Source organism: Vicia villosa, linkage group LG5, assembly GCF_029867415.1.
Source record: "Vicia villosa cultivar HV-30 ecotype Madison, WI linkage group LG5, Vvil1.0, whole genome shotgun sequence".
NCBI classification, from domain to species: Eukaryota; Viridiplantae; Streptophyta; class Magnoliopsida; order Fabales; family Fabaceae; genus Vicia; species Vicia villosa.
This window is the reverse complement of record NC_081184.1, coordinates 123,554,793-123,626,408: the sequence shown is the minus strand read 5'-3', so window position 1 is coordinate 123,626,408 and position 71,616 is coordinate 123,554,793. Positions and strand designations below refer to the sequence as shown.

General features: G+C 35.0%; 7 protein-coding genes across 7 annotated transcripts; 6 read left to right on the top strand and 1 right to left on the bottom strand.

The window, feature by feature from the left end:
• Window positions 1-5,210: 5,210 nt before the first annotated feature.
• Window positions 5,211-12,211, top strand: LOC131602318 (wax ester synthase/diacylglycerol acyltransferase 4-like). Its single transcript, XM_058874403.1, has 5 exons — window positions 5,211-5,464; window positions 5,545-6,126; window positions 6,253-6,606; window positions 6,711-6,848; window positions 11,449-12,211. The coding sequence occupies exons 1-5, from the start codon at window positions 5,279-5,281 to the stop codon at window positions 11,626-11,628; spliced, it is 1,440 nt and encodes a 479-aa protein (XP_058730386.1). The 5' UTR covers window positions 5,211-5,278; the 3' UTR covers window positions 11,629-12,211.
• Window positions 12,212-35,763: 23,552 nt separating this feature from the next.
• On the top strand, window positions 35,764-37,934 carry LOC131605328 (uncharacterized). The gene is made up of 4 exons (XM_058877701.1): window positions 35,764-36,564; window positions 36,756-37,028; window positions 37,158-37,426; window positions 37,496-37,934. Exons 1-4 carry the CDS (start codon window positions 35,764-35,766, stop codon window positions 37,932-37,934), a joined length of 1,782 nt encoding a protein of 593 aa, XP_058733684.1.
• Window positions 37,935-38,538: 604 nt separating this feature from the next.
• On the bottom strand, window positions 38,539-39,010 carry LOC131605327 (uncharacterized). Its single transcript, XM_058877700.1, has 2 exons — window positions 38,654-39,010; window positions 38,539-38,571 (listed from the first exon to the last, which is right to left on the bottom strand). The coding sequence occupies exons 1-2, from the start codon at window positions 39,008-39,010 to the stop codon at window positions 38,539-38,541; spliced, it is 390 nt and encodes a 129-aa protein (XP_058733683.1).
• A 1,527-nt stretch (window positions 39,011-40,537) lies between these two features.
• On the top strand, window positions 40,538-44,210 carry LOC131607210 (wax ester synthase/diacylglycerol acyltransferase 4-like). Its single transcript, XM_058879231.1, has 5 exons — window positions 40,538-40,776; window positions 40,856-41,437; window positions 41,531-41,884; window positions 42,005-42,142; window positions 43,740-44,210. Exons 1-5 carry the CDS (start codon window positions 40,591-40,593, stop codon window positions 43,935-43,937), a joined length of 1,458 nt encoding a protein of 485 aa, XP_058735214.1. The 5' UTR covers window positions 40,538-40,590; the 3' UTR covers window positions 43,938-44,210.
• Window positions 44,211-45,074: 864 nt separating this feature from the next.
• Window positions 45,075-46,585, top strand: LOC131605326 (uncharacterized). Its single transcript, XM_058877699.1, has 8 exons — window positions 45,075-45,080; window positions 45,149-45,210; window positions 45,253-45,340; window positions 45,490-45,757; window positions 45,846-45,936; window positions 46,020-46,147; window positions 46,226-46,316; window positions 46,396-46,585. The coding sequence occupies exons 1-8, from the start codon at window positions 45,075-45,077 to the stop codon at window positions 46,583-46,585; spliced, it is 924 nt and encodes a 307-aa protein (XP_058733682.1).
• Window positions 46,586-57,942: 11,357 nt separating this feature from the next.
• On the top strand, window positions 57,943-59,622 carry LOC131605325 (uncharacterized). The gene is made up of 3 exons (XM_058877698.1): window positions 57,943-58,234; window positions 58,319-58,760; window positions 58,842-59,622. The coding sequence occupies exons 1-3, from the start codon at window positions 57,943-57,945 to the stop codon at window positions 59,620-59,622; spliced, it is 1,515 nt and encodes a 504-aa protein (XP_058733681.1).
• A 438-nt stretch (window positions 59,623-60,060) lies between these two features.
• On the top strand, window positions 60,061-63,090 carry LOC131605324 (uncharacterized). The gene is made up of 4 exons (XM_058877696.1): window positions 60,061-61,048; window positions 61,223-61,426; window positions 61,575-62,432; window positions 62,513-63,090. The coding sequence occupies exons 1-4, from the start codon at window positions 60,061-60,063 to the stop codon at window positions 63,088-63,090; spliced, it is 2,628 nt and encodes an 875-aa protein (XP_058733679.1).
• The last annotated feature ends 8,526 nt before the right edge of the window (window positions 63,091-71,616 follow it).

Below are 71,616 nucleotides of genomic sequence, written 5' to 3'. Positions count from 1 at the left end.
ACAATAGACATACTTATTTTTATGAAGGTATATTTTAAAAAAATTTAACTAAAAAGTAGTTAAATGCACCTTAAGGTGCACTACTACAATTTTGGCCTACGGCCACGCTAAAATTTTCCACAGCTTAGTAACTGTGGCCACATATATGATTTGGCCATGGTTATCAAAGCGTAGAATTATGTTTTAGAATATTGAATCCGGAGTGTAAAACTATGGCCTATACTTCAATTGCCACGGTTATGTAACGGTAGATATTTTAAGCCTCAATTAAAAAACCGAGGCCTATAATTTTCAGTTCAAACTGTGGCCAAAGCCCCAAAAAGTACCCTTCTAAAAGTTCCCTCCTTTTTTTTAGTTTTCCTCTATCTTTTAATATTTTCTTTTCTATTTTTTTTAATTAAAAAAAAGGAAAAAATTGAAAGAACAAAAGCATCTGAAACGAACACATGAACAAAAACACGCACACTGTTTCTCCATCTCCATCTTACAAAACAATCTGAAGAACTCCATCTCGCTGCGCCGCTGCTGCCACCTCCATCGCTTACAGGTTAGTTTCTCCACCTTCATCTCTACTTCACCTTCATCTCAGCCTTCATCTCTGCTTCACCTTCATCTCACTAACCTCAATCATCTCACGAACCCTAACTCTCTTCATCTCACGAACCCTAACTCTCTTCTTCCCTTCATCCTTTTCCCAAATCTTCTGTTGATTTAGGGTTTATGTGTTTGTAATTCAATCTGTGATTCAATCTATTACCCTAATATATATTCTGCGTACGATTCTATGTTCGTGTTCCTCATCTTCTCTATCGTCTCCTCTGGTTTTGTTTGGACCTAATATATATTTTTGTTTTGCAGTTGAGGTACCAAAGCTTCTGGAGGCTTCCTCTATTCATCTGCGTACGATTATCTGGGTACGATTCTCTTCTCTGTTCGTGTTCCTCATCTTCCCTCGTCTCCTCTGATTTTGTTTTGACCTAATATATTTTTTTTTTGCATGTAAGGTACCAAAGCTTCTGGAGGCTAATACGGTAGGGTTTCTTTTTGACCTAATCTATGTTTAAACAAATTCTACTACTGATGTTTGGATAGTGTGATTTGATGCATGTTTTGTTTTAACCTAATCTACTGAGGGCTTCATTTTGACTTAATCTCTGCATTGTTATATCTGTTGTTGTTATTTAGGTTAGATTTTGTTATGGTGATTTGAAACTGAGAGTGGCACTGAGTTTAGGTTAGCTTTTGTTATGGTGATTTAGGTTAGATTTTGTTAGGGTTGAAAACTGATCTGGAATTTAGGTTGAGAAAGTATGTTAGATTCAAGTTAACTGCTATTTCCATTATTTGACTGTTAGTATTGTTAAATCTAAAATTGATTTTCTGTTTGGGACGAAATCAGAATGCTAGTTATGCTTAATATCATGAATTGAATTGAATTTCTTGTGATTATTAGAAGAATATCTGTTATTATGATATGTGTATGATTCTGGTGGTGATGGCCTAAAACTCTCTTTCTTTTGATTCATGATTCTATTACACAACCATGACTAGTACACTTATGAATGCTGAATGATGTTATGTTTATTGTAGGGTGGAGAGGAAGCAGATTGTGATGAAGATATGGAAGCTTGTGATAATCATGAAGATGTGGAAGAAGGTTGTGATGAAGATGTGGAAGAAGCTGGTTGTGCAAAAGATGTGGAAGAAGAACAAGGAGAAGATCAAGAATAGTTGTGTTTTATGTTATCTAGCTAGCTAGTTCTTAGAACTTTTTTTTGTTATTTTGGGATGACACTTTTTTGAGAGAAACTTTTGTTTAATATGGTTGTTTTGGATCATATGGTTGTTTTGAATTTTGAATTTGGGATGACATCAAAACTTAGTATCCAACTATTATTAGTGGCACTACAAAAAAAACTTACTTTTGACATTAATGTTAATTTGCTTGTAATTAATTAGCTTCTAATCATCAATATTATTGTTAATTTTATAATGATATATATTTATATATATATATATATATATATATATCTATATATATATATATATGTATATATATATATATATATATATATATATATATATATATATATATATATATATATATATATATATATATATATATATATATATATATATATATATATATATATATATATATATATATATATATATATAGGGAGCATATCAAGTGAGAGCATTTTTAAATGAGAGATGAGAGGAAGAAATATCAACCATTGGATTCATCAAGAAAGAGAATGTTAATACATTAAGGAGGCTATTAATTTCTTTCTCTTGATAAATCCAATGGTTGATATTTCTTCCTCTCATCTCTCATTTAAAAATGCTCTCACTTGATATGCTCCCTATATATATATATATATATATATATATATATATATATATATATATATATATATATATATATATATATATATATATATATATATATATATATATATATAAATATATATATATATATATATATATATATATATATATATATATATATATATATATATATTAAATGACATATTTATGTATGATACAGAAATAAACCGTGGCTAGATAAATGGTTTAGAAAGCATAACATATAACAACGGTTTTAAATAGGTGGTCATAACCAAACTGTGGCTATATCTTGAACTAATACTGTGTCGTAAACGTTAAAATGAAACCGTGGCTTTACCATATAGCCACAGTTTTGAAGTCATGGCAAATACAAACCGCGGCCTTAATCAAGCGTTGAATGCAGTATATGCAGTATAGGGCAAGCAACAAAAAAGATTTGGAAATATTGATCCGGGAATTATCGTCCTCAGAGATGGAGAGATGCCATTCAACAGTTTCTACGGTTTTGAGCTTGGGTTTGAATGAGCAAAAAGTAAACAAAGATATAGACAGTAAAAGAATAAACACATTCTTAGAAGAGAAAGAACTTATCAGGAATGTAAATATATTCACTCTTCACAAACATACACTTACCAACTCGTTATACTCAACCTACGATACTCATCTATGTCATCATGTATCTCTCACATAAGCGTCCATCTCTGGAGCACAAACGAGATAATCTCACAACTAAGGTTATCTCTAACGCGAAGTCGCGAGAACATCCGTATTCTCGCGTCGGCGATCTCTCGCGCGCCGCTCAAACACGAAAGCATTACCTACAGATACAAATGGTGAATGCTAGCTCTAAATCTATCTCTAGAGTTTAGAAACTAACAGATAATCATCCTAGATAAGGATTCAAGAAGTTTATCTCTAAAGCAACCCAAATCCCTCAGCATAGAGCAAAAATCTAAGATAATATCAACACAGATTTATAAAGCAAGTTAAACATAACATTATAATCGGTAAATATACATAAGATTCAAGTAAATATACAAGCAAAACCCAACACAAAAGAAATACACAGAAAATAGAAGAGATGAACCAAACATCTCGCGGGTTGTCAGCTCCGGTTGATGAGAAATCCACCTCCGATCTTCCAAGTGCATGACCCAGTGTTGTTTTCTAAGCTAATTTTGATCTAAGAATGAAAATGATGGAGTTGGAACCAAAAACTCTCCAAAACCATACCTTAGAAATGTTACAATTGAAGAAATATAAACACAATTTCTGCTACGGCCGCTTAGCGGCCAAACCTCGCTGAGTAGACTACACGTATTACAAAAATATCTAGAACAGTAAACAGGGCTCCGCTTAGCGACCAGAGCCTCCGCTTAGCGGCCAGGAAAATTGGTTCGCCACTGGAAAGCGCGCTGGACGGGCGCTCAGCGGAGCTTGCTGAACAAAACTTCTCCAAAATGGCTCCAAAATTGCTCCAAAGTGTTCCAAACTTGCCCGCTTCATTCCAAGCTTCCCAAAATATAAAATACCTACAAAAACATAAAGAAAAGCTAGTAAATGATACATAAAACAAATGAAAACTAAAGTATGCGAATATATACACAAAAGTGGGGATTTTATTACAAAATTAGAATGAATAGAATCGATAAGTGCCACAATTATATACTCAAAATAGCAACATTTTGGCACTTATCATCAAGCTACCTAAACTGTGGCCTAAAAAAGCCACGGTTGTAAAAAAGGCGTGGTCTATACCAAAAAACCGTGGACTTTACTTTAGGCCACGACCGAATACTCCACAGTTGGATTTCCGTGGCCAAACCGTGGCCTCAGCGCTACGCCACGGTTATTTTGCATATAGCCTCGGTTTTCTGGTCGTGGCAGGAGACCTTTTTTCTGTAGTGATGCATGTTACTAAAATAGACTTTCATAAAAATAAGTTGGTCTATTGTAGCAAACCCCATATATATATGGAGTGATAAAAACTTCTTCTTTGATAAAATATACCTTCATAAAAACAAGTGGATCTATTGTAGTAATGTCATTACCAGAAATTACATGCCCGAGGAAACTCACCTCTCGCAACCAGAACTCACACTTTGTAAAAAAAGTCCCAACAACAAATCATTCATTATAATTTTCAACATTAACATTATTCTATTAGTAAGGAATAATACTGTCTATTTTAATTTTAGTTTTATTTTGTAAGAATTTATAGAAAGAGTATATTCTTCTAATGTTGAGAAGATAAATAGTAAACAATCTCTGATTTATTTTAGATAATAACTCAAAAATTATAAAATCTTAAAATGAGTTTTTTTAAATGATTAAAAATAAAATTAAAGTTCATAAGATATATTTCTTTAATTATATAATATTATTCTTAAACAATATTTTACGATTTTTTATGGGAAAAACATTTCAAAACTTAATTATTATTTTAAGATATAATGATATTATTTTTAACACAAATATTATAAAAGAGACTTTTATAATCCATTAAAATATATTTATTAATGTTGCATGGACATTTATAATAAAATAAAAAAATATCAAGACAAAATAATCATATTATAAGACATTTAGTAAAAGAAAATTATTAAAAGTTGTTGAGCTATAACTTATTGTACATTAATCTATTAACCCTCTCTATTTAATTAGTTTAAAATTTTAATTTATTTATTAATATTTAAAACCAAAAAGAAGATACATCATAAATAAATAATTGGATGATGACTACACACCTAACTAAATTAAAAAATAATAATAGTGTTCATCTTAAAAATATGCATGCAAAGTAAAAAATAACGAATTAAATGGTATCAAATTGTATTAATTATTTTGTAGAATACCGTGAATTATATAAGCGGGTTTATTTTTTAAAGCAAAACTGTGTAATAGAACATACACTCACGACAGTATAATGGACAAATTGTTTGAAGAGGTTGAAGAGCCAGTGAGTCCTCATGGACAGTATTTCAACACCTCTGTCATGTGTTCATATATCTTTGGCTTTCTGGAATTAACCACTTCATCTGATGTCTCACTAGCTATACCCTTGATCAAAGATGTCTTCCTCCCTATCAATCCACGTTTCTCCTCTATTATGGTTCTATAAATATCTCTTCCATACTTTATTCATTTTTTCTAATATTCACCAAATTTTAATTATTATTTAATTTGCAACAGGTAAGACATGAAGATGGTAAGATGAGATGGCAAAAAGTTGAAGTGAAGCCAGAAGAGCATGTAAAAATTCCTAAATTTCCTGAAACCACAAACTCATCACCAATTGAATTGTATGACAATCATCTTAGTGACTACGTTACAAGTATTTTAATTGAAAGAACACCACAAGACAAACCACTTTGGGAAATTCATATTATAAATTATCCAACAACAAATGCTGCTAGCACCATAATATTCAAACTTCATCATTCACTTGGTGATGGTTACTCTCTCATGGCTGCTCTTCTTTCTTGTCTTCAAAGAGCTGATGATCCTTCTCTTCCTCTCACTTTTCCTTCACGGCCACAACTGAATTCAAAATATGAAGATAAAAGCTTATTTAAGAAGCTGTGTTTTGGTGTAAGCTCGTTTTTTAGCTCCATATCAGATTTTGGATCAAGCATAATAAAGACCAGAATGATTCCAGATGACATATCACCTATAAGATCAGGATATGAAGGAATTGAATCTCGGCCTGTTATCTTGTCAAACATATCATTTTCGCTTGATCAAATCAAAGAAATCAAATCAAAACTTGGAGTGGTAAGATTATTAATTAGCTATATATTGATCAATAAAACTGGAGTCTAATTTTGTTAATTATGATAAAAATATATGCTTAACTCTTAAATTATATTATTTTATTGGATTAATTTTTGCATGGTGCAGACTATAAACGATGTGGTTTGTGGGATGATCTTCTATGGACTTAGGCTATACATGGAAGAGATGAATGAGAAAACAAAAACATCAAATTCAACAGCATTGGTAATGCTCAACACAAGAAATATTAAAGGTTATCAATCATTGAAGGAAATGCAAAAGCCAGAGTACAAAGGTCTTTGGGGGAATAAAATATCTTTCTTACAAATTCCAATTCCTAATCCAAACCAATCAGGAATTCTGAACCCTCTTGAGTTTGTTTGGGAAGCTCGTGAAGTAATCAAGAGGAAGAAAAGTTCTTTCAGTGTTCATCTCATAGGTTTGCTCATGGATTTGGAGATGAAATTAAGAGGGCCTGAGGTGTGTTACACATTTAATAATATTTGATTTTTGTATTAATTTTACTTAGTTTGGAGCCTCTTTGGTTTATTAATGTTTTATATTTTATTGGGTTTGTGTTTCAGGCAGTATCTAAAATAATTTATGACACAATTGGAAACACGAGTGTTGTTATCTCAAACCTAATAGGGCCAGTGGAGAAAATGACTTTGGCAAATCATTCGGTAAATGGATTGTATTTCACAATGACAGGTGGACCTCAGGTAAATTTATTTCAAGAAATGCTAGGCAAATATGGCTTTATCATAGATATTACTTTTATGTTAAGTTTTATAAAATTTTAAATGAAAAATATATTTGATTGATTAAATGAATGTAATATAGAATTTATTTGATACAGATTAAATTAGGTTTTTACTTCACCCACCTCCTAACCTTCTTGCCCACCCCTGGTGAATTTACAACATTACCCCTTGTTTCGGAAGTTCATTTCCGAAACGGTACTTTTTTTTGAAAAAAATGTGTTTTCGGAAATGAACTTCCGAAAACGTGTTTTTTTTAATATAAAAAATTGGTTTCGGAGATGCATCTCCGAAATAAAGTTACATTTTCAGAAAATGTGGTGTTTCGGAAGTTCATCTCCGAACGCACCCCCTTTGGAGAATTCGGAAATGAACCTCCGAAAATATGTCTGGACAGAATAAAATGAAAAACAACAACAATTCGCTTTATTTAATCGGGTGAAGATTACAACGATAATAATACATAAAATTAAAGTTACATATTGTTGAACACGGGTAGGTGGGGATGAGAGAGTGGTGGGGAGAAAAAAAGGCTTCCAAATTTCAAAAGGTGTACTACTGTAAGTAACAAATGACGGAGGAGGTGTAACTGGGGCCGGAACATATGACGGAGGAAGAAGAACCGGAGGAAGAAGAACCGGAGGTACGTCCACTGCGAGACAAAGGAGCCAATCAATGTAAGCTATAATTTATCATTATCTTCAGGGGACGTCATTACAAAAAATTGGGAAAAAAATCTTATTATTTTTAATCTTGATTTTTTAGAAATGACGTCCCCAGATGATAATGATAAACTATAGCTTACAATGATTGGCTCCTTTGTCTCGCGGTGGACGTACCTCCGGTTCTTCTTCCTCCGGACATCCACCTCCTCCGTCATATGTTCCGGCCCCGATTACACCTCCTCCGTCATTTGTTACTTACAGTAGTACGTATTTTTATTAACATGATAAATCCAATACAAAAACACTGTGCGATACAATCCGAAATCCGAACAAAACAAAACAAAACACGTCAAACAAAACAAAAACATGTTATTCTGCCCGACGAGCGTTACAAAATACACATCAAACAAAATAAAAACACGTTATTCTTCTCGACGAGCGAACTCCTCCGAATGAAGATAATTATACCAATCTTCATCCCACTCAGTATCAGAACCATCAGCGTTGATCACGCCTGAAGGCTGAGCCTGCGCGTCCGAGCCATGGACTCCCAGGGGACGAGAAGCAGAACCAGTCAAAAGCTTCTTCTTCTCCTTCACCACCTTCACCTCCTTCACCTCCTTCACCTCTTTCACCTCCTTCTTTGAATAACCCTTTCTTCCCTTAGCGCCCTCTTTAGAAGACGCAGTCCTGCGTGCTTGTTGGTTGCCTGACATGTTCCTGTAAACAGTTGAAATCGATTAATATGCGAGACAAAATAAAAAACAAAAAAATTTGAACTTCTGATACAATTCGGAAGTTCATTTCCGAAAACTGGGAGGGAGGTGTTTTCGGAAATGAACTTCCGAAACACCCCTGCGATGGACTTTTCTGCAACTTCCATGGCAGACCCCTAAACCAAACTTCAAACCAAATCAAAATGCTTCTAAACAACCTAAATACTACTAACAACCTAACCATATATCATTTATGCAATTAAAACCCTAAATAACATGCATTTGAATAATAGATCTAAAAATTTCAAAACTTACAAAGTGTTAGGATTGAGGGCTTTTGAATGTTGTTTAGCAGTGTGATTGGAGCCTTGATGCAGCTTTGGAATTCTGTTTGCACAAATTTTCGCCTTTGCCACTTTTTGTTTTGATTTAGGGTAAATGATTGGGGGAGGGGGAGTGTTTTGATAAATCTGCAGAAATCGCAGTATTTCGGAAGTTCACTTCCGAAACCCCTGCTTCGGAAATGAACTTCCGAAATAAGTCAATTTTTTCAAAAAAAAAGCGCTTCGAAAGTTCATTTCCGAAGCAGGAGTATTTTGGTATTTTCGCTGGGGGTGACCCCCATAGGGAGGTGGCCAAAGAAATTTTCTTAAATTAAAAAGCATAAATAACAACAAAAAAAATTTTAAACAGACCAAACTTTTATAAAATTGGTTTGGCAGAGTCGATTTTGCCGATTTAATATTTATCGAAATAAATTTATAAAAACGACTATTCTTTATAAAATTTATAAATATTTATTTTTAATTCTTTTTAAAAAAATTCTATCAAAATTTTAGAATAGCCCAAAAAAGAAATATTTTTTTATTATTGAAATAAAAGTTATTATTTATTTTCAATATCATTTGTCATTAATTTAATTATTATCATATATTAAATCACAATTAAATAATAGTCATAATTTAATATAATATTGCATGTTTTGTATTTTTGTAAGTACACAATACCATCAATTAATTATAAAAATGATAATAACTTGAGAATAATATAAACTCCATTTTTATAATGAGCCAGTCTTATAATAATAAAAATACATAAGTTAAATATTAATTAAGTTCAATCGAATTTAATTTTAATAAATTCAAAATAATCATTTGAATTCGACTAAAACAATCATATATTATACAATCAATCTGACACACAACCCTCTCAATCCATTTGTTTAAAAAATACAATGGATCAGTTCGTTTCAATCAGTCCGCCTAATAGTTGAATTGAAATATTATGATTGTCATTTTGAGTAAGTGTACCAATTATTTAAAAATGAGAATAAATATTCAAACAACTAACCTGTAACCTTATGATTTTATGGTTGTCATAATCTTATTAATAAATGATATTAAAGATCTCACAAAATTACAAAAATGTATTGAATTGAACTCACTACAACAAAGAGAAACATCATGAGTTTCAATCAAATAAAAATTCAAAAAAAGAAAAAGAAAAAGACAACATCATGAGCAGCTAAATGACCATAAAAAATAAAAATAAAAAGCACCCTATAAAGATTCAAACAACTAATCTCTGAATCAGCAACCAACCATTCTTTGAACCAAAATAAAAACTCTTGTTCCACTATTGATTCAGATAGAGAATATAATGTTGAAGCTAACTAAATTTTTTTACCAATAATTTAATTTTTTTTTAATAAGCAACTGACATTAATAAAGACATTAATAAAGAGTATGATGGATACTCCAACCGTCAACAATAAGGCGGAAAACTCCTACTTTTCAAAACAATTGAGAGGAAGAATATTTCAGACATGAAAATTACATTTATCCGAAAGAACATAATAAGATTGGAGCCAAGTCCAAGATAAATAAACTACTCCCGTTATGCACCCAGTGAAGCTACACGCCTCATTTCTGAAAATGATTGCGATACGCCTAATCCAAATACACCAGATAGTAGCAAGCCCAATGACCGCTACCGTAGTCCTCTTAGCTTTAATCTTCATCTTATGAGAAAAACCATAGAACCCCACAAACTCCTCCAAGGATAAACCGTCTAACGGACCAATCCAATTGAACACTGTACACCATATTTTAGCGACAACAGTGCAGCCCCTTAAAAGATGCAGTAAGTTTTCGTTCTTCGAAAGACAAAACACACAACATTGATCTCCCCCTTCCAACGCAATTCCCCTTTTTAATAATTGATCCTTCGTTGCTATTCTATTGTGAAAAATTCTCTACCCAAAAAAATGAATTTTTGGAGGCACTTTTACTTTTCAAAGAAGATCAACATTAATAACAATAGATGGATGAATAGGCGGACCTGTAAGCTTTGCTATAAAACTGTTATAGCATGATTTGACCGTAAAAGCACCTTCCGGATTACCGCTCCAACTGTAGCTGTCCGTCACTCCTTCAACAGGTTAAAAATCTCGTAATAGTTCGCACAATTTCAGCCACTGGTAGCCAAAAACACTGCTGTTTTGGAACAGCACAACAGCAGAATTCCCGCACCAGGATCCCTCTGTAAAATATCCAGAATCCGCGACTGATACAGCGTCTTCCCGAACATTAGCTAACAGCTCCGGATAGGCATAGTGCAACGGCTGGTTACCGGTATCGGCAGCGACATTCCATTTTCCGGCCTTGCAAAGGATGTCACCGTAAGAATTAAAGAATCATTTCCTAATCAAGAATAGCCTGGTTTGATAAATGGCATAAGATAAAAAGTATAACAAAAAAAATTAAATTAAATGATTGGTTTATACAATAAAGACATGTCATCATAACAATCATACACTTCCTTAGTCATGTGCCATAAATGCAAGGTTATTGTATTAATGTAAAATTGAATGTGAGGTGTTAATGTGGGGTTTAGTAGAACCTATCTAAAAGTTTTGATGAGTTCTACCAATATTTAGAAAATATAATTAAATTGTTTATGTAATTAAAAAGTATAAAATTAAATAAAAATTAAATGAAACTTATGTAAAAACCTTAAATGGGTTTTGATGGACAACAATGTTCTTATATGATTTTTTTTATAAGATGATATATCAAATATAGTTCTTGGACAACAATGTTCTTATATGATTTTCTTTGATAAGAAGATGATATATCAAATATAGTTCTGACATGATTTATCTCTTGTGTATGATTGTAGGATATAAACATTACAATTGTAAGCTATGTGAAAATATTAAGAGTGACCCTGAATACTCTAAAGGGATTTATAGATGAACAGAAACTAAAGTTTTCCATAGAGAAAGCATTTGAAGTTATATTTAAAGCATCTATGAAGATCTCTCAGATATCCACCAAAGATTATTTGGCAGATACATAGATAGGATTGATTTAAGCTTAGTGAAAATAAAATTATATTATATATGTTATGTATACAAATATTTATATAAGTTTATTAATGCATCACTTAATATATTATTATTATTATATCTGACAACTTGATAATTGTAAAATTATACTATTATACAAATATTTATATAAGTTTATTAATGCATCACTTAATATATTAATATTATTATATGTGACGATTTGAATATTGTAAAATTATACTATTATGACTCCGTATGATAAAAACAACGGTTGGTTTAATCAATTAGCTTATAACTTATAGCTTTTGGCTAATGATAGATGACTGATAGCTTATAATTAATGGTTGATGATTAATAGCTGATAAATTAGTTAAAGTGTTCGATAAAATTAACGGTTCAACTAACTTATAAATGTAAAATAACATAAAAGATATTTAATATATGATTATTTTATTTTAAATTAAGATAAATTATAAAGGATAAAAGTAAGTTTTTGTTAAAATAATAAAGGTAAAAGTAGAAGAAAAAATGATAAGCTATAAGCAATAAGTCAAAACGCTGTTTGAAATAGCGTTTAAAAAATAAGTTATAAACTCTTGATAAAAATACCATTATCAAATATGTCTAAATTATCGTATGAGCTTATATATTATAAACTCAAAAATGTGTCTTATCAAATAGAGCCTATGAGATGAAGGGGAGAAATAGGAGGAACGCTATAACCACAGTCGAAGGTGCAAACAAAATAGTTGAAGGTGTGGAAGAGGTAAAGGAAGTTGTGATGAATCATTTCATGGGTTTCTTCAAGGAACCCAAGTTGAATAGGTGTTGGATCGAGAGACCTTTTTAGTAGAGGAAGTGAATGAGGCTATTTCGTCGTGTGACGGTAACAAAAGTAGTGGTCCTGATGGTTATTCTATTGATTTCTTCAAACAAAACCGGGATATCCTAAAGGTTGACATTTAGAAATTTGTGACGGATTTCTACTCAAATGCCAAATTAACCAAAGGCTTTACTTCTTCTTTTCTAACCCTTATTCCTAAGATCCTCAACCCTCTCAACACCTATCGGAGTATAGGCCTATTTGTTTAGTGGGAAGCTTGTACAAGATCTTATCCAAGATTTTGGCAACTAGGCTTAGAAAGGTGATAGGAAGTATAATTTTGGTAAACCAATCAGCTTTCATTCCGGGAAGTAATATTGTGGATGGAATCCTATTAGTTAACGAAGTTATCGATTTGGCCAAAGGAGAAAAGAAGATTTACATGTTGTTGAAGGTAGACTTCGAGAAAGCTTATGACTGTGTTAGTTATAATTTTCTAAGATTTTTGTTTTCTAAGATGGGGTTCAGAGGTAGGTGGATTAAATGGATGGAAGGTTGTGTGTCCACTAGCTCGATGTATGTGGTTGTTAATGGTAGTACTACTAGGGATTTTAAGGTGGAAAGGGGTTTGCATCAGGGTGATCCTATTTCACCTTTCCTTTTTGTGATGGTAATGGAGGTTCTCTCAGGGCTTATGAACAAAGCAGTGGGCATAGGTGTTAGAACAAGATTTGTTCTGATCAATATTCTTAGTTTTGATGATAACAAGGTATATGAATTTTGTATGAGATAATGTGGTACTCTAATACTATGCAATTTCCATTTCAGGAATTATATAAAGAGTATGCACAAAATCAGCGCAAGAAGCACTGACTCAGAAGGTTCAGCATGCAACATCAGAACATGGTCTGGCAAGACACCAGAAGATGGTCAAGCAGAATCAGAACATGGTCTATGGAAGCATCAGAAGGACTTGAGATCAGAAGCAGAAGCACTGAAGTTCTCATGGTATCACGCTCAAAAGCACTTCAAGGTCAAAAGACAAGAAGATACTCTGCACCAAGCTTTTTGACTCTGATGATATTCAAACGTTGTTTACACAAACATCAGATCAGAAGCAAGTACTAGCTGGCAGGCTACGCTGACTGACAAAAGGAACATTGAAAGCTATTAAAGGCAACGTCAGTAGACACAGCGAAAGCAAGGCTCGAGGTAGTTGACAAAAGAGTGAAACATTAAATGCAATGTTGTACGGATCACGCAAAGCATTAAATGCTCCCAACGGTCATCTTCTCAAACGCCTATATATTGAAGTTCTGATGAGAAGCATGGTTACGAATTACGAATTCTGAATACAACACTTGCGCAAATATACAGAAACGCTGTCAAATTAAAAAAGCTCTCAAATTTCATCTTCAACCTCACTACATTGCTGTTGTAATATATTAGTGAGATTAAGCTTAAACTTAAGAGAAAATCACAGTTGTGATAATAGATTTATAAGAAGCATTGTAACTCTTAGAATTTGTTTACATTAAGTTGTAAGAACTAGAGTGATCAGGTTGTTGATCAGTATACTCTAGAAAGTCTTAGAGGGTATCTAAGCAGTTTGTTCCTAGAGTGATCAGGTTGTGATCAGTATACTCTAGAAGACTTAGAAGTTGTCTAAGTGGAAAACCATTGTAATCTTGTATGATTAGTGGATTAAATCCTCAGGTGAGGTAAATCACTCCAAGGGGGTGGACTGGAGTAGTTTAGTTAACAACGAACCAGGATAAAAATCTTTGTGCAAATTGTTTTTATCTTACAAGTTTTAAAGCTACACTTATTCAAACCCCCCCCCCCCCCTTTCTAAGTGTTTTTCTACCCTTCAATTGGCATCAGAGCGCTGGTTCTAAGGTGCAAGCACTTAACCGTGTTTAGAAAAGAATTAGGAAGAGAAAAACGCTTAAGTCAAGATGTCTGGTGAAAATCCAACAAATACATCTACATCTGGCTCTGCTGAGCAATACAATGGAAATGGTAACAATGGTTATACTAGACCACCAGTATTTGATGGTGAAAACTTTGAATACTGGAAAGATAAACTTGAAAGTTACTTCCTTGGTCTAGATGGTGACTTATGGGATCTGCTGATGGATGGTTACAAACATCCAGTGAAAGCTACTGGTGTAAAGCTTACAAGACAAGAAATGAATGATGATCAAAAGAAGCAATTCAAAAATCATCATAAGTGTAGGACTGTTTTGCTGAATGCTATCTCTCATGTTGAATATGAGAAGATATCTAACAGGGAAACTACCTATGACATATATGAGTCATTAAAAATGACCCATGAAGGAAATGCCCAAGTCAAGGAGACTAAAGCTCTTGCTTTGATCCAGAAATATGAAGTCTTCAAGATGGAGGATGATGAAAATATTGAGAAGATGTTCTCAAGATTTCAAACGCTAACTACTGGATTAAGAGTTCTTGACAAGGGATACACAAGGGCTGATCATGTCAAGAAGATCATCAGAAGCTTGCCAAGAAGATGGGGTCCTATGGTGACTGCTTTCAAAATTGCCAAGAATCTGAATGAAGTCTCTCTTAAGGAATTGATCAGTGCTCTGAGGAGTCATGAAATTGAGCTGGATGCTAATGAACCTCAAAAGAAAGGTAAGTCTATTGCGTTAAAATCTAATTATAAAAAATGCACTAACGCTTTTCAGGCTAAAGAAGTAGATTTTGAAGAATCAGAATCAGAAGAAGAAGATGAACTGTCCATGATCTCCAGAAGGGTAAACCATCTCTAGAAGAGCAAGCAAAGGAAGTTCAAGAGCTTCAGAAGCTCAAAGAAGCCTGAAAGAGGAGAATCTTCTGGAGGCAGAAGATCCGACAAGAAGAAGGTCATCTGCTATGAATGCAATGAGCCTGGACACTTCAAGAATGAATGTCCAAAACTTCAGAAGGAGAATCCCAAGAAGAAGTTTCATAAGAAGAAAGGTCTTATGGCAACATGGGATGATTCAGAATCAGAATCAGAATCAGACTCTGAAGGCGAGCAGGCAAACTTTGCACTGATGGCCATAGTGGATGATGGATCAGAATCTACATCAGAATCAGATTCTGAAGAGGTATTTTCTGAACTTTCTAGAGAAGAGTTAGTTTCCAGTTTAACTGAACTTCTGGAACTCAAGGCTCATCTTAGTATCAAATACAAAAAGCTGAAAAAGCTATTTGAATTTGAAACTAAGAAGCTGGAAGTGGAAAATTCTGAATTGAAGGAAAAAGTTTTAAAATTATCCAAAGATATTGGATCTCCTTCTGAATCAGAAAAATCCATTCCTAGTCTCAATCATATTCTGAAAGAATATGACTCGAGCTTCAGGAAGTTTCTATCTAGAAGTATTGGCAGAAGTCATCTTGCTTCTATGATATATGGTGTTTCTGGAAACAAAAGGATTGGCGTTGGCTATGAGGGTGACACCTCACAAAAATTTGAACCTGTTGATGATTTGAAAATCACATACAAGCCATTGTATGATCAGTTCAAATATGGCCACTCACATGATATTAGGCTCACTTCACATGCCAAAAGTTTTAACACTTCACACACCAAGAAGCGTGTGACACAACCAAAAAAATATCATGCTGCCAAACCTAAAGAATATCATGTTGTTCCTCCTGTTACTTATCATGCTAAACCCAAGTTCAATCGGAACTTGAGGAAAACTAACAAGAAAGGACCCGAGAAACTGTGGGTACCTAAGGAGAAGATAATTTCTGTTGCAGATATCCTTAGCAGCAAAGAAGACAAAGCACAAAATGTCATGGTACCTGGACTCTGGGTGCTCGCGACACATGACGGGAAGAAGGTCTATGTTCCAAGACCTGGTGCTTAAATCTGGTGGAGAAGTCAAGTTTGGAGGAGATCAGAAGGGCAAGATTATTGGCTCTGGAACCATAAGTATTGGTAACTCTCCTTCCATAACTAATGTACTTCTTGTAGAAGGATTAGCGCATAACTTATTGTCCATAAGTCAATTAAGTGACAATGGTTATGACATAATCTTCAATCAAAAGTCTTGCAAGGCTGTAAGTCAGAAGGATGGCTCAATCCTATTTACAGGCAAGAGAAAGAACAACATTCATAATATTGATCTTTCAGATCTTGAGAAGCAGAAGGTGACTTGCCTTATGTCTGTTTCTGAAGAGCAATGGGTCTGGCACAGAAGATTAGGACATGCTAGTTTGAGAAAGATTTCTCAGATTAACAAACTAAATCTGGTCAGAGGACTCCCTAATCTGAAATACAAATCAGATGCTCTTTGTGAAGCATGTCAGAAGGGCAAGTTCTCCAAACCTGCATTCAAATCTAAGAATGTTGTCTCTTCCTCAAGGTCGTTAGAACTTATGCACATTGATCTGTTTGGACCAGTCAAAACAGCATCTGTTAGAGGGAAGAAATATGGATTAGTCATTGTAGATGATTATAGCCGCTGGACATGGGTAAAGTTCTTAAAACACAAGGATGAGTCTCATTCAGTGTTCTTTGAATTCTGCACTCAGATTCAATCTGAGAAGGAGTGCAAAATCATAAAGGTCAGAAGTGATCATGGTGGTGAATTTGAGAACAGATTCTTTGAGGAGTTCTTCAAAGAAAATGGTATTGCCCATGATTTCTCTTGCCCTAGAACTCCACAGCAAAATGGAGTTGTAGAGCGAAAGAATAGGACTCTACAAGAAATGGCCAGAACCATGATCAATGAAACCAATATGGCTAAGCACTTCTGGGCAGAAGCAATAAACACTACATGTTATATTCAGAATAGTATCTCTATAAGACCTATTCTAAATAAGACTCCTTATGAATTGTGGAAGAACAGAAAGCCCAACATTTCATATTTTCATCCTTTTGGATGTGTCTGTTTTATTCTGAATACTAAAGATCATCTTGGTAAGTTTGATTCTAAAGCACAAAAATGTTTCCTTCTTGGATATTCTGAACGCTCTAAAGGCTACAGAATATACAATACTGAAACATTGGTTGTAGAAGAATCAATCAATATCAGATTTGATGATAAGCTTGGTCTTGAAAAGCCAAAGCAGTTTGAGAATTTTGCAGATATAGATATTGATATATCAAAAGCTGTAGAACCAAGAAGCAAAGTTTCAGAAGCTGAAAATCTAAGAAGCAAAGAATCAGAAGATCAAGTTGCTGCATCTTTAGAGAATCTCAGAATTTCTGAAGAGCCAACCGTCAGAAGATCTTCTAGACTCATTTCAGCTCACTCAGAAGATGTGATCCTTGGAAAGAAAGATGATCCTATCAGAACCAGAGCATTCCTTAAGAACAATGCAGAATGTCAATTAGGTCTTGTTTCTTTAATCGAGCCAACTTCTGTTGATCAAACTCTAGAAGTTCCAGACTGGATAATTGCCATGCAAGAAGAACTAAATCAGTTTACTAGGAATGATGTATGGGATCTTGTTCCTAGACCAAAAGGATCCAACATCATTGGTACAAAGTGGGTTTTCAGAAACAAGCTTAGTGAGAAGGGAGAAATGGTAAGAAACAAAGCCAGACTGGTGGCTCAGGGATATAGTCAACAAGAAGGAATTGACTATACTGAAACCTTTGCACTAGTGGCCAGGTTAGAATCTATTCGCTTATTAATTTCTTTTGCCACTCAGCACAACATCACTCTGTATCAGATGGATGTTAAGAGTGCCTTCTTAAATGGTTATATAGATGAGGAAGTCTATGTCCACCAACCTCCTGGTTTTGAAGACTCTAAGTCTCCAGAACATGTTTTCAAACTTAAGAAATCATTGTATGGATTGAAGCAAGCTCCTAGAGCTTGGTATGAAAGATTGAGTTCTTTCCTTCTAGACAATGGTTTCACTAGAGGACAAGTGGATACGACTTTCTTCTGTAAAACATCTAAGAAGGACATTTTAATTTGTCAAATTTATGTTGATGATATTATTTTTGGAACATCTAATGCTTCACTTGGAAAGGAGTTTGCTAAGTCTATGCAGGCTGAATTTGAAATGAGTATGATGGGTGAACTCAAGTATTTTCTTGGGATTCAAATCAATCAAACTTCTGATGGAACTTATGTTCATCAAACGAAGTATGTGAAAGAACTTTTGAAGAAATTTAATCTTTCTGAAAGCAAAGAAGCCAAAACTCCTATGCATCCAACGTGTGTTCTAGGTAAGGATGAGGTAAGTAAGAAGGTAGATCAGAAGTTGTACAGAGATATGATTGGATCTCTTCTATATTTAACTGCTTCTAGACCTGACATTCTATTCAGTGTTTGTTTGTGCGCTAGATTCCAATCAGATCCTAGAGAATCTCACTTAACTGCTGTTAAGAGAATTCTGAGGTATCTGAAAGGTACTACTAATGTTGGTTTAGTCTACAGAAAATCTAAAGAATACAACTTAGTAGGATTTTGTGATGCTGACTATGCTGGAGATAGAATTGAAAGGAAAAGTACTTCTGGAAGTTGTCAATTTCTAGGAAGTCATCTGATCTCCTGGTACAGCAAGAAGCAAGCTACCATTGCCCTCTCAACAACAGAAGCAGAATATGTTGCTGCTGCTGGTTGTAGCACACAAATGCTCTGGATGAAGAGTCAGCTAGAAGATTATCAAATATATGAGAGTAACATTCCTATCTTCTGTGATAATACTTCTTCCATATGTCTATCTAAGAATCCTATCTTACATTCCAAAGCTAAACATATTGAGATTAAACATCATTTCATTAGGGACTATGTTCAGAAGGGTGTTCTCTCTTTAAACTTTGTAGATACAGACCATCAATGGGATGACATCTTTACAAAACCCCTTGCTGAAGATAGGTTTAAGTTCATTCTGAAGAATATCAGTATGGATTTATGCCCAGAATGAGAAGATGAGAAGATCTCATGTATGGTTAAATTCTGAAATATGTTGGGATTATGTGTATATAAGAAGTTCTGATAATGATCAATTAGAAGTTCTGATTCTGTTATTACTAACGTTTCATTATCTAAGTTGATTCAGAATCTCTTTTAAAGTAAAACAGCTGTCACCAGTTTTCCAGAATATGAACACGTGTTTACTATTTCTGGACAAGCATGCGTGCAGTTGAGGAGACGCCGCTCTAGGTAACTGTGCAAATCATTTCATTTTGTCACTTTATCTCTCCTAACGTCATATCTCATTAAATGCAAATTGATGTCATGTTTTTCTGTAATCATTTCACTTAAACCATTTTGCAGTTATTTTTTTTCAACCTTTTATATACTCCCCTTCATCTTCATTTCATCTTTTTCACTCTCTCTCTTCACTCGTCCCTCTCTTTTTGCATTCATTGCATAAACCCTAGTTTGTGTTTGAAACTTAGCATATCATCATGAATCCTTCATCAAGTTCCTCAAGTCAAGCAGAAATGTCTTCCACTCAACTGGTTCTGAGCAAGCGTGGTTTTGCTCCTTTGAAGACCTGTTCCATTCCTACTGCAGAGATGGAAGTTCTTTGTGAGTCTTCAGTGGACTTTGAAAATCTGAGAGCACATGGTTTCAAACCTGAAGCAAAGACAATGGCACGAGGATGGTCAAACTACCTTGATAGATTGGTTGGACCAATTTATCCGGCTCTTGTAAAAGATTTCTGGGCTCATGCAACGGTTACTCCAACTGCAATCATCTCCTTCGTGTTATGGCATGAAGTTGTGATTACTGAGAAGTTGATAAGGAAGCTGTACAACCTGGATGATGAAGAAGGATGTACTGGTCCACTTCCTGCCAGGGTTAGTTGGCCACAGGTTGAAGGACAAATATCTTATGCAACTGGTCTACAATTTCACCAAACTGGTACATTGAGGGTGTTCTATCAAGTCTGGGCTGAAATTATTCTGGGATCTCTTCATCATAGAAGAAGATCATTATCCTTCATGTACATTAGTCCTGATCACAAATACACTCTCTTCTGCATTGGAAGAAGAATTGAACTGAACATCTCAAACATTCTGTTTTAGAATTTGAAGATGGCTATTGAAGAGTCAAGGGATGAAGAACGTGAGAAGTATCCTCATCTTCAAAGAAATACTATTCCTTTCGCCAGAATGATCTCAGAAATTCTGATAGAAAGTGATTTGATGGACTCTCTAAAGACTATTGGAACGTTCAGATTCTTTGGAGCCATTCAAGGGCATGTCATCAATGCTTTTGATTTGCTGAGACTGGAACTTATCACGAAGGTAACTTCAGTTCCTGTAATCTCCCCAGATATTCTGACCAGAAGGATTCCGGTTGAAGGCTTTGCTACCTTGTTCCAAGCAGAACTTCACAAGGCTGTTAAGCAATATTTGGAAGCTTCTATAAGAACTCAATCTTCTGTTGATCCTGCGTGGAATCGTGGAAGAGTGCTTCCTTCTCTGGCTGACCTTCAGAAAAAGGATCAGAAGAAGTAGGAAGCAAGGCTGAAGAGAAAGGCTCAAGAAGAAGAAGCCAAGAAAGACAAGAAGCAAAGGGTCACCTTTGATCCTGTCAAAGTAAACTCTCCAGAATTTCAAGACCAGCGCATCAGGGAATTTTTCCGTACTGTAAGAACTACAAATTTTCCCAGGCAAGTATACCAACCACCTCCTTCTGAACCTCAATATTCTATCCAACCTTCTTCTTCTGAACATCACAACACCTTCACCATTCCAAACCCTCCTCAACCATCTCTTTCTATACCTATTTTGAACCCCACTCCACTAAATGTCTATCCTCCCACACCCACTGATATACCATCCTCATCAACCATCTCCACAGATATTCCATCCTCTTCAACCACAGCAGCTCCACCTTCTCTATCCCATCCCTTTCCTACCAGAAAATCCAACCCATAATGCCTTCTCTACCCTGACTACAAATTCACTTTCAATCCTCCTGAACCTGAACCTGATATCTACCTGGAGCTGTTCAGACAAGAAGTTATTAGTAGGCTGGATCTCTTGCAAGATGCCTTCTTCAATGACCTTGATGATGTTTCTACTTGAAACCTCTGGAGAAGCTTTTGCCAAGATTTTCAGGTGGGAGCTATGGCTGTTCAGAAGAGACTAGTGGCTGCTGCTTCTGGTTATGCTGGATATCTTCTTGAAGTTGATAATGGTGTCTATTATCATCCCATCAGAAACAGGAGAGTTCTTGAGGAGAAGATGTTTGTTGATGAGTTGCTGGACAATCCTTGCAGAGATATTGTGGTCTGGAGACCTAAGTATCCAGTTCTGACTGAAGACTTCAAGTCCTTGTTTGACTTTCTGAGGGAAAATCCTTCTGAGGAAGACCCCAATTTGGTCATTCCAGAAGTTGTTGACCCGCCAGAAGTTGAAGGTCCTTCTGCTCCAAGGAATCTTGCTGCCATTCTTCAAGCTCTTGAGAATGGAGATTCTGATCTTCCTGCTCCTGTGTATGAAGAAGATGCTGATATGGGAGAAGCTGATGCTGAAGATCATCCTGCTGAGTCTATTCCTGTTGAGGAAAATCAAGTTGATGATCTATCAATGGAAGCTGTTGTTGGGAATGTTGTCCCTCTGAACAGAAGTTGTGAAGCTTCTTCTGGTGAACCCTCTCTTCTGGTGAAGACTCTAGAGGTTATTCAGAAGAACCAAGCTGAGCTAGCTTCTCGTATGGACAAGCAAGAAGACACCAATGCTGAGTTCCGCTCTTTCTTGGAGAGGCAGACTGAGAGCAATGCTGGGATTCATGACATGCTGGACAAGATTATGTCTAAGCTAGGGTCGTCTTAGTCCTTTTGTGTCTTAGTAGTTTTTCTTTGTTTCTTGCATCTGTCTTCTATGCATCTTCCTTGTACTTTCTGATAATTCTCTTTTGCTATCAATGAAAATTATCCTTCTTTTCTCTCAAAATTGTTTTGTTTTTCATCTGAATCTTTTGTGTTTTTTGATGTTATGACAAAAAGGGGGAGAAAATGTGATAAATGATCTGATTTATATTATCAGTTGCTGGGAGAAAGTCTCCACATTTCTAACAAGAAATTGCAAGTTCTGTGTCTTTGAGTGTTTTGCAGGAAGTGAATATCTTCTTAAAAGCTCAACATGAGAAGCAAAGACATGGGGAAAAGAAATTCTATATGGAATCAAGCTCATGGAAATTGAAGCAAGCTGAGTGTTGTGAAGCTTCAAAATCAGAAGCAAGAAGGAAGAATGTTATGATATTCTGATGATAGAATATGCTCTAACTCATTATTATTCCTTATATGTTCTGATGCATGTTTTAGTTCTAAATATGCTCTGAAACATTATTGTTTTGCTCTGATACATATTATATGTTCTGATACATATTATATATTCTGATACATATTTTATGTTCTGATTTATTCATGCTCTGACTTTTGTCGTATAGTTTGTTTTGTAACATTTCAGGATGTAGAGATGCTCTGATGATGCTCTGGTACATTCAACAATGTTCTGATACAATCTAGCATGCAATGATTCAAGAAGAAATTCAAGCTCTGAAGATGTCCTATGGAAGCAAGAATCAGAAGCTATGAATGTTCTGAAGATTTAAGCATATGTGATCGTCTCAACTGAAATGGAAAATACTCAGGGAAGTCTTTTATTTATAAATTTCTTCCAGTATTTATTTCAGGGGAAGATTATTTATCTCAGGGGGAGACATATTCACACACTATGTTTATATACTTATGTTATAGCTGTGTAATTGTCTTTAGCCGTCTGATATTCTGATTGCAAATTCATATCATTTATATATGTTTTTGTCATCATCAAAAAGGGGGAGATTGTTAGAACAAGATTTGTTCTGATTAATATTCTTAGTTTTGATGATAACAAGGTATATGAATTTTGTATGAGATAATGTGGTACTATAATACTATGTAATTTCCATTTCAGGAATTATATAAAGAGTATGCACAAAATCAGCGCAAGAAGCACTGACTCAAAAGGTTCAGCATGCAACATCAGAACATGGTCTGGCAAGACATCAGAAGATGGTCAAGCAGAATCAGAACATGGTTTATGGAAGCATCAGAAGGACTTGAGATCAGAAGCAGAAGCACTGAAGTTCTCATGGTATCACGCTCAAAAGCACTTCAAGGTCAGAAGACAAGAAGATGCTCTGCACCAAGCTGTTTGACTCTGATGATATTCAAACGTTGTTTACACAAACATCAGATCAGAAGCAAGTACTAGCTGGCAGGCTACGCTGACTGACAAAAGGAACGTTGAAAGCTATTAAAGGCAACGTCAGTAGACACAACGAAAGCAAGGCTCGAGGTAGTTGACAAAAGAGTGAAACATTAAATGCAATGCTGTACGGATCACGCAAAGCATTAAATGCTCCCAACGGTCATCTTCTCAAACGCCTATATATATTGAAGTTCTGATGAGAAGCATGGTTACGAATTACGAATTCTGAATACAACACTTGCGCAAATATACAGAAACGCTGTCAAATTCAAAAAGCTCTCAAACTTCATCTTCAACCTCACTACATTGCTGTTGTAATATATTAGTGAGATTAAGCTTAAACTTAAGAGAAAATCACAGTTGTGATAATAGCTTTATAAGAAGCATTGTAACTTTTAGAATTTGTTTACATTAAGTTGTAAGAACTAGAGTGATCAGGTTGTTGATCAGTATACTCTAGAAAGTCTTAGAGGGTATCTAAGCAGTTTGTTCCTAGAGTGATCAGGTTGTGATCAGTATACTCTAGAAGACTTAGAAGTTGTCTAAGTGGAAAACCATTGTAATCTTGTGTGATTAGTGGATTAAATCCTCAAGTGAGGTAAATCACTCCAAGGGGGTGGACTGGAGTAGTTTAGTTAACAACGAACCAGGATAAAAATCTTTGTGCAAATTGTTTTTATCTTAAAAGTTTTAAAGCTACACTTATTCAAACCCCCCCTTTCTAAGTGTTTTTCTACCCTTCAATAGGGGACTTTAGAAGATTTAGTTTCGATGAAGAAAATGCAGTTAACATCTTGCAATTTGCAGACGATACAATATTGATAGTTGATGGTAGTTGAGAAAATCTATGGAGTTTGAAAGCCATTTTAAGGGGATTTGAATTAATGTCGGGGTGTGAACTTCCATAAAAGCACTCTGTATGGGATTCATGTAAGGGATTGGCTTATGGAAGCGGCTTCTACTTTATTATTGTGTAATGTTGATAAACTATCATTCAAGTTCCTTGGGGTTAAAGTTGTGGATAGTCCAAGAAGAATATCAATGTGGAGTGATTTGATAAAGTATATAAAGAGATAGTTGTCTGTTTGGAAAGGAAGGCATCTTTCTATTGCGGTTCGGGTTATCTTAATAAATTTCGTATTAAATGCCATTCCCATTTATTCTCTGTCTTTTTACAAGGCTCCCTCTAAAGTCTTGCTTGAGTTTCTCCATATCCAAAGCAAATTTTTATGGCGAGGTTGCGAAAATAAAAGAACGATACATTAGGTGAAATGGATAGATGTGTGTAAACCTCTCAATCAAGGCGGTCTTGGCATAAAAGACGTGGAAATGTTGATCATTGCTCTTCTTAATAAGTGGGAAGAGAAATTATTAAGGGATTAAGATGCGATGTGGAATAAAATTCTAAGGAGTAGATACGGGAATTTTGAGGTTAAATTGATGATTGGAGACAATAGCGTTCTTAATAGTCAAGGTTCCATTTGGTGGTGAGATATCATTACAACTAATAGTTTGTTGTTACTGGACATAATTTCAGTTCTGTTGCTCGGCGGAGCACTAATAATGGCGAAGAAACGACATGTTGGCATTCCATGTGGACGAGTGAGAAGTATTTGAAGGAGGCTTTCCTAGAAGTTTATAAGCATGCAGTTTGCAAAGATTGAAGTGTCACTAATGCTGGCCATTGGTACGAAAATAATTGGTCGTGGAACTTTTTGGAGCTGGTGAATTATGCAAAAAACGACGATAGTGAAGTTTGGGCTGATTTTGTTAATTTATTGGAGGAGTACAGGTTGGACAATATGGAGAAAGATGAGTATTTGTGGATGAAAGAGGAAGATGGAATTTTTTCTGTTAAATCTTGCACCAAGCTGTTACTTGAAGCTTCGGCCCAGACTCGGCTAATAGAGGTACTAGAGGTGTTAAATAACCTTTGGGAAATAAAATCTCCTTCAAAAGTTTCAATGTTTGTGTGGAGGCTTATTCTCAATCAGATTCTCATCAAGGACCAGCTTTTGAAATGCGGAATTACGGTGGTAAGTAGCGATTTATCTAGCATTTTATGTCATAATATTGACGAATCAATGGAGCACCTATTTGGAAATTGCACGATAGCGAGTAGTGTTTGAAACAAGGTTGTGGATTGGCTAGGCATTCATTTGTTGATGATTAAAGAAGAATTTGTGGTGTTCTTCACTTATAGTAACAAGGTGGAAGGAAAGACTAATAGGACAATTGTAGCCATTGCATGGTTAGCGATGATATGGAGCATTTGACTTATGCGTAATGTTATCGTTTTTAAATGAGGAAGCTTTAATTTTGATGATTGTATGTCGATAATTATTTATAGATCATGGTGTTGGTTGGGTCTGATATGTAAAACTGCTGATGGTTGTAATTTCTCAACTTGGAATACTCTACCTCTCTTTTGTTTTAGGGAGTAGAGGCTTTCCATTTGTAGTTTTCAGGCGGAGTATCCCTTATACTCCTCTTAATTGATATCATTGCCTATTAAAAAAAAACAATCGTCCTCTATGTAATACATTATTTTGTACTTGTTTTCCCTTGCATATCTTGTGCATAGGTAATTATTTAATATGTTATTTTTGTTAGAAGCTAATAATTAAGTATTTTAAAATTTGTGTTCGACTATAGTGTGTTCGACCTAATCGAATTGGGCTGAGTAGATTCCTATATTCAAAAGAATTTAATATAACATATATAGTTGTTGTGTTGAAATATAATTTATATATTTTGGATGTTAATTGTCTATAAATAGACATGTTATGTTAATTTGTAATTCCTTGTGTCGAAGCAGGTTGTTGCTCGAACACAAGGTGTGTCGAAGTGTGTAACAGTTTGTTATACATAAATTTGTTTTAGATCTAGATAGATTTGATTTAGATTTAAAATAAATTAGATTTGATTTAGTTCCAAAATAGGTATTTTGGGCTTTTATAGTTTTGGGTTTTGGCTTAGGGAGAAAGCTAACCTAAATCTACAAATAGGGAGTAACCCTCATTATTTTGTAATCAAGTCATTAACTTGTATTCATAGAAGTTGCAGCTGCAAGTGAATAACAGATTCTCCACAGTTTGTGGGCAGAGAGGAACTCTGCAGAAAATACTTTCTTATTCTATTTTAAATTTCCTCAAACCCTAATCCTACTTTTGTTCTTATTTTCTTCATTGTCATCTTTAACGATAAGAAATTACTCAAAGGTTTGAGAGTCTAATTTCCAACATCTGGTATCTAGTGCTCCGATTAATCGATTCAAGGCAAGAAGAATGGCGATGGCAATGAATCATCCGAATGGGCATTTTCCATCAACACTTCCAATTCTGAAAGGAGATAACTATGAGAATTGGTGCAAGCAAATGAAAGTTGTATTCTGTTGTCAAGATCTTTAGGATCTTGTAAAAGAAGGGATAGAACCGCTTGCAGAAGGTGCGAAGGAGGAACAAAAGGCTGCACATAAAGAATTGAAGAAGAAAGATTATAAAGCTCTCTTTATAATCCATCAATGTCTGAGTCCAGATAATTTTGAAAAGGTTAGTGATATAGAATCTTCAAAAGAAGCTTGGGAGATTCTTGAAAAATCTTTTGGAAGTACAGAAAAGGTGAAAGAGGTGAGGTTACAAACTCACAAGAGAACATATGAATTGCTTCAGATGGAAGCTAGCGAAAGCATAACTGATTTCTTCACTAGGGTTACGAAACTAGTGAATCAAATCAAGATATGTGGAGAAGTATTAATAACGAGAGTTGTTGTCTCAAAGATTTTGAGGTCTTTGGCCCCTAAGTTCGACCACATCGTGGTAGCCATAAAAGAATCGGAGAACTTGTCAAAGTTGAAAAAAGAGGAGCTTCAAGGGACGCTTGAATCTCATGAACAAAGAATGGTTGAAAGAGCTACAGGCAAGTCGAAGAGCGATGTGGCTCTGCAGGCTAAGTCAGCAAACGAAAGGAAAGGCAAAGGAAGTTGGACTGGAAATAAAGGTAGAGGTGGCTACAACAATTCGACTGGTCGAAATTAGCAAGAAGGAAATTGGTCGAATCTGAGAAAGCCCTCTTACCAAGGCAACCAAAGAGGTGGCGCTGCAGGTAGATGAAGAGGTGGTGGTCGAAAGCCTAACAAGAGTCACATTCAATGTTTCAACTGTCAGAAGTATGGTCACTATTTGAAAGCTTGTCCAGAAAAGAATAAAAGTCAAGAAAGTGATGCAAAGCTTGCAAAACAAGAAGAAGAAGAAGAAGAAGAAGAAGAAGAAGAAGAACAAGAGATGTTGCTGATGGTCACAACAAAAGATGAAGATAAATTAAAGGACCAATGGTACTTGGATTCAGGATGCTCATCACACATGTCTGGAAGGAAATATTGGTTTGTCAATATAAAGCCCTCAACAAAGAACATGGTGAAATTCTCAAATGACAATACCCTAACAGCTGAAGGTATTGGTGATATTATGATTACGGGGAGAGATGGAAAAAGGTCAGTAATTTCCAATGTGTTATACATACCGGGCATGAAGAGCAACTTGCTCAGCATTGGGCAGTTGGTCGAAAAGAATTACAAGGTGTCGATCAAAGACAAAATGATGAGAGTTATCGATGCAAGTGGGAGGTTGATCTTGAAGGCTCCTATGTCTCAGAATAGAACCTTCAAGATTGAACTCAATGTGATTGAGCATTAGTGCCTTGCAACTGCAGCTAGTAGAGATGAATGGATATGGCAATATCGACTAGGCCATCTCAACTTCAATGACATCAGAGAGTTGAAAAGAAGAACTATGGTTCCAGGGTTACCAGAAATCGACATTCCAAGAGAAGTATGTGATGAATGTGTGCAGACGAAGCAGCACAAGAATAGTTTCTACAAGGATGCAGGAAGTAAGTCGAAGGCTATTCTCGAAATAATATACTCTGATGTATGTGGTCCTATCCAGGTGGATTCGAATGGAGGTAACAAATACTTTTTTACATTCATAGATGATTTCAGTAAAAAACTATGGGCTTCAATGATCAAAAGGAAAAGTGAAGTGATTGAGGTATTTGTCAAGTTCAAATCTATGGTCGAAAGACAAAGTGGTCAAAAGCTCAAGGTTTTGAGAACTGATGGTGGTGGAGAATATGTGTCGAAAGACTTCGACATGTTATGTGAGAAAGAAGGGATTGTGCATGAGGTGGTGCCACCCTACACTCCACAGCAGAAACAGTTTCTCCATAAGGCATGATATGGTCCACCAATCGAGTAATTCACATCATGTAATCATTTATTGTCCCCTTTTCCTCCATTTGAATCAATTCAAGCCGGCGTTTGTGAGTTTGTAACCTTACCACCTTGGCTTTATACCCAAACAACCCTTCATTTGCTTGCACCATTTGTCGTAGTTCTTCCCATCAAGGGTTGGTAGGTTTGTGGGGACTCTATCATTGGAGACATAATTCATGTTGCACATTTGGTGTTTGTGGATTAGAACCAGGCTCTTAATGCCAAATGCTGTAGCATTCAATCACAAGATTTGTAAATAATGTAGTATGTGGAGAAAGAGATAGTGAGAGAGAAAAGAATTAGAGAGAGAGAGATAATTAAGGGTGAGAATAAGGTGTTGCATTTTATTTTGATGAGGATGCCTCCAATGCATCTATACAAACATTACAAAGTGATATGGACACAAAACACACTATTCAAAAGCAAGAAAAAACAAAAAATCGTGCATGTAACCGGTTACACAAAGTTATAACCGATTACAACTGACACAAATTGCAAAAATACAATCAGGTGTAATCGATTATGCAGTAACCGGTTATGCCATCTCCAAAAGTGCTTTTTTTCCTTTTTAAAAGTGTTTTTTTCTTTCTAAAAGTGCTTAACCGATTACAACACTTGAATTACTTAATTTTCACTTAACAAATTTGTCATTCATATTCTTCTGTAGATAGGTTGTTATTTTTTTTAAATGTTTTTGTTTGTTAGAGAAAATAGAGGAATATGTTTTTTTGTATTAAGGGTTTGTTCTTTTTATTTTGTTAAAAAATTCTAGTTTCCTTTTTATCAAATTGTTTTCTCTTCAAGGAATTTGGTAATTGTGACTATTGTATTGTCAATTGTTATTAATCATCATTTTTGAAATTCACATTTTCTCACTTTATATATATATATATATATATATATATATATATATATATATATATATATATATATATATATATATATATATATATATATATATATATATATATATATATATATATATATATATATATATATATATATGGAAAGGTGAATTAAAATCTACATTTTTATTTAGAATGCTTACATATATACGTGAAATAAGTCATTGCATAAACATCCCAACCACCACCTCTGCAATAGGTAGAATAAACCTCTAGCTCTGTAGCACCAAATCTCTAAAAAAAATGGGTACACATACACTAAAACTTGTGATTACGTTTAATTTATTTTTTAAAAATTATTATTAGAATTGATGTGTCAGTGTTGATGTCATGTTCATGTTCGTGGTTCATAAAACTCTATGTGATACTTCAAGTTAAAGTTTCTTGTTTGAGTCCTTCATTTTTTTTCAAGGCCTAAAATCTTAACCTTTAGTAAATTCTCTATTTTTGACTAGGATTTTCATCGGAAATCTATACTTTTATCACAAGATACCTTCTCAAGTGAGACTTTAGTGATTAGTTTTTAGAGTTAATTGTGTTTTCAATGTAACTCATTCAGGTTTTGTTTTGAAATGTGTGATTTTATATTTATATAACTGAAAATAATAACTGTTTTAATTTTGGTATGTCTATGTAGTAAAAACACTGGTAGAAATAAAAAATATCATGATTGATCTAATGAAAAAATGAGGAATTGGAATAAGAGTGATCCATGTGCAGCACACTGGACTGGAGTTTGGAGTAAGGGGGTATCTAAACCAAATTGATAATCAACAGAACATAGAGCTCGATTTCTTACACGTACTTTTTCTACTTTATTTATTGTCCTACTGCGAGCTGATTTAAAAGGGGAATGGCATGGGGGACTTGATATGTTGATTTTGCTAGCAAATTGGTTTTTCAACAGAGGAGCGCTTACGAATATGCTTATAATCGTCAACTGACATACACTTCTTCATCTCCAATGTAGTTCGAGGTAAACGACCAACCATCACGGAGGGAAAGGGAATCAGAGTATCCTTCAAACAAATACCTGAAGCAGAACCAAACTATTTCAACTTTGTCTTCTTTGCAGGATTCCCACGAATGATTATATCATCCATGCACACTTCCAACATCTCTCCTATCTCTTCTTGGAAGATCTAATTCATCATTCTCTGGTAGGTCGCACCAACATTCTTTGATAATTGGTTTGATTGGTCAGAAAGGTTGTCTTTATCAGGTATGGTACATATATAGGTATCTGATTATACCCATATAAGCGTCCATGAATGAAAGTAATTGATGCCCCCACTGAATTATGTACTAGTTTATCAATGTTTGGGAGCAGATAAGAATCTTTTGGGTAAGCCCTGTTTAAGATTTGTTAGTCAACACACATCCTCCATTTTCCCGAGGTCTTCTTCACTAACACGATGTTGGAAAACATATTGTATATTTGGCTTTGTAAATGAATTGAGTTTCCCATAGGTCCTTAACCGTGCTAGCAGTAACTTTAACTTTTCTCGAAGATTGTCTCCTCCGACGTTGGAGACGTAACCAACGCTAGCATCACAATTTAGTTGGTGGCAAGCTATACTAGGATCAATGTCGAGCATCTCATGCGAGATTATAATGAAAATGCCAACTATCCTAGAGGCATTCAATCCGCGATCGACACCAAGAAATCCCTTTGAATAGTTTCTTTAATTTGTTTCACTTCATCTATGTCGATGGTTTCCGAGACCGGTCTTCCTTCTACAATGTAGTGCGTTTCTTTCAAATGGACCGAAGATGCCACTACATTTAGTTTTGCTATAAAAGATCTCCCTAGGATACCTCTAAAGGCACTCAAACACGGTATTATCAAAAAACTGAGGATCGATTTTCTTTCGCAATCTCTTTCCCAACAGACTCATAAGGACGAGTGATCGAATCATTGATTGCTAGTAGATTTCATCCTCCATACAGACTCATATCCGATTGCCAGATTCCTATCAGATCTATTATATTTGAGTAAAGGATGTTACGCGAACTTCCATCGCCTACAAGGAATCTTGTTAGATTGTGATCAGCAATGGTGATCACATGAATCAGAGGGAGATCACTATTTGGAATTCCATTGATCTTATCACGATCTAGAAATCCTAATTTTGCTCGATTTATTCTTCTTCGAATGCCTACACTAGTTACAAGTATAACATGATACGATGAAGGATAAGTGCTAGATGATGTGATATCGTGGAATTCGTAAATCAGTAACGTCTAGAAAATAGTCGATACAAGAGATGAGTTAAAGATTCTAGCCATAGCTATCGAAATTATCGTCTTCACTTTTTCCGTTACGGTTACATATCTGAATTTAGATCAAGATTGACTTGAAGATGAAAATTAACGGAAATTAAATGTCGATTCCCACAAACGGTGTCACTGTTCCGTTTGGAAACCAGAAATGGATGATCTAACTCTGCTTAGGAACAAAAAATGAAGATAATTGGATAATTGTTGATCTTGAACGCTCTGGTCTCATTTATGGTGGCGCAGGATGGACCTGCATGATTAGCACACCAACGTCCAAATCAGTTCAAGATTCAAAATGAATTTAGTGAAATTGAAGATCAGATATTATACCTTTCTCTTAGCATGTGAATTTTTTTTTTATAAGCAAGAAATCCATTGATAAGAGAACGAGAGTTCTCAAGGATAATTACAGGAAATGCATCAGCCGGAGTTCAGTAAGAAGATTACACGCCAATTGCGAATTAAGACAAGTAAAAATACGGATTTCTACTAAAATCATAAAAGTTACAATTGGGTTGGATAATACGGATTTCATAGCATGTGAATTGTTATACTTTGGCTCAAGTAATGTGAATTTGAGATTGATTGAACTTTAGTTCATTGGACATTTGACCAATGAAGAATATATATCAATTGAATATTATATTTCATTTATTTAAGGGGAATGCTAAGGAGTGTTTCATGAGCACTAGTTAAGAATTTAAAAAGCTATATTTTGTACTATTAATACTTGTATTCATTGTATTAAATATATAAATAATTAACTTCTTTTAAATAACACAATGTATATTTTATTAAAAATATTTGTATTTAGTCAATTAAAAATTAAAATAATTAATTTATTTAGACAATATTTTCTTTTCTTTATTTAAAAATCTTAAAGAATATTCAAGAGCACACGTTAGCATGATGTTTTATTTAATAAACCAACATAATATTTATTTTGAGTAAGAAAAATCATTTCATATTTTGTGAATATTAACATAATGCTCTCTCCATCCCAAAATCAATAATCCAGTTATATTAAAAAAGTGAATAAATGAAAAAGAGTAATACCTATGATGACAAATCCGAACCATCCCACAGATTGTGCACGGTACATGTCTGGTTGGACATTTGATAATGTAACAAAAATTGTTGGGTGATTGGGTGTCTATTTTATTAAGGGAAGCATAATTATTGCCTATTAAGTAACAAGTAGTCTTGTTAGGTGTATATATATTCATAGAGACATTTAAGTAATGATAAATGTTAAATGGTTTTCACTAATACATGGGCTATATTTTTCTTTCAATTAATTGCCGCATTAAATTTTCAATTTATATCTGTGTTAAAAACCACGTAACTAGTTGATGAAACAGAAAAAAAAAAAAAAAACCATTAAATTTACATTAATGAATGAATTAAGAAAAACGTAACTAAAAGTATTAATTTTATGTACTTTTATATTATTAATAAAACAATTTTGATATTAATTATTAATATATTATTTCATGAGTTAAAAGGTAGTGCACTGACAGTGTAAAATAGTTTTACACTGTCATCCAATAGAAAATCATAAATGTTCCATGTCATTAATTTTTTTTTAAATAAAAAAGTGGTTTAATTAGATACATGGGTGGTGATTGGTTAACAGTGTAAAAATATTTTACACTGTCAGTGCATCACCCCTTTTCTCTTATTGAGTCATTTTTTAAAAATTGTAATTTGAAAGCTAAAAAACATTATTGTCTCCGTTTTAAAATAACTAATTAAAAAAAGTGTCAAATAAATTAATTATTTTAATTTTTAGGCTTAATTGCACTTTTGGTCCCCCTAGTTTCAGCCTCTTAGACTTTTAGTCCTCCCAGTTTAAAACCCAGGATTCATGCCCTCAAAGTTTTACTCTGTTGGAATTTTTGAAGCCCCCCTCCATTTGGCAGTATTTTTAATGACATGGCATGGAAATAAACCTGCCACATGGGTAATGATTTAATGATGAATGACATGGAAAACATAAACTATTTAAAATATTTTCAGGTTATCTGTAAAATAAACTTAATTTGGAAAATGTATTTTTAATTCATTTAATGATTTAAAATAGAGAAAATGCGTAATGCACTGACAGTGTAAAATATTTTTACACTGTCAACCAATCACCACCATGCATCCAATTAAGACATTCTTTTATTTTAAAAAAAATTTAATGACATGGCACATTCATAACTCCTTATTGGATGACAGTGTAAAACTATTTTACACTGTCAGTGCACTACCTTTTAACTCTTTAAAATATTTTTAATTCATTTAATTGGACACATAAGAATCCAATTTTGCCCTAATCCCTTTCTTGTTCATTCTGTTCGTCAAAATCCAAAAAGCCCCTTCATCTCCTTCATCTCCTCCATTGTTACACAGTGCGCAGGTGGGTGGTGGTATTGTCTTCTCCAAACGCCATAGTCTTCGTATTGCTAGCTGGTGTCAATAGCTGAAGAACCTCCAGAAGAACAATGGCGACTTAGGAAGAACGCTTTTGTTTTAGGTATGTTTTTTTGCCTTCTTTGAACATGGTGATAGTTAGTATTTATAGTTTCGTGTGGTCCACTGATTTTATGTTATTGTTTATTACTATAGTAGTTTCCATTGGTTTGTGTGGTCCACCATGTTCTGCTATTGTCGCTTATTATAGTAGTTTCCATAGGCTTGTGTGGTCCACCAGTTTTAACTTTGCATTTGAATATTGTTAATTTCAGGCCATCCCAAGAGATAAAAGTTAGGTTAAAGACACACCATAGGGGTATGTTTGTAAATGAACCTGTTAATTTGTACGTAGATGGTGAGGTTACTGAATTTGGATGGAAGTTTGATGTTGACTATATGTCTGTCGTGGAAATGAGACAAGTGATTAGGGCACAAGGTTATGTTGACATTGCTAATCTGTGGTATAGGCACCCCAATTATAGCTTTACTCGTGGTCTAAGGAGTTTGAACACTGACAATGATGTCTTGCAGTTTGCTAAAGATGTCGAAGGTCATGAGCTGATTGATATTTATGTGGAACATTAGGTATCAGATCCACCTGAATTTGTTGACCCAAGTGAGCTAGGTAAAATTATAGATGATGATGATGATGTACAAGTGATAGGTGTGAAGTCTGTTAATGTTTCTAATGAACCTGAACCTGCTAAGGAACCTACTGAGTTTGTGGGTGTCCATACACATGCTGAGTTTGTAGACAATGACCCTGAACCTGCTGACCATGAAAATTTTGTTGCTCAACCTACTGAAACTCAAGTTACTGATGAACCTACTGAAGACAATGACAATTTCCCTCATCATTTTGAGACCCAACCTGACAATGTCCCTCATCATTTTGAGACCCAACCTACTGATGAACCTACCAAGGAACCTACTGAGGAACCTATTGAGGACAATGTCCCTCAACCCAATGTACCTCAACCTAATGAACCTCAACCTGATGAACTTCAACCTGATGAACCTCAACCCAATGTACCTCAAACTAATGAACCTCAACCTGACCCTACTTAAGACAATGTCCCTCAACCTGAACATGATGATGACCTCAGTGAAGATAGTGACTACTGTGAGGATAGTGAAGGCTATGAGGATGTGAATTGGACCTCAGTTCTTCCCCCAGAAACCTTAGGTCAGGAAGAAATAACTGAAATAAACATGCCACAACAGGATGAGAATGAAGAGGATGTGGATCACTTATACACACCCCATGGTAGTGAGGATGAAGGAGATGTAGAAAGGAATCCAGTTTTCAAAAGTGGTGGGGGATGTGCATTCCAGCTAGGAATGATGTTTACAGACAAGGATACAATTAGAGATGCAGTGAAAGAGTATGGAATGGAAAATCAAAAGAATGTGTATATCAAGAAAAATGATTCTAAAAGGATTGTAGTTAAGTGTATGGAAGGCTGCAAGTTTCACTTAAGGTTCAGCATGAGGAATGGGCAGAATTATTGGCAGGCTTTTAGCTATGTGAGTGACCATACTTGTTTTAGAACTGCTGACAACAGGAATGCCAAGACTCGGTGGCTTGCAATTAGGTTTACACAATTGCTAAGGCACAGTCCATACATGAAGCCAGCTGGTCTAGTAGCTGAAACTCTTCAGAGATGGGGTTCAAAGATAACTACAGATCAAGCATATAGGGCTAAAATAAAGGCTTTGGAAATGATCCAAGGTGCTGGTATAGATCAATTCAGACACTTGAGAAGCTATGGAGAGGAGTTGTTGAGGTCCAATCCCAAGAGTACTGTGGTTATTAAATGTGCAGAGAATAATGGCAATCCAGCATTTGAGAGAATCTACATTTGTTTGGATGCCTGCAAGTCAGGATTTGCCACCTACTGTAGACCTATCATTGGATTGGATGCATGTTTTCTGAAGGGTGATTATGGGGGCCAACTGATGTCAGTTGTAGGCAGAGATGCAAACAACCAAATATATCCAATAGCTTATGCTGTTGTTGAGGCTGAAACCAAAGACTCATGGCAGTGGTTCTTGCATCTACTACTAGAAGATTTAGGAGCATTCAATGAAAGGTGCTATGGCTTTATTTCTGACCAACAGAAGGAAATATTAAACTCTAAATGTAGTTATTTTAATATTCACTTATATATTAATATACAACTGTTATGTGGTTTTTGTTGTAGGGTTTGGTTCCTGCTATCCAAGAATTAGGTGACAATGTGGAGCAAAGAATGTGTGTCAAACACCTTTATGGTAATTGGAAGAAGAAGCATTCTGGTTTGGTGCTTAAACAGGCCATGTGGGCAGCAGCTAGAGCTACTTGTGTTCCTATGTTTGATAGAGCAATGGAGAAGTTGAAGCTTCTAAAGCCAGATGCATGGAAGGACATGGCTGACATTCCTGCTAAATATTGGTCAAGATCTCATTTCAAGACATTTTCAAAGTGTGATATTCAGGTTAATAACATGTGTGAGGCATTTAACAGGGCAATTTTAGAGCATCGAGACAAGCCAATCATAACACTTTTGGAAGGAATCAAGCATTATATCACAAAGAGGATAACTAAATAGAAGACACTATTACAGGACTATGAGGGCGTTATATGTCCTAGAATCCAATTGCTCATAGAGAAGAACAAACAGGAGGCACAAAACTGGACCCCTTCTTGGCATGGTGATGATGACTTATCCATCTTTGGAGTTACCAATGGAGTTGAGACTTACTGTGTCAATCTGAAAAATGAATCATGTAGCTGCAGAAAATGGGAGTTGTCTGGAATCCCATGCAGTCATGTTATCTCTTGCATTTGGAGCATTAGGAAAAAACCTGAAGGATATGTGTCTCCATATTATAGGTATTTCTTGAATTCTACAACATTAAGTTTTCTTTATGTATTATTTATGATACAAATTCTGTTTTGCAGCAAGCTTACATTTGGAAAGTGCTATGCTAACATTGTGTTTCCAAATAATGGACCACAACTTTGGAACAATGTTGACCATGTGCCAATGTCTCCTCCTGTCATGAGAAGGGCAATTGGCCGCCCTAAGAAGATGAGGAACAAAACATCTGATGAGCCAAAGAATCCCTTTGTTCTTCCTAAGAAGTTTGGAACTGTCACTTGCAACAAATGTGGACAAGCTGGACACAACAAGAGGAGCTGTAAGGGAAAGAGGGCAGCTGATAGGCAAATACCTAAAGGGGGCAACAAGGCAAAGAAAGCTAAGACAACCAATAAGGCAAAGAAGAGTAAGGGAAAAGAAAAACCAGTTGAGATTGGTCAAGGATCTCAGGCACCTCAACCAACTCAGGATAAGGAGGCAATGATGCCTTTCTTTTTGAATGTAACAATGTTGCATTAGTATGAAAGTTTGTTGTGATTGTAAAACAATATGATATTTTGGGTATTTTGTAGTGATTAGTCATCATTGCCAAATAATATGGTAATCAGTTAAATGCGCCAGTAAGAAAACAATATGGCTGCCAAACAATATTTTGTAATGTTATGTTTTAAATTTGCTGCTACTGAACCACTTATGTAATGACCATCATTTGGATAATTTCATATATGCAAGTAATTTTATAACTTACTGCTATAAAGATGACTTGTTGGTTCAATTTGATTACACTTTGGTTAGATTTTGTTGACTGATTAAATGTTATTTCAATTTGTAAATAGATGATGTCAAAATTTGGTAACATGTTGGTAACATGATGTTATCAGTTTGGTTAAATTTGGTAACATGTTGACCAACACCAATAAACTGTTATCAGGTTGGTTCAGTAAACTGTTGATTGGTTGTTATTAGTTTGGTTCAATTTGGCTAAATTTGATTACACTTTGGTAACATTTTGACAACACCAAGCAACTTCATTGATCGATAAACTGTTACAACAAATTACAAGGTTTACAACACCAAGCAACACCATACAATCACAACAATAAACTGTTAACATAAATTGAACCTAAACATCCTTAAACTTATACATTAATTGAACCTAAACAAAGACAACAAATTAGACCTAAACAACAATTGTACTAACAGCTTCATTTCATAATTATTGTTGCAACTAATGATACCAGCACAACAATGGTCATGACCCAATTAAACTTCAACTGTTTCTTTATCAGTTTCATCTTCATCTTCAATTCTTCTTCTTTTGCGACTGAATCCTTAACCCTCTGCTTTTCTTCATTCAACTTTTGCATTAAGCTCGAAATTACTTCTTTTGCCCTAGGGTTCATTTCCTCATCAAGCCAAACAAAGTTACTGCACTTCTTGAAACCTTGAACCTTGTACATCCCACAACCGAAAAAGCGCCGTCCTGGGTTTGTATCGGTCCAGGCCGTCATCAATGGAGCATCGAGACCGCAATGACATTCCTGTCTCATTCTGTGACTTTTGTAGCTATCAAATGACACAGAGTTTTGAGACATTACAAGGTTGACGAAGGATGAAGGAGATGAGGGAGAAATGAAGGAGAAATGAGATACGAAGGAAATGACGAACAAAATGAAGGAGAAATGAAGGAGATGACGAACAGAATGAACAAGAAAGGGATTAGGGCAAAATTGGATTCTCATGTGTCTAATTAAATGAATTAAAAATACATTTTCCAAATTAAGTTTATTTTACAGATAACCTGAAAATATTTTAAATAGTTAATGTTTTCCATGTCATTCATCATTAAATCATTACCCATGTGGCAGGTTTATTTCCATGCCATGTCATTAAAAATACTGCCAAATGGAGGGGGGGCTTCAAAAATTCCAACAGAGTAAAACTTTGAGGGCATGAATCCTGGGTTTTAAACTGGAGGACTAAAAGTCTAAGAGGCTGAAACTAGGGGGACCAAAAATGCAATTAAGCCTAATTTTTAATACAATATTTTTTCTCAGTTAAGTTGTATTCTACAAAATCATTAATATAATTTGATTTTTTTTACTTTGCCATTTATTTTATATTCACACATGCTTCATTTTTAAAGATGAACACGTTTCTTTGAATTTAGTTTGGAGTATCTTTTATTTTATATTAAATTAATAAATTATTTAAAATTTTAAACTAATTAAGTCAGCGTATGAGTAAAGGGGTGATGCACTTTCAACCAATCACCATCCATGTATCCAATTAAATTATTTTTTTATTTAAAAAAAAACTTATAAAGTGTGCTCTTTTATATACTCCCTATGTCTCACAATAAGTGTGCTCTTTTATATTTTTATTGATCTCAGATTATTTGTCCATTTAAAATATATTTTATTATTTTTTAAATAAATTTAGTACAGAGGAATTAATTTTTATTGAAAATAATTATTAAAGAGTGGAGGAAAATGAATTTTCTAGAGTTTACACTAGAAAATTACAGAGAAAAATATTTAAAAGAATGTAAAATGAAAATATTTAGTAAATAAAAATAAGAATTAAAAATATTTTTTTTATTAAATAAAAAAAAAGCCACATAACTCTCCTAAACTATTTGTTTGGTATTCAATTCATATATAATGAATTTATATAGGTACATGTCACATATACTCATGCATTTATCAACCATTACTAATAGTGTCAGTTGGTAAGGTATATGATAAAAAATTTGTAGTACCTTGAAAAATAAACAGAGGTAGGTTGAAAATATTGAGCGAAAATTTATAAATTATGTAATAAGAAGAGTATGTTAGGATAGAAAAAAATCAAACAATTAGAGGTAAAGATAGACCTAAAAAAAACTATAAAAAAATTATTAAAAAAATCTTGAGATGGACAATTTGTATAAAAGCAAAGAAAAATTATTTAAAAAAATGTTGAGATTGACTATTTGTATAAAAGCATGGCACTGATTAAAATATTATATATGAGGAACTTTTATTCACGCAGCCGAATGCATTTAGTGGCATACGGATCAGTTGTTTTGGTTGTTGTTATTGTTATTGCTGCTAATAGTATATATATCATGGAGGCAGCTTTATTCTTTTTATAGCAAATTGTGTAATTAATAGAACATACAAACACCACAAGTATGGACAAATTTTATGAAGAGGTTGAAGAGCCAGTGAGTCCTCATGGACAGTATTTCAACACCTCTGTGATATGTTCATATATCTTTGGCTTTCTAGAACTAGCTATTCCATCTGATGTCTCACTAGCAATACCTTTGATCAACAATGTCTTCCTCCCCATCAATCCACGTTTCTCCTCTATTATGGTTCTATAAATATCTCTTCCATACTTTATTCCTTTCTACTAATATTCACAAATTTTCATTATTATTTAATTTGCAACAGGTAAGACACGAAAATGGTACGATGAGATGGCGAAAAGTTGAAGTGAAGCCTGAAGAGCACATAAAGATTCCTAAATTTCCTGAAACCACAAATTCATCACCAATTGAATTGTATGACAGTTGCCTTAGTGACTACGTTACAAGTATTTTAATTGAAAGAACGCCAGAAGACAAACCACTTTGGGAAATTCATATTATAAATTATCCAACAACAAATGCTGCTAGCACCATAATATTCAAACTTCATCATTCACTTGGTGATGGTTACTCTCTCATGGCTGCTCTTCTTTCTTGTCTTCAAAGAGCTGATGATCCTTCCCTTCCTCTCACTTTTCCTTCCAGATCACAATTAGATTCAAAACATACAAAGAAGGGCTTGTTTAAGAATCTATGTTTTGGTGTAAATGCGTTTTTTAGCTCCATATCAGATTTTGGATCAAGCATAATCAAGACAAGAATGATTCCAGATGACATAACACCTATAAGATCAGGATATAAAGGATTTGATTCTCGGCCTACTATCTTGTCAAACATATCATTTTCTCTTGATCAAATCAAAGAAATCAAATCAAACCTTGGAGTGGTAAGATTAATATTAACTAATTATATAGATTATTAAGCTAGATTACTAAACTTTAATTACTATTGATTTTTTATATATGATCAAATGGTGCAGACTATAAACGACGTGGTTTGCGGAATAATCTTCTATGGAATTAGGCTATACATGGAAGAGATGAATGAGAAGACAAAAAGAGCAAATTCTACTGCAATTGTAATGCTCAACACAAGAAATATTAAAGGCTATCAATCATTGAAGGAAATGCAAAAACCAGAATCCAAAGGACTTTGGGGAAATAAAATATCATTCTTACAAATTCCAATACCAAAGCCAAACAAATCAGGAATTTCCAACCCTCTTGAGTTTGTTTGGAAAGCTCGTAAAATAATAAAGAGGAAGAAAAGTTCTTTCAGTGTTCATCTCATAGGTTTGCTTATGGACTTGGAAATGAAATTAAGAGGGCCAGAGGTGTGTTACACATTAATATTTAACAACTAATTTTAAATTTGATTTTGTATTTATTTTTACTTAGTTTTGGAGCTTGTTAGATTTAATAATGTTTTCTACTTTATTGGTTTTGTGTTTCAGGCAGTATCTAAAATAATTTTTGATACTTTGGGGAACACAAGTGTTGTTATCTCAAACATAGTAGGGCCAGTGGAGAAAATGACTTTGGCAAATCATCCGGTAAATGGATTGTATTTCAACATGACTGGTGGACCTCAGGTATATTATTGAGAAAAAAAATTTAATCTCATAATTATTTGATTTGGAACTTTTAAGAAGTTCATATAGAGTGGAACTTTAACCTTACAAAAAATTGTTTTTGGTGTGACAAACACAATTATGCTTCTTTGTGTAAATTATTATTGAAATATTCAAATAGATTAAAGAATGATTTGAATAAAATAATTCTAATAAATTATATACACCTCAACCTCAATGTCTTTTTAAGTGATTTGAATAAAATTAAAGTGTTAAAAGTTATATTCACTTTATTATAATTATTTTCATTTTTATTTGGACATGTTAAAAAACATTAATATAAATTAATGTTTTAGTCACAAACATTTGTCTTGTGTATTTCATTAACAAAATTAGTTTATATATTTCAAATCCAAACAGTTTTGATTTCTTATATTATATTTATGTAGAACTAAAAATTGATGTCGGGTTCATTTTATTTTTTTCTAATGAAGTGTAACCGATATTTTCTTTTAAAAGTTTCATAAATATTTTTATACCCTTTTCACATTTTTTTAATGACATATAATTTAGATTTTTTATCTTTAAAGTCTTATAAAGATTCCTATAGGATGGATTTTTCATATTTCACAAGTTTTTTTTTATGTGATTTAGAAATGGACATATTAATTTTAAGAACAAAAATGAGAGAGGAATAAAAATTATATGAATTTAAAATAGAAGAACTCATTTCGTAAATGAAGTAAAATAGAGGAATGTAATTAATTTTTTTTTATAATTGAGAGAAATTAATATATTATGATGATTGTTTATTTATTTAAAATATGTATATAAGATAAATACTAAATTAAAAAAATATACTTTACTTAGAATATGTATAAAATTTATAATTGGTTAACTATAAATATTTTTTTATTTATGTCGAAATATTCAAATAATAATATTTATTTAAATTATTCTCTAGTAACTCACATTTGTTTCATGTATGATTTTTTTCTTAATTATTAGTTTTATTTTTAATCATTCTTATTTTAATTTTAAGAAATAAATAATTGATTAATGACAAATATGTGTCAAAACAATAAAATGTAAAAAAAAAAAAAATCTCTTTTTATGTTGAATATGTAAAGGACCTCTCATTTTTAATAATTCTTTATTAAAGTATATTTGTCCAATGCATGTTTTTCTAAAGTAAACTATAATTAATATATTATAATTATTTTTTATTTTCATATAAAATATAAAAAACTATAAACTATAAATGACAGTTTATTTTTTTAGAATATGTGAATATGTAAGAATTGTTACTTAAAAAAAAGAAAAGAAATTGAAATCCAAACAAGTGTCATCAATTAAAATGAGGCTGATAATGTACATGGTCATTTGTTTCCCTAAATTTAATTAAAGTGGATAGTGGTTATGGATTGAGAAATATTATTTACTTCATTGTAAATAAATTGTAGAAGATAAAAAGTCATAAAGAAATAAATAAATGATTGGGTAATTCAATAAAGACATGTCAGAACAATCATACACTTCCTTATATGTTTGAGTTGGATAAGTTAATACTACACCAAATATAGTTCTAACATGATTTATCTCTTGTGTACGATTGTAGGATATAAACATTGCAATTATGAGTTATGTGAAAGTATTAAGAGTGAGCATGAAAACTCTAAAGGGATTTATAGATGAACAGAAACTAAAGTTTTGCATGGAGAAAGCATTTGAAGTCATATTTAAAGCATCTATGAAGATCTCTGAGATATCCACCAAAGATTACCTGGCACATACAAAGGATTGTTTCAAGAACTAAGCTCAGAGCAAATAAAATTATATTATATAAGTGATTTATTACAAATATTTTGATAAATGTATCAATGTATAAGTGACTCGAGAATTTTGTCTTACTTTTGAGTCAATAATAATAAGAGTGTCTTTGTCTTTAGGTTGAGATTGATGTTTGCTTTAAGTGATCTTTGATGGGGAAGATTTAACTTGCTTCTTGTATTTTGTGTTACTGATCCGTTGATGTTTGCGATCTTTACTATTTTTTTATTATAGTCATTGGTTTCTTTTGTTTGTTATATTAGTAAGAAACCCGTGCTCTCGCACGGGTTATTTATTTATGATAGTGTGTAAATAACTAAAAAAAATTATAATATTTTAGATTATTCAAATAATAATTATATAATAATATAATAACAACAAAATTTTTGACAATGTGATGACACATGAAAGAGTGTTAATGTCTTAATATTTATATTTTCTATGCTGCATAAAATAAAAATATGTTTTCTATTTCAAATTTGACATGGTGTATAGCAAGTAGCAATTACCTATCAAATTTGATACTTAATTGTTTAATTTCCTAACATTGCAAATTCATTTAACATTGCAAATTCATTAACAGAAACAGTTAATCAACTCCAGGTTATTCCAAATGCTAAAATCCACTTAGTGCATAATCAATATGCTGTAGAAAATAGAAATCAAATATGTTGTACCTTGTGATATTATTAGAAAAGTTAGTGGTGCATTTGGTAATAAAAACAGTTTAATAATATTAACAAAGTAGTACCTCATTTTGTAAGTTATACTATACATTAACCAAAGCTTATTAGATGTAAATGATATTTAGTTTATTTTTCGGGATTTCACTGTGTTTGTCAAAATTGATTGTAAAAACATATACAATGTCTATGGACTGATGGTCATAACACTGCTGTTAAAATATGTCTTAGAATCCTTACACATGTATAATTAAGTGATAACTTAAAAACCTAATGCATTGGTTTTAGGAATAAGATAAAGTGTAATAACCATAATCCTATCAATCTATAATATAAGAAAGTTCTATCTTTTTGAACTTTCTATGTGGTGCTGTCAAGTGGCTTAGTCTTAGAGCAGAATTTGTTTCTTCTTGATGCGCCATGTGTAATTTTGAGGATTAATGAAGGTATGTTGTTCCATATTCCACCATTGATGTCTCATATAATTGGCATTAAGTTCGGTTTGTCCATGCAGCTTCAGCATCGGTTATGGTTATGTAATGAAGAGTGGAATGAAGAGTTTGTAACTCCTACATGGTTTTGTTATTTATAGTATTGTTTGGCTACACTTTTCTGCAGTATCATACCAGTGTTCAATATGGCAAGACCATTAGCAAAAATATGTGACATCAATGACAGCAAAGAACTTTGGAAAGTTGTTGTTCGTGTGCACCACAAATAGACAGTTGTTTCGAACAAGAGGGAGCATTTTGAGATGATTTTTGTTGATGTATCGGTAATGAAGTGAATTGTTCGGTTGTTTTTTCATATATTGTTTTTGGTTTGTTGTGTGTTTGATTTTACTGTTTTTTCCAGGGTGGTGACATACATGTTGTTGTTCCTGCACCGCATGTATCTCTTTTTTCTGAAAAAATGGTCTTGGATCATAGTTACACTGTTTCCAATTTTAAGGTTCAGGCTAATGTTGCGGCTTTCAGACCTTCGTCTCATAAGTTTATGTTGAAGTTTACTGCTGGCACTACGGTTACGGAAGATAACAACGCTGAAATACCTCCAAAGCCGTTGGTGTTTACTAAATTTACTGATATAATTAACGGCAACTTTAACAAGGATGTGCTAATAGGTAGAATATTTTATCTCTATTCTGTTTTACTGGATTTGTTTTTTATGTGTTGTTTCATTTTAAGGTTTTTTGGCTGTATGTGTTTTAGATGTCATTGGTATGGTGGAAAGTATTGGGTATTCACAGACCACATCAGGTGGCCGGAAGCAGCAGATTAACATGATGCTGCGTGACGGGGGGTTTGTATTCATATTTATTGTATAATTTATCGAACATATCTTATGTGACTATGTAGATGACATGGTTTGTATTATTTCTTCAGTGAGAATACTATCAATTGCACGCTTTGGGAATCCTATGCTGAACAATTCATGAAGTTCAAGCAGGAGCGCGGAGATGATTCGGGTCCTATTTTTGTCATGATTCAATATGCTAAAGTCAAGGAACAGGGTTAGTAATTGATCAAGTTTGGTGTTAGATATCCTTGTATTTTGATACAGATGGTTATGTAACATTCTATTTGAATAGGTAAGTTTCCACTGTCCGTGACAAACACGTTTAATGTTACCGTCCTTGGTCTGAATACTGATTTGCTGCCGATGAAAGAGTTTATAGAAAGGTATGCTCCCTGGATTTGCTCTTGTGTGGTTTTAATTTTTATGCAATGTGATTGTTACATTACTATATTCCTTTGACAGTTTTCCGAAGGATTCCATGATTACGTTGTCTGGCCAGGAGGGTTCCAATTCACAGCTTTCAGCACATAACTCTGAAAATCAACAGATGACTCATGTACAGAAATTGCTTTCAAAGGCTGTTGTAATGCTTATTGGGGATATTATTAAACTCAGAACTGTATGTTTGGAAGTTGTTGGCCATTTATTCTGATTTAGTATATATTTCCATTTTTCCGTTGCATTTGACTGTGTATCGTATTATCTTTTGGTTCCATAAGTGCAGATTACATTTTGTGCGACTGTTGGAGAAACTAAAATGCTGGTTGCCTCTCCGTATGGCTGGTATTATCGTGGTTGTCATGCTTGCTCATGTATTGCGCGTGGTGACAGAGCTCCGTTTGAGTGTGAGGCTGGACATTTCACTGAGGCAGAGATTTTTAGGTTAACATCCTTGTCACATGTTTTATGTTATTTCATTTATATGTGTCATTGTCAAGGTACTGAACATGACCTTTTTGAGTGCTCTATGTATACTGCGAATGTAGGTATAAGATTGAGATTGAGGTTACTCATGTCGGGAATAGCTGTAACTTTCTATTTTGGGACCGAGAGTGTGAGTTACTTTTGGGATTGTCTGCTTCTCAGCTGCATCATACAATGATTAAGGTATTTCCGTTTACATACCGTTGGAAAAACATAGACAATTATGCCAGAGTTAACTGATCTTTGTCTCGCAATCTCCTACAGGCTGGCATTCATGATGCCTTGGAATTCCCACTGGCATTGGATCAGATGTTGGATTGCAAGATGGCTTTCAAAGTTAAGTGGCAACCACGTTGGAAGAATGCCTCTGTCGTTATGCTATTGAAGAATGACCCTTTTGTGAAAGAGCTTGCTGATCAGTTTGACACAGATGAAGTATTTGAATTTAATCTTTGCATGTGTTATGCAACTTAAAATCATTGTAAACTGACTTTGCGCATATTATGATTTTGTACTATCTTTCGAATGATTTGTAGATGAAACAGCCTGCTGTCGAAGCAATGACCAATGTTCGATCCGAACCTAATTTTGTCGTCGTAAGGACGTTTACTGTACTAAAATATACTCCACTTTTAATGTACTGTTGAATATTAATTGTGTGATGTTTGTTCACTTATGTATCAGGATCTTGATGTGAGTTCAACGCACAGCACAGATCCAGTTACTCCTACTGGAAAAAGACACTTTCCAGGCGCATCAAGCGAGTCAACAACCTCGGATGCCACGTGTGATGGAGAACTTTCATCAAACAAGTTAAAGAAAATTATAAAAATAGAGAAGATAGATTAGTAGTTCCTGCATAATTTTAAGTATGTTTGGGTGTGTTTTTGTTTTATGGTGTGGACATGTTTTATTTCCTTTCCACTTTATTTGTTTTTTGTTTGTATTGCCACATAAACAAATCAGACTTGTAAGTCTGTTTCTTTTGGTTTGGTAACAACTATGTAATTTAATTTCTGTTATCTTAATATAAGACTTTTCTGTTTTTCCTTAATCATCTATTCAACTGCTATGATATTCTTTGTTTTTTACTCATCTCCAATATCCAAACTAGCATTACATCCTATTGTAAAAACATATTGTCACAACTAATAACAACCACAATTTGCATTATTGCTTACGACTACACGGGTAAAAGACACATAAACCTTATTCAAGAGTTACTCACGTGAAAATGAACTTGCATTTTTACAGAGATGTCCACAGAACTAGCATGCACCGACCAAATTCTCCGTTGAATGTCATAAACGTATTAAAAAGTTCCTAACATGAAATTGAACTTGCAATTATGCTGAGAAATCAACACACCTAACCTGCCCCGACAAAATGCTCCGTTGAATGTTATAAATAATCAAAATTAATATAGCTGCGCATATGACATTGTATGTATTCTCTTCAAATTGTTGACATTTATCTAAGCACCTGTTGCAATTGGCTTGAATGGGATCACCTACTGAGTTAAATAAAGGTACACATGAGAGTTAGAAATATGTTAATGTCCATTCATGTTCTCATTAATAAGGACTGTTATAATAGGTAATATAAAGATTGTACATAACGTTTTGAAATTATAATGACAAGACCTTCCATTTGCATTGTATAAAGTATATAGCAGATAATGCTTCACTTATTGCCTTATCCCAATGAACTTTCCAACATACCCCATTAATATTATATCTGTTTGTTTCATAACAGCTGTTATCACTTGAGTAATGTGAATCCATACAGTTTTATATTGTAGAATTCATACAGTTTAATATTGTAATTGGAATTGATCTATATAATTAGTCCACTCATATTCTTCTTAGAACTACTTACTGGCATCGTAGCTAAATTTAGGAAATATGCTAGAAACTAATGAACAAACCAGTCATACTAACTCTTCTATTGCTAGACAAAGTAGAAGACTTAGAATGAAGGAGAAGAGAGATGCCCAATGCACTGAATCAGATCATTCTCGAAACTTGGTAGATAAAACTGATGTGTAAGTGATGCAAGGAAGAAAATGTTAGAACAAGATTTGTTCTTATCAATTATCTTAGTTTTGATGATAACAATAATATGAATTTTGCTTAAGATAATATGGTACTCTAATCCAATGCAATTTCCCTTTCAGGAAATATATATAAAGAGTACGCATAATTCAGCGCTCAGAAGTTGTGTCTCAAATGGTTCAGCATGCAACATCAGAACATGGTCTGGCAAGACATCAGAAGATGGTCGAAGCAGAATCAGAACATGGGTCTATGGAAGCATCAGAAGAACATGAGATCAGAAGCACTGAAGATCAGAAGATGGTATCACGCAACAGAAGCACTTCAAGATCAGAAGATCAGAAGATGCTATGCACCAAGCTGTTTTGACTCTGATGATATTCAAACGTCGTATTCACAAACATCAGATCAGAAGGAAGTACAAGTGGCAGACTACGCTGACTGACAAAAGGAACGTTAAAGCTACTAAAGGCAACGTCAGTAGACACAGCGTGAACAAGGCTCGAGGTAGTTGACAAAAGCGTATAACATTAAATGCAATGCTGTACGGAACACGCAAAGCATTAAATGCACTCAACGGTCATCTTCTCAACGCCTATAAATATGAAGTTCTGATGAGAAGCAAGGTTACCAATTCTTAACAACTCTGAACGAAAATAAACTTGCTGAAACGCTATTCAATCAAAGCTCAGAATCTTCATCAACTCACTACATTGCTGTTGTAATATCTTAGTGAGATTAAGCTTAAACGATAAGAGAAATATCACAGTTTGTGATTATAGCTTTTAAGAAGCATTTGTAATACTCTTAGAATTACATTAAGTTGTAAGGAACTAGAGTGATCGTGTGATCAGTATACTCTAGGAAGTCTTAGCAGTTGGCTGAGCAGTTTGTAACTAGAGTGATCAGGTTGATCAGTAGACTCTAGAAAAGTCTTAGAAGTTGTCTAAGCAGTTGTTCCTGGAGTGATCAAGTTGTGATCAGAATACTCTAGAAGACTTAGTCGTGGACTAAGTGGAAAACCATTGTAATCCGTGCGATTAGTGGATTAAATCCTCAGGTTGAGGTAAATCATCTCTGCGGGGGTGGACTGGAGTAGCTTCGTTAACAGCGAACCAGGATAAAAATAATTGTGCAATTTATTTTTATCGTCCAAGATTTAAAGTCACACTTATTCAATCCCCCCCTTTCTAAGTGTTTTTCTATCCTTCAATTGGCATCAGAGCGCCGGTTCTAAGGTGCAAGCACTTAACCGTGTTTAGAAAAGATTCAGGAAGAGAAAAACGCTTCATTTAAAAGATGGCTGGTGAAACTCCGATAAATCCACCTGCATCTACATCTGGCTCTGCTGAGCAATACAACGGTAACAATGGTTATACAAGACCGCCGGTATTTGAGGGTGAAAACTTTGAATACTGGAAAGATAAACTGGAAAGTTACTTTCTTGGTCTAGATGGTGATCTATGGGATCTTCTGATGGATGGTTACAAACATCCAGTAAATGCCAGTGGCGTAAAGTTGACAAGGCAAGAAATGAATGATGATCAAAAGAAGCATTTCAGGAATCATCATAAATGCAGAACTGTTTTGCTGAATGCTATTTCTCATGTTGAGTATGAGAAAATATCAAACAGGGAAACAGCCTATGATATATATGAATCCTTGAAAATGACTCATGAAGGAAATGCTCAAGTCAAGGAGACAAAAGCTCTTGCCTTAATCCAGAAGTATGAAGCCTTCAAGATGGAGGATGATGAAGACATTGAAAAGATGTTTTCGAGATTTCAAACTCTGACTGCTGGATTGAGAGTTCTTGACAAAGGATACACCAAGGCTGATCATGTGAAGAAGATCATCAGAAGCTTACCCAGAAGATGGGGTCCTATGGTGACTGCATTCAAGATTGCAAAGAATCTGAATGAAGTTTCTCTGGAAGAGCTGATCAGTGCCTTGAGAAGCCATGAGATTGAGCTGGATGCAAATGAGCCTCAAAAGAAAGGTAAATCTATTGCATTAAAATCTAATATCAAGAAATGCACTAACGCTTTTCAGGCCAAAGAAGAAGATCCTGAAGAATCAGAATCTGAAGAAGAAGATGAACTGTCCATGATTTCCAGAAGGGTAAATCAACTCTGGAAGAGCAAGCAAAGGAAGTTCAGAGGCTTCAGAAGTTCAAAGAGATTTGAACATGGAGAATCTTCTGATGACAGAAGATCTGACAAGAAGAAGGTCATGTGCTATGAATGCAATGAACCAGGACACTTCAGGAATGAATGTCCAAATCTTCAGAAGGAGAATCCCAAGAAGAAGTTTCATAAGAAGAAAGGTCTTATGGCAACCTGGGATGAGTCAGAAGATGATTCAGAAGATGAGCAGGCTAACTGTGCGCTGATGGCGACAGAAGATGACGGATCAGAATCTACATCAGAATCAGATTCTGAAGAGGTATTTTCTGAACTTACTAGAGATGAGTTAGTTTCCGGATTAACTGAACTTCTGGAATCCAAGTCTCAGATTTGTATTAAATACAAAAAGCTGAAAAAGCTATTTGAATTTGAAACAAAGAGGCTTGAGTTGGAAAATTCTGAATTGAAAGATAAACTTTTAAAATTATCCAATGATGTTGGATCTCCTTCTAATTCAGAAAAATCCACTCCTAGTCTAAACCATATTCTGAAAGAATATGATTTAAGTTTCAGGAAGTTCTTATCTAGAAGTATTGGCAGAAGTCAGCTAGCTTCTATGATATATGCCGTATCTGGAAACAAAAGAGTTGGCATTGGTTATGAGGGTGAAACCCCATACAAACTTGAACCTGTTGATGAAATGAAACTCACATACAAGCCATTGTATGATCAGTTCAAGTATGGCCACTCTCATGATATTAGGCACACTTCACATGCACAAAGTTTTCACATAACACACACCAAGAAGCATGTGACACAACCTAGGAAATATCATGAAACTCATATTAAAAATTATCATGCTGTTCCTCCTATTGCTTATAATGTCAAACCCAAGTTCAATCAGAACTTGAGAAAATCTAACAAGAAAGGACCCAAGAAAATGTGGGTACCTAAGGATAAGATTATTCCTATTGCAGATATCCTTGGCTGCAAGAAGGACAAAGCACAACATGTCATGGTACCTGGACTCTGGATGCTCGCGACACATGACAGGAAGAAGGTCTATGTTCCAAGACCTGGTGCTTAAGTCTGGAGGAGAAGTCAAGTTTGGAGGAGATCAGAAGGGCAAGATAATTGGCTCTGGAACTATAAAGTCTGGTAACTCTCCTTCCATTTCTAATGTACTTCTTGTAGAAGGATTAACTCATAACCTCTTATCTATCAGTCAATTAAGTGACAATGGTTATGATATAATCTTCAATCAAAAGTCTTGCAAGGCTGTAAATCAGAAGGATGGCTCAATCCTATTTACAGGCAAGAGGAAGAACAACATTTATAAGACAGATCTGCAAGATCTTATGAGTCAGAAGGTGACTTGTCTTATGTCTGTTTCTGAAGAGCAGTGGGTCTGGCACAGGAGATTAGGTCATGCTAGTTTGAGAAAGATCTCTCAGATTAACAAACTGAATCTTGTCAGAGGACTCCCTAATCTGAAATTCAAATCAGATGCTCTTTGTGAAGCATGTCAGAAGGGCAAGTTCTCCAAACCTGCATTCAAGTCTAAGAATGTTGTTTCTACCTCAAGGCCATTAGAACTCTTGCACATTGATCTGTTTGGACCAGTCAAAACAGCATCTGTCAGAGGAAAGAAATATGGATTAGTCATCGTAGATGATTATAGTCGCTGGACGTGGGTAAAATTCTTGAAACACAAGGATGAGACTCATTCAGTGTTCTTTGATTTCTGCATTCAGATTCAATCTGAAAAAGAGTGTAAAATCATAAAGGTCAGAAGTGATCATGGTGGTGAATTTGAGAACAGATCCTTTGAAGAGTTCTTCAAAGAAAATGGTATTGCCCATGATTTCTCTTGTCCTAGAACTCCACAACAAAATGGAGTTGTAGAGCGAAAGAATAGGACTCTGCAAGAAATGGCCAGAACCATGATCAATGAAACCAATATGGCTAAGCATTTCTGGGCAGAAGCAATAAACACTGCATGCTATATTCAGAATAGAATCTCTATCAGACCTATTCTAAATAAGACTCCCTATGAATTGTGGAAGAATAAAAAGCCCAACATTTCATATTTCCATCCTTTTGGATGTGTATGTTTTATTCTGAACACTAAAGATCATCTTGGTAAGTTTGATTCCAAAGCTCAAAAATGTTTTCTTCTTGGATATTCTGAACGCTCAAAAGGCTACAGAGTATACAATACTGAAACATTGATTGTGGAAGAATCAATCAATATCAGGTTTGATGATAAGCTTGGTTCTGAAAAACCAAAGCAGGTTGATAATTTTGCAGGTTATGATATTGACATATCAGAAGTTGTTGAGCCAAGAAGCAATGCATCAGAAGCAGAGCTTCTCAGAAGCAAAGAATCTGAAGATCAAGTATCAGCTTCTCTGGAGGATCTAAGTATTTCTGAAGAACCATCTGTCAGAAGATCATCTAGACTCATCTCTGGTCATTCAGAAGATGTCATTCTTGGAAAGAAGGATGATCCAATCAGAACAAGAGCATTCCTTAAGAACAATGCAGACTGTCAATTAGGTCTTGTATCTTTGATCGAGCCAACTTCTGTTGATCATGCTCTAGAAGATCCAGACTGGATAATTGCTATGCAAGAAGAACTGAATCAGTTTACAAGGAATGATGTTTGGGATCTTGTTCCTAGACCAGATGGATTCAATATAATTGGTACAAAATGGGTCTTCAGAAACAAGCTCAGTGAGAAAGGTGAGGTGGTAAGGAACAAAGCCAGATTGGTGGCTCAGGGTTATAGTCAGCAAGAAGGGATTGACTATACAGAAACCTTTGCACCAGTGGCCAGGTTAGAGTCTATTCGTCTATTAATTTCTTTTGCCACTCAACATAACATCACTCTCTATCAGATGGATGTTAAGAGTGCCTTCTTAAATGGTTATATAGATGAAGAAGTTTATGTCCATCAACCTCCTGGTTTTGAAGACTCTATGTCTCCGAATCATGTGTTTAAACTAAAGAAATCATTATATGGATTGAAGCAAGCTCCCAGAGCTTGGTATGAACGCTTAAGTTCTTTCCTTCTAGATAATGGTTTCACTAGAGGAAAAGTGGACACTACTCTCTTTTGTAAAACCTTTGAAAAGGATATTTTAATCTGTCAAATATATGTAGATGATATTATTTTTGGAACATCTAATGCTACACTTGGAAAGGAGTTTGCTAAGTCTATGCAGGCTGAGTTTGAAATGAGCATGATGGGAGAACTCAAGTATTTCCTTGGAATACAAATAAATCAAACATCAGAAGGAACATATGTTCACCAAACCAAGTATGTGAAGGAACTTCTGAAGAAGTTTAATCTTCTGGACTGCAAAGAAGCCAAAACTCCTATGCATCCAACATGCATCCTAGGTAAGGATGAGGTAAGTAAGAAGGTAGATCAGAAGTTATACAGAGGTATGATTGGATCTCTTCTATATTTGACTGCTTCTAGACCTGACATTCTGTTCAGTGTTTGTTTGTGTGCTAGATTCCAATCAGATCCTAGAGAATCTCATTTAACTGCTGTTAAGAGAATTCTAAGGTATCTGAAAGGTACTACTAATGTTGGTTTAGTTTACAGAAAATCTAAAGAATACAACTTAGTAGGATTCTGTGATGCTGATTATGCTGGAGACAGAATTGAAAGAAAAAGTACTTCAGGAAGTTGCCAATTTCTTGGAAGTCATTTGATCTCTTGGTATAGCAAGAAGCAAGCAACTATTGCTCTATCAACAACAGAAGCAGAGTATGTCGCTGCTGCTGGCTGTAGTACACAGATGCTCTGGATGAAGAGTCAGTTGGAAGATTATCAGATATTTGAGAGTAACATTCCTATATTCTGTGATAATACTTCTGCTATATGTTTATCTAAGAATCCTATTCTTCATTCAAAAGCTAAACATATTGAGATTAAACATCATTTCATAAGGGACTATGTTCAGAAGGGTGTTATTTCTTTAAACTTTGTGGATACAGACCATCAATGGGCTGATATCTTTACAAAACCCCTGGCTGAAGATAGGTTTAAATTCATTCTGAAGAACATCAGTATGGATCTATGCCCAGAATGAGAAGATGAGAAGTTCTTATATATGAGTATCTTCTGAAATGAAATGTGATTTTCCAATCAGAAGTTCTGATTGAAATCTTTTAGAAATTATGATTCGGTTATTACTAACGTTTCATTGTCTAAGTTGATTCAGAACCTCTTTTAAAGCAAAACAGCTGTTACGTTTTATCTCGGGATGGTAAACCTGTCGTTACTATTCATGGATAAACGCGCGTGCAGTTAAAGGGACGCCGACCATAGGTAACTGTGCTAGTCACCTCATTTGTCTTTATTATCTCTCCTCACGTCACGTAACATTAAATGCTAGTCATCATTCGTTTCATTTTATTTCCTTTTAAATACTCTTCAAAATGGTTTTTGGTTTCCTATCTCTCTGTTTTCCTGCATTCCTGTCTTGTAAACCTTTTTTTGATTATCAATGAAAAAGTTTCTTTGATTTACATTCCAGTGATTCTATTTGTCGTTTTATGCATCTGAATCTTTTTAAATATTCTTTTTGATGTTATGACAAAAAGGGGGAGAAGATAAATGATAAATGATTTGATTAAATCTATCAGTTGCTGGGTAAAGAGGCTCCCACACATTCACTAACAAGAACTGCAAGTTCTATATGGTTTAAGTGTTTTGCAGGTACAGAGAAGTGAAGTGAATCTTCAGAAGCAAACACTAGAAGCAAAACCATAAGAAGCGTTATTCTGTAAAAGGAATAAGCTCTTGGAAACTGAAGCAAGCTGAGTGCTGTCAAGCTTCAGAGATCAGAAGCAAGAAAGAAGAATGAATCAGAAGCACTGATAATAGAATTTGAATATCATTGTCTATCCTGTTCTGACAAAATTCTATTTGCTCTGATACATATAATGTTATGGCTCTGATACATTATTTGCTCTGATACATTATTTCAGCCTATATGGCTCTGATACATATAATGTGTTCAAACATACATTTTATGTTCTAACTCGTTCATGCTGACTTTTGTCGTTTAGTTTTTGTTCTGTAACATTTCAGGATGTAGAGATGCTCTGATGATGCTCTGGTACATTCAACAATGTTCTGATACAAATTTAGCATGAAGTGATGTTGGTAGACATTCAAGTTCTGAAGCTATCCGAGGGAAGCAGAAATCAGAAGATGTGAATGTTCTAAAAGATCCAGAAAACTCAAGTTCTGAAGCTGTCCTGAAGGGAAGCAGAAATCAGAAGCTGTGAATGTTCTGAAGATCAAAGAAATTCAAGTTCTGAAGCTGTCCACGATGGAAGCAGGAATCAGAAGCTGTGAGTGTTCTAAGGATCTAAAGAAATTCAAGTTCTGAAGCTGTCCAATGGAAGCAGAAGTCAGAAGCTATGAATTCTCTGAAGGCAGAAGCTTATATGATCGTCTCTACCGAAATAATCAGGGAAGTCTTTTATTAAAGTTCTTCGAGTATTTATTTCAGGGGGAGATTATTTATCTCAGGGGGAGATTGTTAATCTCAGGGGGAGACATATTCATATGCTTATGCTATAGCTGTGTAATTTGTCTTTTGCCGTCTACTCTTTCTGATCGCAAATTCATATCATTTATATATGTTTTTGTCATCATCAAAAAGGGGGAGATTGTTAGAACAAGATTTGTTCTTATCAATTATCTTAGTTTTGATGATAACAATAATATGAATTTTGCTTAAGATAATATGGTACTCTAATCCAATGCAATTTCCCTTTCAGGAAATATATATAAAGAGTACGCATAATTCAGCGCTCAGAAGTTGTGTCTCAAATGGTTCAGCATGCAACATCAGAACATGGTCTGGCAAGACATCAGAAGATGGTCGAAGCAGAATCAGAACATGGGTCTATGGAAGCATCAGAAGAACATGAGATCAGAAGCACTGAAGATCAGAAGATGGTATCACGCAACAGAAGCACTTCAAGATCAGAAGATCAGAAGATGCTATGCACCAAGCTGTTTTGACTCTGATGATATTCAAACGTCGTATTCACAAACATCAGATCAGAAGGAAGTACAGGTGGCAGACTACGCTGACTGACAAAAGGAACGTTAAAGCTACTAAAGGCAACGTCAGTAGACACAGCGTGAACAAGGCTCGAGGTAGTTGACAAAAGCGTATAACATTAAATGCAATGCTGTACGGAACACGCAAAGCATTAAATGCACTCAACGGTCATCTTCTCAACGCCTATAAATATGAAGTTCTGATGAGAAGCAAGGTTACCAATTCTTAACAACTCTGAACGAAAATAAACTTGCTGAAACGCTATTCAATCAAAGCTCAGAATCTTCATCAACTCACTACATTGCTGTTGTAATATCTTAGTGAGATTAAGCTTAAACGATAAGAGAAATATCACAGTTTGTGATTATAGCTTTTAAGAAGCATTTGTAATACTCTTAGAATTACATTAAGTTGTAAGGAACTAGAGTGATCGTGTGATCAGTATACTCTAGGAAGTCTTAGCAGTTGGCTGAGCAGTTTGTAACTAGAGTGATCAGGTTGATCAGTAGACTCTAGAAAAGTCTTAGAAGTTGTCTAAGCAGTTGTTCCTGGAGTGATCAAGTTGTGATCAGAATACTCTAGAAGACTTAGTCGTGGACTAAGTGGAAAACCATTGTAATCCGTGCGATTAGTGGATTAAATCCTCAGGTTGAGGTAAATCATCTCTGCGGGGGTGGACTGGAGTAGCTTCGTTAACAGCGAACCAGGATAAAAATAATTGTGCAATTTATTTTTATCGTCCAAGATTTAAAGTCACACTTATTCAATCCCCCCCTTTCTAAGTGTTTTTCTATCCTTCAGAAAAGAATGCTGATATTGCAAAATAAGAAATCATCATGTGGTCATCCTACCAGTGCCCCATCCCCAAGTACAGTCTCCCCAGTTTCTATTCCAAATGTAGAAGATAGAGCTCATTCAATTGATGCTCGCAAGAAAAGAAGGCTTATATTAGAGAATAGAAAGTTTTCTGTCATACAACCTGAAACACAGTATTCCCAAGTGCCACTGTCTAACTCCGAGGATGAATGCAGCTCATCCAATACTTCAGACTCTGAAGATGATATGGAACAAGCACCGTTAGCAGATTCAAAATTACAAGGTAATATTACAAGGACTAAACATTTCAACGGCATATCAAATTTTTAGATCACAAATGACAATATGATAATTTCTAAATCTGCAGAATATTCTGATATAGGGGATCAAATATGGGAATGTACATATTGTCATGCACACATGTGGCTTCAAGAACGTGCCAGTAAAACCAAAAAGGAACATGTTCCCACATTCCATCGCTGTTGTCGCGGTGGTAAAATTGTTGTACCTTTACTTGAAGAGGCACCCCCACTGTTGAGACATCTGCTGTTTAACAAAACATCTACCGAGAGCAAAAATTATCGAAATAATATTCGAACATACAACTCAATGTTTTCGTTTACTTCTCCTGGAATGAAATTTGACACCACATATTCAAAGAAAGGAGGACCACCAACTTTGAGACTGCACGGTCAAACCTGTCATCGAATAGGTACTCTACTACCAGAAAATGGAGACCGTCCGCAATATGCTCAGCTATATATTTATGACACAGATAATGAAGTTACTAATAGAATGAAGTGTTTCAGGTATTTCTAATATTCCATAAATAGTTAAGGTCTTCGTGATCATTACCTATATTTATTTTTAACGTCGCATAAAATGCGCAGAGACAATACTGAAATTGACGAGAACACTGTTCATAATTTGAAGATCATGTTAGATGAGTTCAATATTCATGCAAAAGTCTTTAGAATGGCGAGGGATGTCCTGGAAGATAATGCATTCTTAGACTTAAAACTGAGGGTTATATGTGATAGACCTGAGGATGGACGCGTGTATAACAGACCAACGGTTTCAGAAGTTGCTGCACTAATTGTGGGAGACATTGATTCTGCTTGTAATAGGGACATTATTATTCAAGCACGCAACGGTGGTTTGCAACGTATTGATGAGTTTCATCCAGCATATTTGGCATATCAATACCCTCTGATATTTGCGTATGGTGAAGATGGTTATAGGAAAAATATATTGCATAGATATCGCCATGAAACTGAGGTGACCCGACAAAATCGTCAGAGCATCAAGGACTGGCTTTCATACAAGTTACAAGACCGTAGCGAGGAGGCAAAAACTTTGCTACACTCACGGCGTCTATTTCAACAGTTCTTGGTCGATGGTTATTGTATGATGGAATCTGAAAGGCTGAACTGGTTGCGAAATAATCAATCAAAATTAAGAGTGGGAAAATATAACAGGTTGACAGATGAATGCAATAACGATGATGGCAGACAACAACAAAAGTGGGGAAAGCGAGTTGTCTTGCCTTCATCTTTTGTTGGGGGGGAAAGATATATGGATCAACTGTATTTTGACGAAATGGCAATTTCAAGTAGATTGGGTTTTCCAGACCTATTCATTACATTTACTTGCAATCCAACATGGCCATAAATTATCCGTGCCTTGTCCGAAACTGGGTTACAACCACACAGTCGACCCGATATTATTATTAAAGTCTTCAAAATCAAATTTGACGAACTCATTGCAGATATAACAAAAAAGCATGTTCTAGGGAAAGTTTTGGCCTGTAAGTATGCTTTTTTATGTTCTTTTAATTAATTAACATCTTCTTCCTAAATTGAAATTACATATTAACTAACTGGTACATTTATAGTTATGTACACTATTGAATTTCAGAAGAGGGGATTGCCACACGCACATATTTTGATTTTCTTACATCCTCAGAGCAAATACCCCACACCATCTGACATTGACAACATCATCTGTGCTGAAATACCAGACCCTGCTGTTCATCCGAGGTTGTATGCGTTGGTTAAATCTAACATGATGCACGGCCCATGTGGAGTGGCGCGCACGACATCAACCTGTATGAAAAATGGTAAATGCTCTAAATACTTCCCAAAGAAGTTTAACGAGGAAACTATTGTTGATGCAGAAGGTTATCCCCTCTATAGGAGAAGATCAAAAACCCACGTTATTGAAAAAAATGGTATCGCATTGGACAACCGTCATGTGGTACCTTATAACAAAAGATTTCTCCTCAAATATAACGCACATATAAACATGGAATGGTGTAACCAGAGCACTTCAATCAAATATCTTTTCAAATACATTAGCAAAGGCTATGACAGAATAACAGCTTCGGTGTCAACCAACAACAATGAACCGGTTGATGAAATAAAACAATACTTAGATTGCAGATATATCTCACCATGTGAAGCATGCTGGAGAATTTACTCCTTTCACATTCATGGTAGAAGACCGGCAGTTGAACGTATGTTTTATCACTTGGTAGGCGAAAAGGCTGTTTACTACACTGATCACGATCGAATGGAAAATGTTTTGGAGAATGCAAGTGTTACTGATTCCATGTTTACTGGTTGGCTATCTGCCAACTCAAAGTATACTGAGGCACAGTCACTCACTTATGGTCAATTTGTATCTAAGTTTGTTTACCACAAAAAAGAAAGGGAGTGGAGGCCCCGCAAAAAGGGATTCACCATTGGGAGATTGATATGGGTTCCACCAACAACAGGTGAACTTTTTTACCTGCGGATGATGTTGACGGTAGTCAAGGGACCAAAAAGTTATGAAAAAATTCGCAAGGTCGGTAATACCCAGTATGAAACATTTAGAGATGCATGCTTTGCCATGGGATTTCTGGAAGATGACAAAGAATATATTGGTGCACTCAAAGAGGCCAGTGAGTGGGGCTCTGGACATTTTGTCCGAAAACTATTTGTGGTGATGCTATTATCAGGTGCTGTTAATCGCCCAGCACACGTTTGGAAGGAATCATGGCAGCTGTTATCTGATGGTGTCCTACATGCTCAAAGGCAATTGGCTTTAAATACAGGTTTTTAAGAGTTTAAATTTAAACAATATATGCTAAATTATTGTTGCAGTTATATTATCTATCACTCTCTCTCTCTCTCTATATATATATATATATATAAAAATGGATCTCTTCTATTAGCCAATGCATAATTTTCTTATTTATAATGTTGAAAAACAGAATTGGTTCTCACAGATGCCGAATTACAACATTTGACCCTGATTGAAATAGAAAAGCTGCTTCAAGAAAATAAAAGGACACTAAAAGATTTCAAACCAATCCCTTATCCAGATGGATATGTTCTGCAACAATTAGGTAATAGACTGATATATGACGAACGCAATTATAACATTGCCAAAACAAAGACAGAATTCACAAATCTCTTTCGTGGACTTACAGGTAAACCATTGAAATTATTATTAACTAAATTTTATAATACTACTGTATGTTTGGTTGATCATTTAGCGATTCATAATAACTATATTGTTAGTTATGCTATTGAAGAAAACCAATTTTGTGAAAGACCTTACTGATAACCTTGACCCAGATGAACAGACAGCCATGTATCAAAAAATTATGCGCGCAGTTGAGTCTCAGAATGGTGCAGTCTTCTTCCTACATGGTTACGGTGGAACCGGTAAGACATACATGTGGAGAACACTGGCAGCAGCATTAAGGTCGAAGCATGATATATGTCTGACAGTCGCAACCAGTGGTATAGCGTCATTATTGTTGCCAGGAGGTCGAACTGCACATTCAAAATTTAAGATACCAGTGCCAACGCTCGATAATTCTACTTGCAAAATTGAGTATAATGATGATGTGGGAGACCTTCTTAGACAAACTAAACTAATTATTTGGGATGAGGCTCCAATGGCACACAAGCATACTTTTGAAGCACTTGATAGAACGCTCAGAGACGTAATGTCTAAATACGGTAACTCCAAGGAGATGTTTGGTGGAAAAGTTGCTGTGTTTGGAGGTGATTTCTGGCAGATTTTACCTGTTGTCCCTCGAGGAAGCCGTTCGGATATTGTACATTCTGCCATAAATGCGTCTTACATATGGAATTCTGTTCAAGTGTTAACATTAACCAAAAACATGCGCCTCCAATCCGGTCCGACCGAAGATGATAAAAATGAAATGCAACAGTTTTCTGAATGGTTGTTAAGAATTGGCGAAGGAAAAGTATCTGAGCCCAATGACGGTGTGACAGATTTTGAAATTCCACCTGACCTGTTGATAACACAGTTCGAAGACCCAATCGTCGCCATTGTTGATGCTACATATCCTGACTTAATTCACAATTTTCATTCAATCCAATACCTTAAGGGTCGAGCAATTCTGGCTTCAACATTAGAAATTGTGGAACAAATAAACAATCATATCCTTGACTTAATCCCAGGTCTACATCTCTCTCACTACCCTTTACGAAAAACAACTTTTCATATTAATTTCACTTAACTCATTATATTCTTCATACAGGAGACATTCGGGATTACTACAGCTCCAATACTGTGGATAAGTCCGAAATCAATGACGACACAGTGGTAAATATCCTAACTCCGGAATTTCTCAGTTCCCTCCGTACATCTGGTTTGCCTACCCATCATTTAAAGTTAAAGGTTGGAACACCAATTATGCTCATGAGGAATATTGATCAGTCAGAAGGACTATGTAATGGAACAAGGTTGATAGTAACAAAATTAGGGATACATGTTATTGAAGCTTCGATAATAGCTGGAAAGAACTGTGGCAATCGGGTGTACATCCCACGAATGGATATGTCACCTTCCCAATCACCATGGTCGTTCAAGCTCAACAGAAGACAGTTCCCCATTATAGTGTCATATGCCATGACAATTAACAAATCCCAAGGACAATCTTTGGATACTGTTGGTCTATACCTACCAAGGGATGTTTTTACACATGGACAAATATATGTTGCACTATCAAGAGTGACAACCAAACAAGGAATCAAGATATTAATACATGATCAACATGCAAAAGTTAAAACAACAACTACAAATGTAGTTTACAAGGAGATCTTTGACAATATATAATTTTTGTATTTGTTGCTTTTATTATACTGATTCTTAAATTTAAATCCCTTTTAAGGTTTGCTGACAGATCGACACTAAAAAACTTCAAAAGCAATTATAGTGATAGCTGCCAGTTACTGCAATATACTATCCGGGAAACCTATAAACGTAACATATTGCACAACGACATCGGACATCAACTCTAAATACAATACATTCACCGGCATCGATTTTATGACATCTACAAAACATATCCCACCCAGGACCTAACTCAGTATTGTAAGGATCATGAATGTTTGACAGTTTCATTGTTGTGGACATACCGCTGTCCCCACACAAAACAAGGGCTTCATACCCACAACTTCCCAAGATTCTTGCAGTATTTAACCCCAACTTCTGCAATACAAACACAAACTGTTAAATCATACAATTACTTCATTAAACCTTAACCCAAAAAACTGAAAAGTATTAGAATAAGTTACTAAACTAATTTTCCATCATTTAATGAAGACTGAGAAACTGTAACAACAAACGAATGAATGTTGTCATCAAATGTGTATCGGCTGTGAAAGTACGGTAAATCCACCCAATCTCCCACTTCTTTAAACCAGTTTATTCCAAAATTATTGTCCCCATAATAACCAAATTCAACAATAACGCCGACAGGAAAAGCATAATATGCTTCTAACAAGCACCAACCACTTATTATCATCGGATGATCGCCAACTTTATTAAAGATCAACTCATGGTGGACACCATGGTTGTTGAGCACTGTCCAAAATTTGTTTAATTCGTCATTGTAATTCAGTGTGAATTCTGGATCAATTTCAGGATACATCTTGAAATTTACAATACTTAATTTATGAGTCGAGAGTATTTTAACATAATAAACAACATAATACCAATACTTAATTACACAAGAAACTGCTGTACATACCTGTGAACATACTTTCGCAATTAAAAAACAATTAATCTGTCTGGAATGAATGAGAGTTCCTGTTTTATACATTTAGTAGAAACCAAAGACACAACTTGTGTTTGTATGATACTCAAAACACTGCAAACTATACCTGTTTCAATGTGGTTTTTGGTCTTTTATATAACAACAAACATATATGGTATCAATATTGTAACATTCACATTTAATTTCGGTTATAAACATTCATTAAAAACTATCTTATAAAACACATCTATTAATATAATAACCACACAATAAACTTAATATTACATATAACATATTATAGGACTTACCCAACAACTGACATGAAACATAAAGATACGTCTTAAAATTACATCAAGCTTCGAACAACATAAAACAAACACAACCCCACCACTAATACATAACCATTGTCACACCATCATTACTAAAACTATCATTACATAACACACTCATATTTCAACTGCATTATCCACAACGGGATCGGTTGACCACTGCCACAGCTACCATTTGTGTCCCAGGTTGCACTGATGAACAAGGTTTATCGCATATTACAAACCTCAGCCGGTCACCATCTTGAATGCCTCCTTCCTTCACAAAATCACACCATCCCTTCCAAAGATATCTCTCAACTCCATACTCCCTCTTGGAATAATGAAGCTCACACTTGAATACCCTTTTGAAGTCAGAATCACAAAACAAGACGCACGTATAGCGCTTGTCCAAGCAGTTGCGGACGACTTCTTGAGGAAATTGCTGCAACAATAGCATATAATATATCATCTTTAACCATACAACTTAAATAGAATTAGAGGAAATTCAAAAACAAGAGTGTTTGAAAAAACTTAACCCAAACATAACTAACTTAATATACTTACAAGCACATTTTCAGAAGCTACTTTGACAGAATCAATAACCTTACACCAGGAATAGTATTTGTATCCATCCTCTTCCTTCGTATCAATGGATTCCACCCTCCTGCTCCTCTTTTCTTTTGCAATCGTAACAGGAGAAGACCTCCTGTTAGCCACATCACCACTCGCCAAACTGTTATCATGTTTCCCATCAGTCAATCTTTCAACCACAACCTCTTTCCCAGTTATTTGACTCCATAAACGAGCACTTCTTCTAGGACCACTACCAGACGTCACATTAACCTCACTCCCAATGTTCAGCATTTCCCAACTTCTTTTCCATTCTTTCTGAATCCGCCTCTCCTCCAACACCCTCTTTATGCGATATTCATTTTTGAGCATATCCCATGTTTCATCAAATTTCATCTTCCTTGCATTCCTGCTGAACAGAGACTATTCAGAATCAATATATAATTTCCAATAAAACGTGAATCAACGATTGAACATGCAAAAAGAAATAACATAACGTGTATCAACATTAGCTGATTAAACCGTCTACATTACAAATCAAATTTACACGCAGGAAATCACCTTCCACCAGAAATCATTGAACTGTTCTCCCCCATTTCACTAATTCCTCAACCAAACTTCTGAAAAACTAGGCGTAAAATCTTTGACGGCATAAACCTTATATTAAAAAGTGAAACTACGTAACGTATAGAAACAAACACAATGTTTCCTACTTCATCTGCAGTAATATATTACTCTATTCATCACTAATGACACTAAAAGCCCATTACTACTCACACATGACCATTCCTCTATTACAGCCACCATAATACTTAATGTCATAATTCTCTTCAATAGAAACTTAATTCCAAACGTTAAACGTTATGTTAAAACTAATAAACAAACCCAATAAATAACTAAAACAATATAAAAATCTTTACAACATAAAAATAAGTCCCAAACGAACAAATTGTCTTTCCGCTATTAGGTCAATAAAAATATAACGGATAAATGTAATAGTATTATTAGAACTTCTTTTTATATTAATCAAGAACACTAATCTATCGGAACTTCAGCAAATAATATAATTCATTCAAAACAAAAACACTGAAGGATAGAAAAACACTTAGAAAGGGGGGGTTTGAATAAGTGTAGCTTTAAAAACTTGACAGATAAAAATAAATTGCACAGTTATTTTTATCCTGGTTCGTTGTTAACTAAACTACTCCAGTCCACCCCCGCAGAGATGATTTACCTCAACTGAGGATTTAATCCACTAATCGCACGGATTACAATGGTTCTCCACTTAGTCAGCAACTAAGTCTTCCAGAGTCTTCTGATCACACACTGATCACTCCAGGAACAACTGCTTAGATACCCTCTAAGACTTTTCTAGAGTATACTGATCCACACGATCACTCTAGTTACAACCTGCTTGGATAACCTCTAAGACTTCCTAGAGTATTCTGATCCACACGATCACTCTAGTTCCTTACAACTTAATGTAATCAATTCTAAGAGTATTACAATTGCTTCTTAAAAGCGATAATCACAAACTGTGATATTTCTCTTAACGTTTAAGCTTAATCTCACTAATATATTACAACAGCAATGTAGTGAGCTTTGATGAAGATGAAGATTCTGAGCTTTGAATTGAACAGCGTTTCAGCAAGTTTAATATGAGTTGTTTTGGTGCAGAATCGTTAACCTTGCTTCTCATCAGAACTTCATATTTATAGGCGTTGGAGAAGATGACCGTTGAGTGCATTTAATGCTTTGCGTGTTCCGTACAGCATCGCATTTAATGTTATACGCTTTTGTCAACTACCTCGAGCCTTGTTCACGCTGTGTCTACTGACGTAGCCTTTAGTAGCTTTTAACGTTCCTTTTGTCAGTCAGCGTAGCTTGCCACTTGTACTTCCTTCTGATCTGATGTTTGTGAATACAACGTTTGAATATCATCAGAGTCAAACAGCTTGGTGCATAGCATCTTCTGATCTTCTGACCTTGAAGTGCTTCTGAGCGTGATACCATCAGAACTTCAGTGCTTCTGTTCTCTTGTTCTTCTGATGCTTCCATAGACCCATGTTCTGATTCTGCTTCGACCATCTTCTGATGTCTTGCCAGACCATGTTCTGATGTTGCATGCTGAACCCTTGAGACAAAGCTTCTGAGCGCTGAATTATGCGTACTCTTTATATATTTCCTGAAAAGGAAATTGCATTGGATTAGAGTACCATATAATCTTAAGCAAAATTCATATTATTGTTATCATCAAAACTAAGATAATTGATCAGAACAAATCTTGTTCTAACAATCTCCCCCTTTTTGATGATGACAAAAACATATATAAATGATATGAATTTGCGATCAGAAAGAACAGACGGCAAAAGACAAATTACACAGCTATAGCATAAGCATATGAATATGTCTCCCCCTGAGATTAACAATCTCCCCCTGAGATAAATAATCTCCCCCTGAAATAAATACTCGAAGAACTTTAATAAAAGACTTCCCTGATTATTTCGGTAGAGACGATCATATAAGCTTCTGTCTTCAGAGAATTCATAGCTTCTGACTTCTGCTTCCATTGGACAGCTTCAGAACTAGAATTTCTTTAGATCCCTAGAACACTCATAGCTTCTGATTCCTGCTTCCATCTAGGACAGCTTCAGAACTTGAATTTCTTTGATCTTCTGAACATTCACAGCTTCTGATTTCTGCTTCCATTTAGGACAGCTTCAGAACTTGAATTTCTTTGATCTTCTGAACATTCACAGCTTCTGATTTCTGCTTCCATTTAGGACAGCTTCAGAACTTGAGTTTTCTGGATCTTTAGAACATTCACAGCTTCTGATTTCTGCTTCCCTCGGATAGCTTCAGAGCTTTGAATTTCTACCAACATCACTTCATGCTAGATTTGTATCAGAACATTGTTGAATGTACCAGAGCATCATCAGAGCATCTCTGCATCCTGAAATGTTACAGAACAAAAACTAAACGACAAAAGTCAGCATGAACGAGTTAGAACATAAAATATATATTCGAACACATTATATGTATCAGAGCCATATAGGCTAAAATAATGTATCAGAGCAAATAGAATTTTGTCGGAACAAATAGACCAATATGGATCAAATTCTATTATCAGTGCTTCTGATTCATTCTTCTTTCTTGCTTCTGATCTCTGAAGCTTGATAGCACTCAGCTTGCTTCAGTTTCCATGGTTTTGCTTCTTGTGTTTGCTTTGAAGATTTTCTTCACTTTTTTATACCTGCAAAACACTTAAACCATATAGAACTTGCAGTTCTTGTTAGTGAATGTGTGGGAGCTTTACCCAGCAACTGATAGATTAATCAAATCATTTATCATTTATCTTCTCCCCCTTTTTGTCATAACATCAAAAAGAATATTTCAAAAGATTCAGACGAATAAAACGACAAATAAAATCACTGGAATGTAAAAACAAAGAAACTTTTCATTGATAATCAACAAGAAGGATTACAGGAGAGGAATGCAGGAAAACAGATGCAACAACGAAAGAAAACTACAAAGACCAAAGGACTAAGATCCTAGCCTACGCAAAATCCGCGCCAGAACATCATGAATCCCGTCAGTGCTTGTAGCTTGCCTTGCCATGAAGGAGCGAAACTCAGCATTGGCTGCTTCTTGCGCGTCCAAACGAGAAGCCAGCATAGCTTGATTCTGATGAAGAGTTTCCAGGGTCTCCATCAGAACTGAGGTTTCACCAGAAGAAGAGGCACCTAAATTTCTGCCAAGAGGGACAGCAATCTCAGCAGGGTGATCTTCTGGAAGATCTTCAGCTTGTGCATCTTCCATTTCCTCATCTGAGTCTGACTCAGAAGTCGCCTTAGCATATTCTGGTTCAGGCAGCTCAGAAGTTCCAGCTTCCAACGCTTGAAGAATAGCTGCTAGGTTTGTTGGAGGAGTAGGACCAGCAACTTCAGCAGGATAAACCACTACTGGAAAGACCATGTGAGGTGCTTTTTCAGAAGGGTTCATTCTGAACCAGTTAAACAGCCACTGAAAATCTCCAGTCAGCACAGGAAACCATGGTTTCCACACCACGATGTCTCTGCAGAGATTTTCTTCTTCCAGCTCATCTGCAGGTATCTTCTTCTCAAGAACACTTCTGTTCCTGATGAGATAGTGATAGCTGCTTTCACCAGCTTCCAGCCGAAGACCACGAATACCAGGAGCTTCAGACATGATCCTTCTTTGAGTGTCTGTAGCCCTAACCAGAAAATCCTGACGAAAGGTATCCCAAAGGTTGCTTGTAGCATACTCATCCAGATGGTTAAGGTGAGCAGCACCCAGAATCTCCAACCAGCCATTCACATCAGAATGTAAAAGCTCCAAATATGATTGAGTGGTAGGGGTTGGAGGGATGACAGTGAACCTGGAGTCGGGAAGAACAACACTGTAGGGATTAGGTGTTCTGGTGGGAAAAGGGTGTGAGAGAGATGAAGATATGTCTGATGGATGGGTTGAAGGAGAGGAGATATCAGATGGTGAAGAAGGTGGTTCCGAGAGGATGAATGAAGAGGAAGAGGTGGTGGAAGTCTTTGAGGAGGGAGTGATCCTTACTCTTTTTGGTTTGGTTTCTGGTTCAGCAGTTGCCTTTCTCTTTTGTTTCTGATCATTATCTTGATTCCCAGAGCTTGACGGTGGATTCATGATGAAGTTGCAGATATTTGAAACTGCTAGGGTTTATGATATGAATGTAAAGAGAGAGAACGAAAAAGAAACTGAATGCAGAGTGAGAGAAATATAAGAGGGAAAAGAAACGTTTGAAGAATATAAAAAGAAAACTGAAAGAGAGTAAATGATGAAAAGCATTTAATGTTACGTGACGTGAGGAGAGATAATAATGACAAAAGACGTGATTTGCACAGTTACCTAAGTAGACGTCCCCTCAACTGCACGCACGCTTGTCCAGGAATAGTGAACACGTGTTTATCATCTGGATAGCCAGTTACAGCTGTTTTGCTTTTAAAGAGATTCTGAATCAACTTAGACAATGAAACGTTAGTAATAACTGAATCACAATTTCTAATTGATTTCAATCAGAACTTCTTAAGAAAAAGATTTCATTTCAGAAGATACCCATATATAAGAATTTCTCATCTTCTCATTCTGAGCTTGTTTCTGAAGACCCATTTTGTACCGATTCTATTGAATCCATCTGGTCTAGGAACAAGATCCCAAACATCATTCCTTGTAAACTGATTCAGTTCTTCTTGCATAGCAATTATCCAGTCTGGATCTTCTAGAGCATGATCAACAAAAGTTGGCTCGATCAAAGATACAAGACCTAATTGACAATCTGCATTGTTCTTAAGGAATGCTCTTGTTCTGATTGGATCATCCTTCTTTCCAAGAATGACATCTTCTGAATGACCAGAGATGAGTCTGGATGATCTTCTGACAGATGGTTCTTTAGTAGCTTTTAACGTTCCTTTTGTCAGTCAGCGTAGCTTGCCACTTGTACTTCCTTCTGATCTGATGTTTGTGAATACAACGTTTGAATATCATCAGAGTCAAACAGCTTGGTGCATAGCATCTTCTGATCTTCTGACCTTGAAGTGCTTCTGAGCGTGATACCATCAGAACTTCAGTGCTTCTGTTCTCTTGTTCTTCTGATGCTTCCATAGACCCATGTTCTGATTCTGCTTCGACCATCTTCTGATGTCTTGCCAGACCATGTTCTGATGTTGCATGCTGAACCCTTGAGACAAAGCTTCTGAGCGCTGAATTATGCGTACTCTTTATATATTTCCTGAAAAGGAAATTGCATTGGATTAGAGTACCATATAATCTTAAGCAAAATTCATATTATTGTTATCATCAAAACTAAGATAATTGATCAGAACAAATCTTGTTCTAACAAACACTACCATAACGATAACACACCTATCTTATCATTTAATACATAAAAAAACTTAATTCAAAATTGTTATATGATTGTTCACGGGAAGATCAAAAAAATCATAAACATCCCCTCTATCCAACCAAAAATTAACAACATTAAAACCAACCATACTGTTCAGGCAATACATATTACCAAAAAAATAAACACAGTCAATATTACAAGTCCAAATCCAAAACGCCCTACCCCTTGACCAACGTAACATATAGCCGTCTCGGAGGATTCTCTATGGTGAACCACAAGGTATCTCCAGTTCGGACATCCCTATTCTTCACATACTCGTGCCATCCTCCAGCCATAAATTTTTCCCTCTTAAACGGCTTTTCGTTTCGCATTGGCCAGCCAATCTCCACATAATAACTCCTCCGAGTATCTTCATCTATAAGCTCAATGCCTCTTTGATTCCACAACAGATAGTGTTTTGAAACACAGGCAGGAAAAGACTGCAACGAAAACATATAATAGTAAAATCATTGACCCTATCGATTATATCATAACACATAAAAACTCACAGTACTAAAGTATTACCTGCACATTAGTCTGCATGCTCTGTCCGTCTTTAACCTCAACCTTCCAACTGTGGTAAAAATCATATCCTTCATCCCTAACTCATCACTCCCCGAATCAGAGCTACGGTCATCGACACAAGGATCCTTCAATAATTGGACAACTTTCATCTGATTTACACTATATTTTTCAAACAGACCTTCATACTTCTCATCTGAGCTAACATATCTGGAGTATCATCAAAAACATTAATGGCGGTCTTTCAAATAAACAAAATAAATGTCCTAAAA

What these genes read in the sequence shown, in the direction of transcription:
- LOC131605325 (XM_058877698.1), top strand. Translation starts at nt 57,943, where the DNA reads ATGCTGATATTGCAAAATAAGAAATCATCATGTGGTCATCCTACCAGT. An exon ending in AGCAGATTCAAAATTACAAG is followed by an intron (nt 58,235 to 58,318) that starts GTAATATTACAA and finishes CTAAATCTGCAG; the next exon opens with AATATTCTGATATAGGGGAT. An exon ending in AATAGAATGAAGTGTTTCAG is followed by an intron (nt 58,761 to 58,841) that starts GTATTTCTAATA and finishes TAAAATGCGCAG; the next exon opens with AGACAATACTGAAATTGACG.
- LOC131602318 (XM_058874403.1), top strand. Translation starts at nt 5,279, where the DNA reads ATGGACAAATTGTTTGAAGAGGTTGAAGAGCCAGTGAGTCCTCATGGA. An exon ending in CACGTTTCTCCTCTATTATG is followed by an intron (nt 5,465 to 5,544) that starts GTTCTATAAATA and finishes AATTTGCAACAG; the next exon opens with GTAAGACATGAAGATGGTAA. An exon ending in TGAAATTAAGAGGGCCTGAG is followed by an intron (nt 6,607 to 6,710) that starts GTGTGTTACACA and finishes TTTGTGTTTCAG; the next exon opens with GCAGTATCTAAAATAATTTA.
- LOC131605326 (XM_058877699.1), top strand. An exon ending in TTTGGAAAGTTGTTGTTCGT is followed by an intron (nt 45,341 to 45,489) that starts GTGCACCACAAA and finishes TGTTTTTTCCAG; the next exon opens with GGTGGTGACATACATGTTGT. An exon ending in ATGAAAGAGTTTATAGAAAG is followed by an intron (nt 46,317 to 46,395) that starts GTATGCTCCCTG and finishes TTCCTTTGACAG; the next exon opens with TTTTCCGAAGGATTCCATGA.
- LOC131607210 (XM_058879231.1), top strand. Translation starts at nt 40,591, where the DNA reads ATGGACAAATTTTATGAAGAGGTTGAAGAGCCAGTGAGTCCTCATGGA. An exon ending in TGAAATTAAGAGGGCCAGAG is followed by an intron (nt 41,885 to 42,004) that starts GTGTGTTACACA and finishes TTTGTGTTTCAG; the next exon opens with GCAGTATCTAAAATAATTTT. An exon ending in ACATGACTGGTGGACCTCAG is followed by an intron (nt 42,143 to 43,739) that starts GTATATTATTGA and finishes GTACGATTGTAG; the next exon opens with GATATAAACATTGCAATTAT.
- LOC131605327 (XM_058877700.1), bottom strand. Translation starts at nt 39,010, where the DNA reads ATGTCTCAAAACTCTGTGTCATTTGATAGCTACAAAAGTCACAGAATG. An exon ending in TCATGACCATTGTTGTGCTG is followed by an intron (nt 38,572 to 38,653) that starts GTATCATTAGTT and finishes GTCTTTGTTTAG; the next exon opens with GTTCAATTAATGTATAAGTT.
- LOC131605324 (XM_058877696.1), top strand. Translation starts at nt 60,061, where the DNA reads ATGAAAAATGGTAAATGCTCTAAATACTTCCCAAAGAAGTTTAACGAG. An exon ending in TCTCTTTCGTGGACTTACAG is followed by an intron (nt 61,427 to 61,574) that starts GTAAACCATTGA and finishes ACCTTGACCCAG; the next exon opens with ATGAACAGACAGCCATGTAT. An exon ending in TATCCTTGACTTAATCCCAG is followed by an intron (nt 62,433 to 62,512) that starts GTCTACATCTCT and finishes TTCTTCATACAG; the next exon opens with GAGACATTCGGGATTACTAC.
- LOC131605328 (XM_058877701.1), top strand. Translation starts at nt 35,764, where the DNA reads ATGCCACAACAGGATGAGAATGAAGAGGATGTGGATCACTTATACACA. An exon ending in TTTCAAAGTGTGATATTCAG is followed by an intron (nt 37,029 to 37,157) that starts GTTAATAACATG and finishes ACACTATTACAG; the next exon opens with GACTATGAGGGCGTTATATG. An exon ending in TATGTGTCTCCATATTATAG is followed by an intron (nt 37,427 to 37,495) that starts GTATTTCTTGAA and finishes TCTGTTTTGCAG; the next exon opens with CAAGCTTACATTTGGAAAGT.